Genomic DNA, 72,089 nt, shown 5'->3' with positions numbered 1-72,089 from the left:
AGACCCTGAGGTTAGAAAACCTATAACTATAGATTAAGTTCATCATTATCTCTATATTTTTAAAGGTCTCAAAACATATTTTTGAAAAGAAGAAATATTATGTGGAAGTAGATTATTAACTGCAAACCTGAATTTCTGTCTGTTCTAAAGATTAACATTTAAATTTTGTATTTATGTTACATCTTGAATTAGGAATGTTGTGATAAGCCACTTGGAGCTTGATTGATTAAAAATGTAACAAGGCTCTAAACCACAGCACACTGGAGTGAAAACCAGGCCTAGCAATCTATGTGGTGAATTCCCAGAACCAGATGAAATGTGCAACATTACCTGAGAGATTTTATTATTGCTTTTTTTCTTTTAATCAGGTAATGATGAAAATATAAATGGTAACATATGTAATAATGATAAATGCAGTAATAACTCATCCAGCGCTGCAAAACAGTATTTCTCATGACAGCTTTATATGTAAACTTGCACAAATCACTTATCTCTGCACTCCTACTTTGCTTAATCCAGCTGTGCATGATGACAATGGAACTTGAGCATCTTATGACTGGCTGTAGGGGAAAAGTGAACAAACTATTTTCTACAAAGAATAAAAGGGGGAAGGACTCTCTGCTGACTCCAAAGGGAAAAAGATGATACCCAGTGTTTGTGTCCTATTATTTAATTGGTAAATAAGGGGAAGGCACATGAGGAGCAGCTGAGGGCACTTGGCTTGTTCCGCCTGGAGAAGAGATTGAGGGCAGAGCTCATCCCTTCCTCGGGAGGGACAGTGGATCGGCAGCACCGATCTCTCCTTGCTGTGACAGGACCCGAGGGAACGGCTGGAGTTGTGCCGGGGGGGGAATTAGGTTGGATATTAGGAAAAGGTTCTTCACCCAGAGCGTGCTTGAGCACTGGAGCTCCCCAGGGCAGTGATCACAGCACCAAGCCTGACAGAACTTGAGGAGTATCTGGATGATGCTCTCAGGCACAGGGTGGGATTTTTGAGGTGTTCCTGTGCAGGGCCAGGAGTTGGACTCGGTGATCCTTGTGGGTCCCTTCCAACTCAGCATGAACTATGATTCTACTTCCATTTGCAATTTACATGAAAACCTGTCCCCTGAATAATCCACTTCTGTTCCTAGCTATATTAAGCACTTCAAAACTCTGGTCTATTCGAAAGCAAGTCACACAGATTCAGACCAGATGGGTTGAGATGTTTATCTTGTATTGTATAACAATGTTACCTTTCTAAAAGTAAAAAGAAATTCTAGTGAATTCTAGAGTTGCATATCTAAGGGTTAGCAGATTTCTGCACAGAGGCTCCTGCATCAATTCAGCCCTGATCTGACAAGCATGTGTTGCTATGGCAATGGAGATTATTGAGTGTGAACATGCTGCTGCAGCTGGGTGACAAAGATGAAGCCTAATTTTTAAATTAATTTTTATTTTAAAATTAAGGAGGAAATTTTGTCAGTCAGCCTTAGGAAACCTATGTAAAATTCTAGAGTAAATTAGAATGTTACTAACAACTTTATAGCTTTGCTTTCTATTCTGCGGCTGATGTGCTTGAGGAGCATGTTCACTCTAACAGAGAAAATGGAACATACAGCTTTCCTGGTTTAATTTCCAGCTGCAGAAGACAATAGTAGCAGTTAACTATAGAAAATAATTTTTAAAGCAAATACCAGTTTGTGTAAATACATTATTGCCTGCATATTCCAGCCATCTTTATCAATTCATTAGCTCTGCCAGATCATCTTCTAGCAGTTATGTAAGGAAAATTAGTCAGTTTGAAAAGGAATACCTTCGTTTCCATGGAGCTCCTCTAGTTTGCATGGGCATGTTTGTAGTTAGAACTTTACTGTCAGTAGAAAAAGCACTGAAATAAATGGAGCACAGAAAGGCAATGTAAAAAGATAATGAAGAAGAAAGAAATTACACAGTAAATAATAATTAACATTAGGCACTACACAGGTAAGTACTTCTACAAGTTATCACATCACCCTGACAGGTACATAAGTACTTTTCTCTTCTTAACATCTCTGGATTTCAAAGAGCAAAGACATTGCTTATTATTAGCAACATAGAAATGAAACACTAGGAATTGCTGTCATGTCTGGTTTGCAGATTTGTGCTTAGTTGGTGCTGTGCTGTGCTCCATTATTTCTGGACTGGCCACCAGGTGTAGGTTAAGAAAGCTTCCATAAGGTCGTGGACTCATACATCTTGTTCTAACAATTCTGACTTCAAGGAGTAAATAAAATTCATCTTAAAATCTGATTGAAACCTACTCTCTTTCAGTCAGAAACCATTCCACCTTGTCCCTGGGCTAAGTATCTCAGTGAATGAGACAGCACGTCCCCCCCACCCCACCCCAATCCCAAATATCCACAAATACAGTAGAGCTCAGCAGGACCACAACTGAAAGTCAGCCTGATTAAAAAATAAAAATCAAAAATCTTTCCTCTAGCAGAGAATCACCATTTTTATTGTGGAATATGCAAAGCAGCAGTATTCTCATTAGCTTTGCAGATTGCAAGGTACCAGTGCTCAGTGCTCTTTGTCAAAAGGCAATTTTGTCTGACTGGACTTTCCAGTGGATTGACTGTCTCAGCCAGCACCATGCACCCAGCTGTGTTTGAACTGATTGAGTGTCCTCTGTAAATCTAATTATAAATATAAACAATATCTTCAAGGGCTCATTAAGAGGGTAATTACTAGTTTTGGAAACATCTCTAATGAAACCCTGTCAGTCTAGAACTGGATTTAAAAGTCACAAGCTAATTTTAAAGCATGATATAACAAGTCTCTGGACTAAATGTAGTTTTTTCAGGCAGAAGCTTTGCAAATTATCAGAAATAGAGAATTCAGTAATGAATCAGAAGATGTGCTTTCTTCCATAGTTGACTTTCCAGTGCAAGTCTAACTTAAAGAGCAGATTGATGGTAAAGCTGTGGAAAGTTTTAAATGCAATCAATTCAGGTTTGAATTCTCTGTAAAAGGAGAAATGCGTAAACATAAAAATTTAGAATCAATTGTGACCACTTCAAAATGTAGCCTTTGGTCAAGGGTATAACTACTGTCTGTCCAAGCAGCTGGCTCTGATGCTTTTGCTGCTCTAGAATCATGCAGACACCCACCTATTGTCCCTTTTCTAGCCATGCAGTGTTAGAACTCAAACACTGCTATTTTTCTAGGAGAGCTCTTTAACCAATGAACATTCTGTTTGCCAGTTCTGGGGCAGTTCTAACACCTTGATGGACCAAGAAGAAAAGTCGCATTTCTTGACCCATCCAATGAAAGTTTGTATTACAATATGTGCCATATATCTCTTCTGTTTTATGTAAACAGTAACACAACAGGACTTGTTTGTCTACAAAATATGAATGTCTTTAAATTCAAGGGTAACAGAATTGTGGTACATCTTTGAGAATCCTGGATAATAACTGATAACTGCAAGCTAGATTTAGAACTTGCATTGGGAATTGGTTCATCATGTTACAGTAAAATTTTGCATCTCAAATTTAAAGAGAAGAGGAAGTGGGAGTAAAGACAGGTTTGCATCAAGAATGTAGCACTTCTATTCAGCCTTGAAATAACCATGTAAAATAAGAGTGCTTAGGAGGTAAAAACTGGGACAAGTAATTGAATACATAAATAAAGAGTAAGGAGAAAATTTCAAGTGATTCACTACCTTCTTCTGTTCTGAAGTTTGCCCACCCACTCCTACATACCACCTCCTGTGGTGCAGGAGTTTTTACTGTATTGTGGGAGTTTAGCATACAAATTCCTACTGACTGCATTTGTGCATAGGTTCCCACACACCTTTTGAAATAGGGTGCCTTATTTAGAAAAGAAAATTAGTCTTATAGCTATGTCCCAAACTACAAGTGCAGTGGGTTGGAAATTACCCATTACATCCATTTTGAATTAATAGGCATTTCACAATTCTTTACTTTGCTACAGGGACAAGTTTGTGCACCAGCTCTGGGCAGTTGGTAATGCAGAGAACAGTGGTCCTGTGCTGAGGACTGAGAGCTGCAGATGCAGCATCTTGAAACAAGGACCTTGCAGAGGGTTAAACCACAATAGCACTGAAGTCAAATTGGCTCTGATGTTGACTCACTGCTTGTCTGGATGACACACACAGAGCTTGGGAGAAAATGAGTTCTTTCTCTGCAACCAATTCATAACAGAATTATAGTAAGGATGGCATGACAACAGCAAAGGAGTAATTAACAGCTTATCAGTGAAAGTTTGTGACAAGTCTCAGGAGCTTTCAAGATGTGCTCTGGGCTGCTTCAGTCCGTTTTGTGTCTTATAAGAAGCAGCACAGCCTGCTCCTATTTGCTGAAGGCAGCCAGAGATTCCCAGTCTGTTTTGGTGTTGGTTCCTGGTTGCAACTGGAACTCAGAGCTGTTGTAGTAAAACAGATGGAATGTAAGGTCAGATCTCAACCCTACTGCTCCTATTATTTATCACAACCTGATTCATTTCAACAGAGAAAAATAAGGCATTTCCTGTTTTCAACCTGCCACTTCTTTGTAAATGAAAGTATTTTTATGGATCATGTGTTTGTACTTTTCTGAAAACTCAGTCTGAACCTGACCTTTCTATTTGCCCTCTATTCATTAGTGAAACCAGACAAATCAGTTTAGTTTCTCAATTTACTAATTGGAGTACAGGAAACAGAAACAAGCAACAAACAATAACAAATTAAATTGTTTACTCTATTGACCTGGAACATTCAAGAAAAAATACTGACTGAGCATACATTTAGCATTTACAAAAGCCTTTCTGAAAGCAGTAAGTGCACAGTATCTTACTCTATTCCATTAATATACCTTGCTTCTTAAGGGCCTGATGCTAAATATTTATTCCCCAAAACAACCTTACATTAAGTATAAGATGACTTTTTCATGTAGGTTTGATCCCAAATCCTGGCTGCTTCATTGTACAGAAATAGGGTGATGTTAAGCCTTTAGTATCACAGAAACTGTATTTGGCTGAAAAACTAAATAAAACTTTCAAAAGGTAAATATTTAACAGAGGCTACAAGCAGAGAAACATAGCAGCAGTATTTCTTCTTGTGCACCTCACTGTTTCATGCTTCTGAAAGAAACACTTGCTAGTAGTTGGTCACACTTGGGCATACATCCAGCAGGTCATTATTACATTGACAAAATGGATTTAATTCATGGATTAACGAAATCTTGCAATTTTTAAAAATAAATTTGGTAAAGCTCTCTCTAACTTTTGCTATGGACCAAACTATTTCCTTACCTAAATCCTATGAGATGTTATCATCACAAAAGGTATAAATTTTACTTTACAAATGGAATCCTTCTAGACTGATCATAAACATATGAATTAGGTAATAAAACTTGTCTTGTTCTACTGTTAAGCTCCAACAGAGACAAATTCTTGTGTAAATTAGGTGACACTCCTGTTTTAGAGATGTATAGTACTGTCTTGTGTGTTTATGACCTTGTTTCAGTGGAAATAAGTAAGTGATCCTCCTCAGAAAGTTAATAACAAAAACAGCTGGAAAAGGAATAACATGATGACCTTGAATTTATTGCACAGGCTGGTCTGAACAGGGAGATAAAGTAAACTATGGTCCGTATTCTTAAAATGGAAGACATGAAAAAATGGCAAAATACAATGAAACTTGTGGTCCTTAGGTGAGTCTCAACTCCTCAGCTGGGAACTGAGACATCTTCAGAGCTGAAGCCCAGACCAGAGCTGGGCATGTCACTCACTATGAATAGCAGAGGTCTCTGAGACCTGCAGTGCTAAATGACTTCTAGCTAAGTGGAATTAGAGAAAAGGAGACAAAGTTTTCTATCTCCACATGTAAATCCAGATCCTTTGCTGCTTCTCACAGGAAATATTCTCTTAAGACACACGATGTATACATGGATCCCGCACAAATATTTGATAACTTCAGGATTCCCAGACAGCTGCAGTCTTTAGCAAACCAACATCACACTCTTCTGGCCAGGGAGCCTTAAGTTAGTTCTTGCTATGTAGATTTGGATGTAGATTTTTGATGTAGTAACTGCAGTCCATCTAGCTACATGGTTTTTCCTTCTCTCTCATGGAGTCAGAACTTTTCCTTTGCTTTGATGAAGTAGATTTTAAAAACAAACACAAATACATCATAGCCCCACAGACACCATTCTACCAGTCCAGCCTCTCAGTTCTTCCTGCTGCCTGACATTTCAGTTCTCTTTTCTGATTTCCTGACACCCTTAAGCTCTGAGCTAAATGCTGTCTTTGTATAGGCATCCCTGCTAAGAAAACTGGGGTTTCTTTAAGTAATTTGCCTTTATTGAGGTATTTGTTCTCTCTCCAAAAAGAGACTCTACATAAGACTTGATTGTCAACAATTTGCTTCTGTCTGTGTGGAAGATTTTCATGCTGTGTTTGGCTTTGGAAGGTTTATTTTTGAATTTGGTGCTGAGACTTAAGCAAGGGAAAAAAACTTGGGCTCATTGACAAAAGCCTGGTTGGAAAGGTTTGAATTGAAGGCAAGGAGAGGGCTCATGTCACCGGATTAGGAGCTAAAACTAGACTGAGGAACTCTTTAATGGAAAATATGCTGTTTCTTTCTAATCTTTCATGTTCATAGAAAGGTTTGGGTTGAAAGGAGCCTTAAAGATCATTTTGGGCCAACTCCCCTGCAATGGGCAGAGACACTTTATACTAAACCAGGCTGCTGAAAGCCCCATCCAACCTGGCCTTAAACACTTGCAGGGATGGAGTATCCACAGCTTCCCCGGGCAACCTGTGCCAGTCCCTCACCACTCTCTCAGTAGAATTTCTTTCTAATACTCAACATAAACCTACAGTCCTTTTGTTTGAAGGCATTCCCCCTTGTCAAGTCATGTCCTATTTTAGCTCTGTTTTTCTTCATCATATCATAGCCTGGCATAAAAGTACTAATGGACATAATAGAAACATGGAAAATGTGAAGCAACATATACTTACCAGTAGATGAAAAAACAAGGATGCACCTTCATAGGGGACAAATGGCTTTGGAACCCTGAGTTAGTTCAGCAAGATGAAATTACCAACATGGCTGCTTTGCCCTTACTCACTTGCAAATGATCTGCAGACTGAAGATGGTTTAATGACAAAAGAACAACTTTGGAGTTAAAGGTACATGATTAGATTCCACCTAAAGGAATTTGAACAAGTTACCTATGTCTGAGTCAAACATGGATAACATTTCCTGCATCTAGAAATACCACAAGAGCTCAGGGCTGAAGCAGTTACAAGCACAGTGAGGATTTCACACATATCAGAGATTATATCATTCTTTGCTATATTATTTTACACCTACTGAAACCTCTTTAACAATTCACTACACAATTTCTCCTTCCAAAGTCCTTCCAGACCTGAACTGTGTAAAGCAGGGCTGGTTAATCCATGTTTTGGCAGCTGCAGGACGTGCTTTGGTTTGGTGATTGAAAGTATTTCTTGTGATGTGACTCAAGAAGGACCCCTTATTACTGCCCCCCTTGCCAGTGCTGTCTCCCAGATCTGTTTACAGATTCCACTGTTATCTTCCATCTCACTGGTCACAATAGCATTCAGTGAGATTTCCTATACTGTAATCTTGCCTTTTGTTTTCAATACAGGTACAAAGGCTCTGCTAGCACAGCTAAGATAACAGCAGTCTAACCTGCTAGACCTGGACTAGAATCCTTCTTTGACTACCTCAGACATAATACAATCTCAAAACTACTAATAGTGATGAAAATACTTGATCTGTAGGCACAGTATTTTCATGCAGTCAAATTTACCATCTGTCTTGATGATTTTACTCACATAAGGTGACATTTTTAGTTATACATGGAATTGCAGCTTGGTCAATAAATCTGCCTTCACAAAAAGGTTACTAGGTGTGAGTCAGTGCTTACAAGCAAAGTGAAAACTTTGAGGTACAAGATTTATCCATTATTCAGCAGTGCAATAAGAAAACAGAGCTGACAGCATTTGCAGCATTTTTTTTTCAAATACATGATATCTTTTGTACATCATACACCAATCCACTCCATGTAGTTGTAGTGTCCAATTTGTGCTTTTATCTGAGCATGTAAATAGGCGTGAATACCTAATTCACACCGTAGATCATTTTACTCAAATTTGAATCGAGCTGAAGTTTCTTGCTTTTTACATCAAATAGAAAAAAAATTCCTCCAGTAGCAGAGTCTGCATATGCACATGTCTTGCTTCAGGACAGGAAACACTTTGTGGATATGAAACTTAGGTCTTCGTTTCCCTGCAATCCTGTATCTCTCTGGTGAAATTAACAGAGAAGCCATTCAGCATTACCTAAACCCCCTCTGTAACTTATATACTACTGCCCTCTACTGCATACATATATTCAAACCATTAAAACAAACTTAACATCACTATTTTAGTAAAATATTGCATATTAATTTCTTGCATTTCCTGGGCTCATACTACATTCTGGTTTTGCCTAAAAGATGCTGATTTGGGAGCTAAATATTCCACTTAACTCATCTGTTGATGTGAATGACCACAAAGGACATTAGTCTTAAACCAAAGCAAACTATTAACCTAGATCTTTAGAGGAAAGCCACAACTCAAGCAAGAGAAAGCCAAAATCATTTCTCAAAACTGCAATCCTTTCATTAATGAAAAAATTTAAGATGGCACAGCAAAATAGCATCAGACAAGCTGCAACTGTAATTTTGTTATTTGGAGGTTGCACAAGCCCTGCTAACTCCAGTGTTCTATCTATACTCCAGCATTAGAAACCACACGTGTCTCTCTCATGGCTTTGCATCCCTCTACCAGGCCTGTTATCATCCTGCCCTCCTCTTCCCTGTGCTCTCAGCCTTCCCAGCTTCTTGCAAGAACTGGCACATGGCTTCAGTGCAGGACCTTCCCCATATTAACACGGAGCTGGAAGGAGGCCACATTTCCCTTTTTCCAGCAATCATATGGGGCACAAACCTTGAGGCAGGCATCAGTGAGATCTGTACTGGGACAAGATGTTCAAATAGTGCATCTAGGACACAAAGAGGAACAGCAGTCACTAACACTCTACTGTTATTACAGTCATTATCATGTTAGAAAAACCCCACATGAATCAGAATCACAGAATCACTGCCTAGCATTACCGTTTCTTAAGAGCCACAATGCACTCTTTCTAATTGGAAAAAGATTGTTTCATACAACTATCAAACTGTATGGTCATCATGCACGTTTGGAAACCAACACTAGAAAGGCAACTGCAGGCATTTAAAACACTTCACAACTGAGGAACTAATTTCAAAATAATTACCTGAGTTATAAGGCAACCTGAGTACTTTTTTTTTAACACAAGACAAGCAAGTAAGATGCAAGCAAGAAGAAATTGTGTAGTCTCAATCCCACACCTCCATAAATTCAAGAACAATTAACAGTGAACTCCAAATGTACCACAAGACAGGAGGTGCATTTGGGAGATCAAGCAAGAATTACTGTGAGAGACACCAATCATCTTTAGGGAAGAAAAACAGCACCAAGTTTTCATTTCCTCTGAGAACTGAGACAGCACGTTATTCACAACAGGAGATAATCCGTATTAGATCAACTTTATTATATTATCAAATTTGACAATAAAATATTCAAAATCTATTGAACACATTCATACACAAGAACATATAAAATGCCAGGCCTCAGAACAGGTTCTGTACAAAATACTGGTTAGTGTAGAGCAGCAAAGTCACTGCCAAACATTCCCTGAATTTAAGAGGGCCTCGAACACACTGTGCTCCAAGAATTACCTTAATACCAAACATTCCTTCCTTTGGCCTGCAAATCCTTTGCAATTATTGCTAGTTATTGAAGCTTTCTGCTTTTATACAAATCACATAGTGACTCTGAAGCTCTTCAGAAGTACTACAATGACAGCTGAAAGCTTCTTCAGCATTTTCTACACAAGTTGCCAAAAATAAGAGACACATTTGGTCCTCAAGACTAGTTTTGGTTTCTGAAAATATCCTGGAAGAATGAAACTAAGTAAAAATATGGAGAGAGACACATAATTAATGCTTTAGGTACAAAAAAGATACATTAGTGAATTCAGACACTTCAGCTGTGCAGTGTGGCAAAGCACCTGAGTTAATCCTCTTATCAAAGTGCCACATTCTCATTAAAGGTTTTTTTTTCAGACCTCTCTCCCCACAGGAATGGAGACAGCTCAGTGCCCGTGGCTGCAGCAGGTCTGACAGCAATGCTCACTGCTGCCCTGCAGAGGATCTGGGGCAGGGAGCAGCCACTCCTCGCACACACAGTGCAGGGCTTCCACTTCAGCAACGGGAATAATGCATTCACTTCTCAGTGAGAACTGCATCCCAGCCTGCAAGAAACTGCAAATGAAAGGGCTGCTGATCATTTGGTAGGGGGAAAAAAGACCCCACTTTCTGGACATAAAACTACAGCCTGCAGATGCACCACAAGCAATCAGAGAACACCAGAGGTGCTGTGCTTGCTCTCACACAGTATTTAGGACTCAGGTACACACATTTCTTTACAACAGTACAACAAGGCTTTATAGTGACAAACAACAGAACACATAAATAAAAGCCTTGAAAAACCTTCAGCTTCATTTTACCACATTAACTATCACAAGGCTTGTCTACTAACAGAAAACTGGTTTCAAAATCTTCAGGTTAAAAGATACAGCCAACTAATCTCAAACACAGTACTAGGTTACCAAAATTAGAAAAGAACAAAAAAGTTGTGCTTTTTTCCTCTTTTGGGTCACAAAAAGTATCTTTTAAAAGTACTAAAGAAAAAAAGAGCAAAAAGGACAAGCGTTTTTTGAATCATGTATTTTGGAACTTCAAATCACAAAAAAACCCTGCAGCTAAATTCTTGCTATGGGACTGAAAATGCTGTTGATTAATGGGTAAGGATCCAAATGAATCTTACAAACATTCTCCAGATGAGGTTAAGAATTGTTTACCTACACTGTTCTCTCATTTTTCAGCCCTTGATGTCTATGTTGATATCCTGCAATACAGCCTCCAGCTCCACTCAATCCAGTGCTTATTAACAGGCATTCTCCTTCAGCAAGAAATACAGATTGTGATTATATGTTTTCCGTAATTTATTCAAATAGCCATTGATTTAAAAATTGAGTCAGACCAAGGAAGAGCTTTATCATCTTCGAGCAGTCTTGGAACACAAGCCTGAAGCTTATCCAGCTGACAAGCCCTGCATAAAATAATCACCTGGCTAAAGGGCATTTTTGAAGGTGGGCTGGGGGCTTTTTTTCCCCCCTCCTTGTTGTTGTAGGGCTTCTTCTTTTGGGGGGGATTGGTTGTTTAGGTTAATTGGTTGTGGGGTTTTTTTTGGTTTTTTTGTTTTTTTTTTTTTCATTTCATAAGTTACACATTGCAAAGGCTGGGGACAATTCAGTATTTACTCTGGAAAAGTCTAGGCAATCTTGCTGCTGGACTGTAGGGTCCTGGGCAAGTGAGGACAAGATTAATGATCCATTTTAAAAATCAGGAAAATGTCAACACTCCTTCAACATAAGCATTAGGAAAAAATGAAGAGGGGGAAATAAAGCTACATAAGAAAGTTAAAACCTGGTAAGATAATTGGCTTGTTGATGGCCCTAGTTCAAATTGTTTTGAATTAACAAGAGATTTCTGAATTAAAACTAAAGTCTTAAAACTACCTCCTGTTCCATTGTACAATAGCAAGAGTTCAAGCCCATCAGTTCAACAGATCTTATTGATATGTCCAGTGGCAGAAAACATTTTAGGCATGCTACCAAAATAGTTAAAACTTTAGCCTTTAGACATATTCAGTTTAAGTAATGAGTCCTTAATAGTTTGATGAGTTTCTGCAACTCTCAAAATATTCTTGGAGAACCTAGCATTTTGAAAGCATTCAAAGCTGTGTTTTTAGAAAACTAAGTGCTGTCTAACTGGGTGACTTGTTTTAAAGCAAGCAAAAGAGAATTTTTGAGTATAACTATTTCTCCAACAGGACTTCTGTAATCAAGGTGGTAAATATGATGGCCTTTAGGCCAGCACTTCTGTGGAGGTCAGAGTTGAAATTACTATTTGAACATTGAGTAGAACAACACTGTAGGAAATTACAAAACTGCATATTCAGCAATTTATAGAAACATTTACGGAACCACATGTCCAGTTCTTCAAACAGCAAAAAATGAAACTTGTAATCTATGGGAAATTACTTTTAGTCCTAAAGCAAAAAATTTCTTTTTAGTGGAATGCAATGTTGATCTAATCACTGCTTAGTCAGGTAACTGGATCAGAGCCAAAGTATTTGACTGAGAACAAGGTTTATACACCATACTGGCTTTCATTCCCCACTCCATTTCAGAAGTTCACTTTTCTTTAAATACTGCCCACCATCCACTATCATTTCCCCTACAGGAGGTTGTTTTCCACCCAGAAATGCAATTCTATACCTTTCAGATTGTTTGCCAGTATTCAATTAGCTTTGATTGATGTGCTACTCCACAATAAGCGTGCTACCGTTACAACAAGCACCAACCAAAGTTTAGTGTCATTCCCTCACTGAGAAATAAATCACAGGCTGAGAATTCCTCAGACTCCAGACTGTATACGGTCAGGGATTCTACAAGTTGATGAGTAAACCATTTCCTCTTTCTAAAATAACCCAGTAGGGCACCTAATAAAGAAGCTTCAACTAATTCACACATCTATCTTTTTTCCCCCCACAGGCTGTAATAAATAAAAGTCTGGATTACTACAATGGTAGCACAGTTCCAGGCATACCTCTTCCCTATTTTACCTAATAGATATGCACATTTATAAACTAATCCACTGGGAACTGTGGATCAGAATATGCAAGACCCTTTAAAATGCTTACTGTGTTTGCCAAATTATTAATACCATTCCCATGGGCATCCAAAATTGCCATCCTGCCTAGCCTTCCACTCCAAACCTGCAAAGACCACACAAAGGAACTCTGGGATCCATACTCCATGTGGTATGTGCAGGGGGCTGCACAGTCTCCAAATGAAAGTCTATATGACCATTGGACACAAGACCAGAGGCACCAAAATGCATATTTGACAAAATTTTCAGAATGTGAAAATACCATGAAGCATGATGAACACAAATCAGAGACGAACAATCATTTAGAATACCAAGCAACTTGAAAACAACCTTTTAAAAAAGCAAAATAAATAATTCAAATATCTAAATATCAAGGGATTAAAAGGCATTTCCCCATATTTAAGGGAAGGCATCACAGGTGAGGAAAATAACTATCAACACAAGGTTATCACAAATCAAAGAGCAGCTTTTTCACATAGGAGATAGTAGTATCATTGGACAGCATTTCAATGTGCTCGTTTCCTGAAAGCTCAAACATCACCACTTCCTGTTTTTGCCTGTCCACCCACTTTCTACATTGCAAGGCACTCTGTAAGTTCACTGTACCATCCCCATCGCTGTAGAAAATCTTGGGCTCTCTGTCAGGAAAGCTTTCATAATGGAAAGAGTCGGGGGTTTCCACGCCAGTGCCGTAGAGGCAGTGGATGCGCACGCCGGGCGGGGTCATGCCGTACACCAGGGGCTCCGTGTCCTGCCTCATCAGCCAGCCATCCTCAAAGTTAATGTCCCTGTAGAACTTCCAGTAATCCCGGAGTGTGTAGTTAGCTGTGGGTGTGCTCACAAACACCTTGTCTGGAGGCCACGTGTAGTTGTAGGGGAGCATCCAATTCGTGGAAACTGCTGATCTCTGCTGGTCTCTGATCTTGAGTGAACTGATAACAGGGATTCTGTTGTTGTCACCTTAGGGAAAAAAGTGGAATTTCATTATCCATAAAGCAAGACATCAATCTTAATCAGCATCAATTACTAGCACTCATGGTGAGAACATGAATAATAGTTTGTTCCCCTGGCTTACAGTGACAATTTGAAAAGTTTTCCTCCTTGATGATCGTCTCGTAAATTAACTTCTGCAAACTGACTTTTAATAACTTCCAAGATTTAAATATGAGTTGATGAATGACTGAAATAAATGCTTTTAACTGGGCATGACTAAGGGATAATTTATATGTACCTTTCTGCATATTTTAACAATTGTTCTTCCATCTTCACAAAAATCAAAAGCTGCTTTAAAAAAAAAAAAAAAAAAAACAAGAAAAAAAACCACAACAAAACCCTGAGACAAATACAAGTTTATATCCCTTGTTTGTTTTCATTATCACAGTGGCTGTCACACCTCAATTCTTCTGTCAGCTGAACTCTGAGTTTTATTTTCCATTATTTCCAGGTGGTTACAGCATGTAGTGGTCCAGGTCAACCATGTCATAAAAACTGAAATGCTGCAACTGAAACCACTATTCCTGAAAAATATACTTTGGTGCTATTTCAATTCCATGGGGTGGCACTATTGCTTCAGCAAGGAGACACAAAGCACAGTAATGCCATCTTTAGGAGGACTATATGGAGACATTGCTAGTCTGAAACAGATAAAGAAAACTCAAATGCACAGCCAGAATCACAAAGGTCTTGAAAAATGGGTCTCCTGATACTGTGTGGTGTAACAACTTCACTGTGCACTCTCACCGCTAAGGTGCTGAACACTGCTTGGCAGTTTTCAGCAAAGAAAGCCCTAGTTCTGAACCAAACAATGAAAGGAATGTGTACAAGATTTATTTCCAGTAGAATAATCAAACACAGAACCTGACTATCCCAGCCTTCTCTTACAGAACTGTTACAAAGTGCTTCTCAAATACTTTACTTTTCTCATAAGTGAAGAAGTACAGGATAGCCAACACCACATTTAAGTCAGCAGACACATCAAAACATTAGGTTTAAGGGAGACACTGCTAACATTTCATCCTTTCAATATATTAAAACTAGAAACAAACCACTGTGATCTTTGTGTCTTTGCCCACGGCAGTGAGATCCAGCAAAGCTCATGTACAAGTAGCTGAAAGTATCACAGAAATCTCCAGAAAACAATTTCACCTGTGTACTGTTTACCACTCTGAACACAGTTGTGGATTTGACATGAAGTTCCTGGCATCACATATTATAAACAGGAATGGGAGCAGAAAGAATGCATTCATAGAGTGCCCTTGTCTTTCCTGCTGAAATGCAGTATTTTCCTTTAAAGCAACATTTCTTCAGCATACTAACCCTGATAACTTTGGAAACTCTTAAATAGACTAATGCAGTCCAAGGGCTGATGGTGGTGCTTTACCATGACGGATATGGTGATGGTGGATATTTGAGACAGAAACAGTTTAAACCTGTACATTCTGATATTATGTTTCCCCGTGTGACTTTCCCACATGATTCTTAAATTTCTGCTCAAAACCATGGAAGTTTAGTACAACAGATACACAGATTAAAATATGACTGACTACATTTTAGCAGAAATTCAGCTATTCATTATGCATTAGTAGAATTAGCCCCTTTGCTTGAGGTGCATTATAAAGCATAGACAGGGTATGAAGCACAAAAGTTTAAACCAACAGAGATAGGGGACTATGGAATTTTATATAATCGTGTAATTTTATGAAGGCGATATTAACATTGTTCACTTCTTGCCATTTCTGTAGTGGCAACAAATATGTCAGACAAAGCCTGTGGGAAAAGGGAAATAAATTTTTACAGTGACATTTCAACAGCTTTAACAATGTGTAAATTGGTTGTTTGTATTGAGTCAAGTTTTCTAATTAGTAATGGAGCAGTGCACTACTGCTCAGAATCAAATGCCTTTGCTAAGCAAAGTATTCTTTGCTCTGTCCCTGCATGGCTGACTCTTACTGTGTGTTTTGCATTTTGATGAAGTCAAATTCTTGATGTCAGCTTTGATTAGGAAGAAGATAGTGGATATCCAAAGCTAACAGGTCAGAAACAAGCTACAAAACCAAGCCAGAAAGATCGAGAACTAAATGTCAAAGCACACAATGCAATTATGGTATCACATGATGGGTAAGTGAACATTTTCCATCAGTTATTTTTAGTTACTTAGTGAAGTACATTATGCTGCTTTATTCAATTTTTTTGTTTTTTTAGTCTCTGGCATATCCAGTGTGCTAAACCCAAGACCTCAAAGATTCACTTTCCTAATCTGTAGAGTTATCATTTTCAGCTGACATTTACACAGTGGACACCAGTTCCCCACCATCTCTACAAATTTCCTTTAATGTTAACCTCAAGCAGCTGTGTGATCTTTAATCAAAGGAAACTGCTGAATGCTCTGTAGTCCTTGGTAGCTTTGCCATACTGATCAGAGAGCAATCAGGCTGGTGGCAGAAGGGATAGAAAGAGAAGGCTTCAGGCCAAACAGCAGACAACACAACAATCTGCTGACAAGAGGTCAGGAGAGGTCAAGAAGGGAGAAAGTTCCTGGTTACAGGATATGAGACATCTCAGTCCACCCCCACAAATATGAAAGATAACAGTTGGGCTGCAAGGCTTGAAACATCAAGTTGCCATTGCTTCCAAAAAAGTGGTTTTCCCTTCACAGTGCCTTAAACTCTCATCCTGAAGTCTTACAGCCAACAGTCTCGTTAGCATTGTGCACTACACACACAGCAAAGCCTCCAATTACCTACCTGAAGCCAGCACACGGAGAGTTTTAGCCACTCCTCCCCATGGAGCACCTAGTGACACATAATCCTTGATGTACTTGTCCTTCCAATCCTGGGGCTGGCGGTTCAGGAAATACAGGGTGTACATATTGCCCATGCTGTGGGCAATCAGGACAACGGGGCTTCCATATTGCTCATACAGTAACTCTATCATCTTGCGAAGTGCCACAAAATAGTCTTCATTCTCATCTAAAACATACAGATTACACAGTGATAATGATTCACTGTGAATGCTGAGCTTTAAAAAAAAAATAAGCTTTTAAATAATGGTGTTGAACTGTCTACAGAATTAATAAAATGCAGACCTTAGAAATTCCAATATTGAATAGGAGGGGTGGGAGTTTTGTGTGCACGTGCTTTAGTGAAATGGGCTTTTTCTGTTGCTTTGTTCTGGTTTTAAGCAAGTTTAAAGTAGCAAGTTGTTTAAAGAAGAAAAAAAAAAAATGAAACCACAACACTGAGCTTGCATTTGCATCCAGGAATACCCAGACCCCAAGAACTAAACAAAATTACATTTTTAGATTGTAAAGGATGGGAGAAGAGATTCAATACATTATTTGCTGGCTAGGAGAGTCAAAATTTTGTTAAAATAACAGTATATTATTTACTTGGTGCCTTTCTCCAGTCATAAGGTGCTCCTCTTACATCTTCATCACGTTTGTAGCCCCAATCTACTAAACTCTGCACCAACATATAAAAGTAACTTCCTGCAAATATCAGATAAGAGAAACAGAAGAGTAACAAGGTCAGCATGAGAAGCAGCTGTCAGACAGTACTGCAAAACAAAGTTCCAGAGGCACTATCTGTGACATCATATGTACACATTAAACCTGCAGTTTGCCTCTAACAGTCTAGAAAGCATATTAAACAAAATGAGTCATGCTCACTATCCCCCCAAATTGAGAGACTATCACTATTAAAACTTCTTACTAGATGGCTGACCTCTCAAACATTTTGGCAGCCAAATGTAGTATATGCAAAGGAAAGTTCACCCTTGAACTGCAACACAATAATTTCTGAGGGATTTTCAGAGTCATAGCTTTTATTGATTGCAAATTAACAACAGGTAGGGAGTAACAGTTGGCCTGGACTTCAACATTTATTCTTGGAAACAAATGCTTATCATGTACCCCAGGCCAGAACTCTGGAAACTACCCCAAAACTATTTTTTTTTATCCCTGGGGTGGTGGACTAAACCTTAAGTAACTGAACATAAAGCTTTAATAGCAAAAAGGGAAACAGTTGCAGATTGCCTATTGAAAGATGCTACTTTACTGCAAGGTTTGACACGTGAGATTTAAGTATTACCAGGACTAAATGCACCCAGTAACAGTGTCAGAACAGTCTACGGAACACCAGAGCCATATTCAAGTTTTGAACAGAACCTCATTTGTTCGTCTGGAATGTTTATCATACAGTCCCTCAAGTGGAGAATTGAATCATAGCTCTGTTCTAGGTGTAAGAGTGACCTAGTGCAGTCTATTAAGCATATCACTGCCCTTAAAGAACAGATCCATGCTATGCAGCATGTCAAGCTCAGTGCATTACTGACTATTCAACTCCTCCAGTCTTCAGCCACAGCAAACAACAACTCACAAAAGCTTATCAAACTCAGTGTTTTCTGAAATATGACATCTACAAAAGCACCAAACAAAAAAACCTGCAAACACTAATGCAGAAATCTTTTGCAGCACAAATGCAATTATATAGTTATCCTGGCACCAGCAAAATACAAAGAGCTACACATTGTGGTACCATATCTCCCAATCCAATTAACCCATTCCTAAGGCCAACGAATATCTTACTCAGAACTTGTGCTTTTATTTCAGTTTTGCTTGTCAAGCTTCTGTCATAGAATTTTCTACTCAACCCATCTCATTTTCTGAAAGCATCTATCCTCAATATGCCTACTCAGATTTCATCCACCAAACTTAGATTTGACACAACACTAAATAATATGGAATCTTCTTGTCTCAATCTATCAGGCCATGCAACAAATGAAACAACACAATTCAATGAAAACTCTTAAAAGCCAAGTGAGATCACAGAACTGTAATTTGAAATCACATTACTTTATGTTTTGAATCACATCACTTTATGCTTGTTGCATAAAGACAAACTAGAAAAACCCTCCAATGACAAAGCACTCCGGACACAGCTTGTACATACCAACGCTCCTTTTACTTGGGTCAAGAAATTCCAAGGAAAATGTCTGCCCAAACCCTGGGACTCTGATATCCACTCCATCTGGTGGTTTGGTAATCTTACTTGTTCGATTATATACCAGCCTGGAGAGAAGGGGAAGAAAAATAATTAAACAAAGCATGAAACATGTTTTATTGCCACATGACAGCCCTCAATTACACTGGGTCTTATATTCTGAGTGCAGTACAAGAACTTTAAGTGCTGTTACTCAGAAGGAGGAAAAAACCCAACCCAAGCAGACATGATCAGAGTGCTCTCATGGCTAAGAGATTATACAATGCAAACAATTACTTTAATTACTTCAATGCCTCATGTGCAGAATCTAAGACTTTTTGTCTCTGTAAAACTGAGTATATGGAAGTGTGACAGAAATTCATCTTTAAAATATAAGCTACTTTATATAGTTCTACACCATTTGACTTTGCATCAAGTCACGAAATGGAAAAAACTTATAAAGAGCATAGGAATGTGGCAGCAGGACAGAAAATACCTTTAAATAAGACATCAAAAATATTAACCCACATAAAAAAAAAAAAATCACTTCTACTTAACTAGAAACACCCATACCAGCATAAGGGAATACTTTATTTCCTGATTAATAACAACTAACACCTCAGGAAACATGTTGAGGTATTGAGTGTTGTGTAAATAATTTTCAAAGCAACTTAGGATGTGAAGAATCTGGAGCATTGAGTCAGGAGTTTATTTCTGTAATCATCCCTATTATTATAGTTGGGGGTTGGTTTGTTTTTAGTACTGTATCAATGCAATTGCCATTTCTCAATGCAAGTTTTTGCCCCTAGATGGAGTCTAAGAATCTAAACCGATGCACAAATCTCTTAACAAAAATCTCTCTATTCCATAAGGCACAGGGCAAGAGAAAGCAGACTGCTTTATAACAGCTCAGTACATTCACATGCCAACACATTAGTTTTTAATTGCACCAGCTAATTATTTCTTGTTATCATACATATATTTATATTATTTTTACAGGAATACTAATAAAGCAGATTGAATTATGAAATAGCATGAAAGCTTTAAATTAGGCAGTTTTTAAAACCAAAATATTTCAGGTGGAACTTCCTGTGCACCAGTTTCTGCCCATTTCCTCTTGTCCTGTTGCTTGGCCAAAAAAAAAAATAAAAGAACAGAACACCTCCTCCTTGAGATAAGGCCATAGAGGTGTCTAACAAGTGTTCAAACCTACACTGAGTCACTGGTAGAAGAGAAAGTGGAAGAAACTAAGAGAGCCTCTGCTCCTCATCAGCAATTACAGCTACTTCAGATGAAACAGAGCTACATCTTCAGACCCATCCTGTTAGCCTACCCAGCAGAGATCCAAGTCATTCCTCTCACTGATCTTGAATCAGAAAAGGAACTTAAAGGCAGCCATTCTGTGTGTCAGTCTCAGGGAAGGATGTAACTGCAACATTTCTGATCTTACCTGATATTATCAATCCAGCAGTCAATGATGACAGGCAAAAGCAATTCTAGATTCAGCCAGAGTGTAAAGTAACTGTCTGTCTTCTTAGAGCAGAGATAGTGCACCACTGATGGCTTATCTAACTTTGCTTCCAACTGATTACCTAAGTCCCCCGGAACTGAAAAATATAGAGAGGAGAGAGAGATATAAAAAGGAGACAGTTAATTAAAGCATATAACATTTTCTATTGCAGTATACACAGCTAAATACTGCAGCCCTTATGCGTATTATCACTGCACCCAGAGACACCATCAGGTTTTGTAATTGGAGAAAAAACACTACATAAGGAGGTATTGAGTGATTTTTCACTGAAAATACTTCTATATTTTTAAAGCTGAGAAATCAACATGTAGAAGGATTCCGGATCAATAGCTCCTAACTGCAAAGAGCAGACTATAAAGGAACATGTAAGGCCATGGGTATGAAAAAAAAAGATTGCCTAGGACATTACCAAACTTACCTGTTTTTTCAAGTACAAACTGAATCTTTCTGAAAGAAATTTTTTTCTAAAACATCACAACTGCACGACTTTCTTCTCTTTAAACATAGTTGCCTGCAAACTATCAATTTGATAGAAATGTAAAAAGTAAGACTGATTTATATTATTTATCTTCCTTTCTTCACATAAGACCAGACTTTCACAACACAAGACATGGTTGGCTAACAATGTAAAAATGCAGTTTCATATCCTTTACATTCAGGTTTTGGCAACAACAGTTACTTTTTCTTCCTTTGGATACCTTACATGAGTAAGATGTGGTGGAAAGGGTCTTGGGTATTTGCACCTTCTTAAGGCATATACTAAATGTCAGTATTAGTTTGACTAAGGTTTATTCTTCATTATTTTTTAAACCCTAGAGAGAAACAGGAATATTTTCTCAAATTAGAATTAGTCTTAACCAAACACTAACAATTTTCAGCATCAAGTTTTCAGAGAAACTTCTTACATTCTGTTATGTTTAGTCATTTTTTCCTCAAGAACCAGAGAGACAAAAACATTTCAGGAACTGAAAAGCTTTTCTGTATTAGAAAAATTTAGAAGTTAGGCACTTCTTAAGGGTTCCCTCCACTCCTTTCAGGTCCACAATGCCCCCTTTTTAGGGTGTGCTTGTCAATGTTTAGTTTTGAAATTTTTTAATGCAGGTCTACCCATACGTTTGTTCCCCCTATCCCCCAGTAAGCTGCACAATCAAATCAGTTTGAGTTCTATAATACACTGATACTTAGCAATGGTTTAAGGATGGAGCTAATATCTTTTAGCAGAATGCCTAATTTAACTGGAAAACCAGATGTGCTTTTCAGAAAAAAGTTATTGCAGAACTGAAAAAGGCCAAACCTTCAGATAACCACACTCTTACAACCTCCAACCACAGCAGGTTATGTCCCATGAGATGTACCTCAGGATTTCTTTATTAACTACCTCTGCTTTCTCATTAGGTTTTTAGGAGCTTTATTTTTGTCACCTTAAGTGAAACGTTAAAAGGCCCAGTAGCTGACCATGGTTTATTTTAGGTCATATTTCAAGGACTCTGATATACTGGAAAGCATAGTAAGGGAGATTACAGCATTGCATCACACCCTAGAAGGAGTTTACTGAAGTTCAGTCTTGTAACCTCACAAAATCCTACTTAGTAATTGCTTAGAAAACTAAAGCAACAACTTGTTCCAGTCTCGTGCCTCTGCTGTATCATATTGGAAAAGGAACAGAACGTAATTCTATTTATATCAATCGTTCATGACTGGCCACTTTCAGCAGCAGACCTGCCAAGGACATAACAGGTTGATTTTGTCTTCATGCAAAACAAAGAAGAGTGACATTTTGTTCTAGCTTGGAATCTCACTTCCTTGGGTAAAACTAAAGTTCTTCCAGCAAAGATACCCTTCAAAGACTTAGACAAACATCTGCGGTATTAGAGTTTGAAGAACTTGCTGAGGTTTCCAAACTGAACTCAATCAATCACAAGCACTCCTGCTCAGAGTAGGGAAAACTCACAGCTGAAGAAATTTCAGATTATAATCAAGATACATCTATCAACAAAGCACTGAAAGCAGGATACTGTACAAAGTCTCACTTGGACTTAATGGAATGATTTTAGATTAACTGCAACTTTCATTTAGTTAAGATATTTCATCTTCAAGCTTCTGGAGGATAGAGGCTCTGCTCCTGTGTCCAATTCAGGACACAAGATGAGAAACATGACATACTGATTTTACTCAAAGGATGATAAAGAACAAGATGAAAAATGGCAATTTTTTTCAAGTCTAAACAAAAGATAAAGCACAAGTTCTACCTGTGCAAAAATAAATACTGTAGCTAAAAAATAAATTCTCATGTACAAGTATGATGCATGTTTGTTTGTAAAGCAGGGATCAACAAAAATGTTTTTGTCATGTTGACATTTCCATATTAACAGTGAAGCTGCTAATCACTATCACTCACACCTTAGGGCATTTTTATTTTCTAAAGTATACTTTGCAAACTGAAGATGCTTTGTGATGAACCTATAGGAAATGAAATACAATTTTTTTGTTTCTGAGATTATACAAAAAAAACATGCAAGATCTTCAGCCCTCAACCCAACCAGATTAAGTGTTAATGATTTACATTTTGGCTGGAGAACTACTTAGTGGTTTTTTATAAGTAACAGGTTAAAAAATATCACACTGAAGATTAATTCTGGAGGTTAAGGACGTAGCTTTCTAAATTTTCTATGGTGGAATTTGAAAGCAGTAGAAAAACATGTTTCCCTTTGCTTTCAGGCCATACAGAGGATGGACCTTCAGGCAGAGTAATCTGTATGCAATTTTTCACCTCCTCCTCTCATCTACCAATACCTGCAGCTTCTAAACCTTTTTGCTTTTAAAGTTCTAAAAGTTGTTTTTAAAGCCTGCACACTGACCCCAAAATAACTTGTTTGTGAAGTTCTGCAAAATACATCAGCACTAGTTAAGACCGGATGTCCAAGACAAGATCTTCAACAGTACCCTGCTTCCCTAATTTGCAGCTGTGTAATTCTTCTGTTGATTTCAGAACTGCAAACATTTGGAAAAATTAGATTTCTTATTCAGCAGAAAAAAGTGTTTCCATAAGATTTTGTGTTCTATCAGTTCTAGCACATCCTCCTTTTTCACAAATATGCTAACCCCAACAAAACTCACTCTAATACATCAATAAGCCAAATTCACTTCCAATATTCATAGTACCCTTGGCTAATTTTTTGGTCTCATATGCCCTGACAAAACCAGTAGATCTCCCTCTGGGATGTGTTTTTATATGATTAAACTGTATAGAAAAGCATATTTAGAAATATCATTAGAGTTTAAGAGAGGTAACAGACTGTGCATTGCAGTAATTTAGGATAATGTAAATTAGGATACATTCCTATTCCTGCCTATCACTATCCTTAAGTCTTAATGACAGATTCACAGTTCCCACCAAGAGACAATAAGCAAATTGCACCCTAAAAATGACTTGAAGGCTGCTCAGAAAACAAAGAAAAAAGATCATTCAACAAATATCTAAATATAAGGATCCTAAGGAAAAAAAAAAAAAAGGTGTCTATTTAATGACAATGTGGGGAGCCAGGATATTTTTTCATGTGGGGAAAAAAAAAAAAAAAAGAGGGCCAGCAGTTGGTATTTTTTACTACTTTTATCTGAAATGCAAATACCTTTGGGTATTTATCAACCATCATAACTTTTTAACCAGTATTATTTCCTCAAATAACTGTAATCTTTTTGGTTCTATAAATTAGTCTTCCTTCAAAATGAAGCAACTTGCCAGGAAAATTAATTTTAAACTCTAACTACAGGTCTCTGAGAATGTCTTGAAGCAGCTCATAGACTCCATGGACTGCCACAGAAAAGACCTTGTTTAAAATTAGGAACAAGAAAGCAAACAACGTCTCACATGATACTTCCAGATACCTTGGATCACATGAGGCATAAACATTTAAATCACTCCTGACATCTAGCCAGCTGACCATACAAACATACACACCTCAATTAGCAGTCAGCAGGAATTCACAGGCACAGCTCCTTTGCATGTAAATCAATTATTAACAAACTTCATTTAGGTGTCTTTCTAGAAAACTTTAGCCAAGTACCTAACAAATTGTTTGCAGAAGGTATCAGAACATTGATATAGTTATTGTGTTGAGTCAGCTCTAAAAGGTAAAGAGTTCAGTGCATCTGACACTGATCTTATAAGGATGGGTTGGTTACCAGCTCCAAAAATGCCTAAGACACGAGATAGTATGCAGTGATTATTGATGGGCTAAAGCAGAGAATGAAGAAGGAAGAACAGACACAAAAACTACTTGCCATGAGCATTAAAGACAAGCCTGCTGAACATCACCAAACTGATAAGTGTAAAAACTTATAATTCATCTAAATATAAAGCAGATATGCAGAAGTAATTGCACAGAATATATGCAATATACATTTTTAGTAGATATTTTAGTAGAACAGAATCATTCAGTGGTTTATTCTGGTTCTTAAAGGAGATTTTTCTGTATGATTACATCATCCTGGCTAAATAGAAAACACTTCAAAAAAGGCATAAAAGCAAGTCAGTATCATAATTAGTCTTCTTTTCCCCCAAAACACTTAGGAAAGGAAACTGAGACAATCACCTTAGGTTTTAATGAGAATTGTGCCTTATATCAGGCCTTCAAGCAGGCTCTGTAAGTAAGGTTTTGACTTCCACCTGCTTCTTCTTCTCTACTGTTGCTATTATACAAATAGATGTCAATGATTTTTTATTTAAATCTCAGAGAAAACTCTCAGGACCAATTGCACTGCAGTATTTTGCTGTCAGTCAGAAACCCATGACAATTTGGTCCCTGGTGTTGCTCCCTTGGTATGAACATGAGCTCCAGGCAGAGTAGCTCCAGCTACTAAGGCACCTCGAGGATGCACAGACCAGGTTAAAGCAACCTAATCCAAGCCATGTGGTGCCAGTCTCCATGTTCTTTGTGCCAGCTCCTCCATTAAAATAATTCAACTACAAAATTAACCACTTCTTCCTCATTAGGTTATTTCCTCATGCTTTAGCAAGACAAAGGACTCCACAAAGTGGCCAACAAACAAAGCTGGGTGAGCACCAAGGAACTGCCAGACTGGCACAGCTGCTCCACAGAACCACCTTGCACCTGAGCCAGTCAGGGGCTCTCCAAATCTGAGAGTTGTTGCCATCACAACTGTGGCCAAGAGTTACAAGGCTGTATTGATGCAGCTCAGCTCTTTTCAGATGTGAGATTCCTCGAAGCAGCAGTTTTGTCAGTACCTGGGCAGCAAAACAGAAGTTACCCATATATGAGCAACACTCCATATTTTGCAAGATTCTGCTCTAGTTCCCCTCTGTTACTTGGGTAAGCATAGATTGCAACTGCAAAGTGGGGTCATTACACAAAAGGTTTGAGAGCAAGCTACACTGGGTCTTGTGACCATCCCTGGTCCAAAACATTTCTGAAGTGATCACTGTGTTGACAACATTCCTTTAAACAGCATTTCTTCTTTCTTTATTCCTTATGATCAGATGGCCAACTTGCCACACACAGGGTATGACCAAACTTAATTCCCCTTTCTACTCAAGTGACTTAACCTCCAAACAGATCAAGAGTGAGTGTTTTGATAACGAGAACCTGTTTACTATAAGTTTTTATTTAAAAACTGAACTTACATGAGAAATTAGGAGTCTAGATGCCAGTCTGATAAATCAAGAGGACCAGCTCTGTATTCCCACCTCCTATGGGCTCCGAATTCATCTCAAGCTTGTATAAGGCTTGTATAATGCAGACTTACAGCTCTAAATCTTTTTCATTTTGTATCCAGGTGATGTGGGTTTTTCTCCCTTCCCCCAAACACCTGTGTTACGCCAGCACTTAGAATGCTTCCCTAAATGATTCTCATAAGCCCTTCCACCATCCTCATCACAGCAATTCCTAAAAAGCTTATTTTAACATGTCACACATGCAAGAACCATGAGGACTGGGCAGCAAAAAATCCAGCAAATTTAAAAATGTAGAGACTGACTAGAACACTAAGAGATACAAGTTCTGCAGCATTTGATGAAAATTCACTGTAACAGCAAGAAAGTCTATTGTAAAACACTCCGGATGAACGTGTGCTCAGCCACACAGCATTTACCAGAATGTCTCTTCAGGAAATGTAGGTCAGCCACAGTTCTTAAAACCATCCTTAGGGAACATGTATACTTACAGTAGATCTATCAGTATTAAATCCACACTCCTATAATCAGTAACTCTTTCTGCCAGTTGCTTTTAAATCTTTGATTCCTTCCCAGATAGAGTTCAATGTTAGATCAGCAACTAAAACATCTCTGTCATCAGGAAGCTTGCACTGGAGCAAGTGCCAAGGCCTTGGCAGCACTACAGAGTGGAAAGATGGCATAAAAGATTGTTTCTAGCCTCCCCAGATAGAATTCAAAGAATTTTTCCTGTTTCAACTCCTGCCTCTTAGGATACCCTTCTGCAGTTTCTTCTTCCACACTACAGCCCGTCATTCAGTTCAGAGGCCTTTTAAGAACTGTGGATTTGTACACACTGTACCCTGAGATAACAAGAACATTTTTTAATATGCTCTGGTAGTGTTTGCCCTTCTAAGTCAGAAGTTTGTAACAGTAGTAACAAAGCCACCATCAGAGCCTAAATTATTATCAGGAAATGGAGATTGAACTGAACAACATGCCACTTTTCCCATCTTCTCAGTTTTTCTTCCCCCGTGACCATCAAGATAAATCAACAATAAGAACATGCAGCATGCTGAATATATTCACCTGACTGGCTACTGACATTACTGACACCAAATGCACTTGCTGTCTTGGAATGCTTAAGAATTACAGTTTCAGTAGACAAGTTATTGAAACATTTAAAATTTATTTACATCTTATTACCACCGGATACAAAAAGCAACTAACAAATATTACTTATTAACTATTATGTGAATATTACCTGCATATTCATCACAAACTATTCTGTGTTAACAGGTGAAACCACAGGCCAGTAACAAATACTCGTTTTTCATGTTACATGATGAAGTGACTATTTTTTTTTTCTTTGGTAATTCAACTACTGGAACACCCAATCACTCCTCTTTCCACATCTGTTTCCAACCTCTTTCAAGAACGGTTCATAGAGAGGAAAGACTTAAGCAGGGATGCTCTGGTGTTACTTAATGAGCTCGAAGCGTATGAAAGCGAGCCTTGTCTGTCCCCCGGCCGCTGCCAGGCCAAGGCAGCCCCAGCCCGGACCTCCTGCTGCCGGGCCGGGCCGGGGCCGCTGGGCCGGGCCAGGGGAGCTGCGGAGCCGCCGCTCGGTGCGGGCTCCGCGCCCCGCAGAGCCCGGGCACTGCCAGCGGCGGCCGGGGCGCGCTCCCCGCGGCCGTGCCGAGCCCGCAGCGCCCCGGGCCCCCCGCGCCGCCCCGCCGGGGCTGGGTAACGGGGCCGGCGGGCTCAGCTCAGCTCAGCTCAGCCCGGCCCCGCAGCGCCCGCCCCGCCGCCCCCCGGCTCTTACCCAGGACCACGGGCGGCCCCGCGGGCCGGCGGCGCGGCGCGCTCCCGCCGCCGGGGCACAGCAACAGCAGCAGGAGGAGGCTGAGGAAGAAGCTCCGTCCGGAGCGCGGGAGGAGCCTGGCGCCAGCCGGCAGGAACATCGCCCCAGCGCATAACCCCGGGGCCAGGAGCCGCCACCGCTGCGCCGGGGCTGCCGCGGCCCGGCCGGAGTGCGGCCCAGCCGCCCGGCACGGCCAGAAAAGGGCCCGCCCGCCCCGCCGGGCCCGCCCCCGCCCGCCCCTGCCCGCGTCACCGCCGAGCGCGGAGGGCCCGGGCGGCCGCCGGTCGGCCCCGGCTGTGGGAGCTCGGTCCCGCCGAAAGCCCTGTCAGTGCGGCGGCCCCGGCTGTGGGAGCTCGGTCCCGCCGAAAGCCCTGTCAGTGCGGCGGCCCCGGCCGTGGGCACAGGCAGCTGCCCTGCACAGGTAGGGACATCTGTCCCCCGTTCTGCTGGGGCCAGCAGAAAGCTCTGAGGGAGACGTGCTGATGGAGGAGAGCGTTTGTCTCTCATTATTACGTCTAGAGTTGTTTGGTCCTGATAAATTCTAACAGCGAAGTAATGGGCGTTTGCTGCAAAACATGTCTAAAAATAAGTAGCGCATAAGGGGCGTGGTCAGAATGGTTGAAAGCCAAAGTGCTTGGAAGAGCTGGGAATTTTAGTGTTACACGGTCAAAGGACTGGCATCTGATAGAGAAGCTCACGGGCATGTCTGCACTTCAAGCAACACCCAACTAACCTGAGAGCTAATTGGTACAGAGGATCCCTGGGATCAGGCGTTTGGCAATACTGAGAGGAAAAGAAATCATTAGACTTTATACATGTAACACGAACAGGCAGTCCTGTAATTACAGTAATTTGGAACCAGAAGTGTTATAAGCCTTTGTGCTTCAGCAATACCAGTTAGTAGGGGCTACGTGCTCTGTTTGGTGTGCAGGTCATTTGATGGGTGTCTGCCTGTGGACAGGAACAAGGAAGGGTATCCACGGAAGCAGAAATTCAATAGAGAATAAAATGGCACTTGGAACCAATGTAATCACAGCTCATGAGCAGTAGTGATTGTGCTGATGGGCCAGACAAGGTTTCCTTGATTCAGTCACATCTGTGACTCCTTCTGTGGAAATACACTTTCTGATGTTAGCAATTCATGCTCAGGATAAAGCTATTTCTGATAAGGTTATTTTGTAACAGGAGCACTGCACTGTCTACTTCACAGCTTCCTACATCCCTCAGGGGGTCTACTAATTTTCAGAAATATTCCTACCTTGAATGGTTAATACACGAGCATGAACAATGTCACAAGTGAAGATATGAGTGAAAGACAAGTAGAATTTCTGGCCTCACTGAATTCAGTATTCAACAACTTCTCTAATTCCTGGAGAGAGACATGTCAGAGATCTGTGTGTGAAGGCAGAATCTGGTAAATCAGATACACACCCTACTGAGAAGAGTTTAGAAAAACTGCATTATCTTGGAATTAACATGGAAGGAGAAGGATGTATCTTCCTCCTTAAATAAGAAAATAAAAAAACAAATATTCAAGGAAGGTAAGGCTAAGTCTAAATCTAGACTTGCCTTATTCTAGGCAGCAGCCACACCTTGCGTGTTTACATCCAACTAACTCAAAAGACAAAGTGCTTAGTCACCATGCGAGTGTTGACATGAAATTACCTCCTACTGAGACAAACTACAGGGTGTGCAAGTGTGACTAAAACATTGCAACAGGGAACCTCGTGTAGGAATTAAAAGTTACAAAATGAAGCAAAAGACCTTACAGAAGGGTAAAACATTATTTAAAAGAACGGCTGTGTCTGAAATCAGTTTTCTCTCATACTCAAAAGCCCCAAAATGCACGTGTCCAAATAGCCTGGCTGAGATCACTTGTGCTGTGACACAAGGTTCAAGGAATGACACCTGTCAAGCCTTCTACATCTTGTGGGTTCCCTTGGGTGGCATCAGAGCATCATCTTGGAGAGATTTTCTGTGCCTGGCTGTAGGCCTCTAAGGGCACAGGCCTCTTGGGCTCCATGTGCACTTTGCATTTGTCAGCATTTACAAGTGCTCCTATTGATTATCACATATGTATCACTTCTGTAACCATTTCCTCATTGATTCTTCTCAAGATTTCCTCAAACCAATCTTAATGTTTCTTTTACAAATCTCTGTGCTGTTTTGACAGATGGGAACATCTTCACACTTAATTAAAATTGTCTCCATCTAATTCTGTCCCAGGAAAAGCCTTCTAATAATAGCTATTCCTGCAAGTCCAGGCTCTTCAGAAAACAGTCTTTCAGCCGATAAATAAAGTAGCATTTGTTAGTTATTTCTTTTATTGTCTCCTTTTGTGAGATCAGGACCATTTGCATTTAAACACAAAGTGCATTAAGCTCTTTGCCTTTGTAAGGTTTAAATATGCATGGCAAATTTCTATTTTCACACTGAGTGCCTCGTCCTGTTGTCACTCACACCAACAAATCCAGGAGCCTGGACACATGGCATTGCTTTCCAGCTGATGATACCCTGCTATTAATTGAGTCAGTGTAACTATTTCCAAGGGCTGCTTTGTTAGAAGAGCAATCCAGCTCTTTCTCCACAGAGAATGACTTGACAACAGGGCATTTGTAGATTAACAGCCGTTCAGGAACATGACCGTGTGTAGCACAGAAATGTACCAGTCATCATCCAGGGCAGATTCAAGGAATAACAGAACCAACTACACATCTGAACTGCCAGTAAAATGCCAGCCAGCTCATTATTTTATGAAATACATTCTATATCCTGCTTTCTTCACATGTTTCATATCCAAAGTTGGTTAGAAATTGAAAATGAAATTGTTACAGTTAAACTACTGATAAAAGAAGGACTTCATCCTTTTCACTTATGTATGAAGTGAAAAAAAATCATTATCTCTACTTCAGAGGCCAGTTTGTTACCACTGTAGAATTTTTTTTTATGTGATAATCTATCTTCTAAGAAAATATTCTTTACTTCTTCCAAAAAACCCACACCAGAGAAATAAACCATATTAAATGCCAAAAACTACAGTAGCATTATCTTTGTTTAAGACTCTTTGAGGGCTTGCACTCTTGACAAAGACCGTGAATTGGATATGAGTTTGCACACTGGTTATTTAAGAGAAACAATCCTTTTCAGAAATCTACTGTTTGCTTAAATGTCTTTTATTTGATTGAACAGAATTCTCTGTTTGCCTCTGATCCTTGCCATTGAAGTGGTGTTTGTATTGGCTCAAATACCCTCAAACACGACTGTGCTGACTTATACACACAAGTAGAAGACAGCCAGTTTCAAAGAGAGATGTGAAGACAACCAAAAGTATTGTGACAAATTTCCTCTGTCCTTGCAACTCAGTGCAGTAGCACAGTCCCAGGACACAACCTGACATGCATTTGAACTGGGACTGCAAAGACAATTCTTCCTTTCACTTCTCCCTGCTTCCTCAGTGCTTCACATCCACTTCCATATTGTTCCCCATGGTGCTGCTCAGTAGCATTAGGACAGTAAACAAAACCTCTGTTCCTCATTGTCTTTCAGGCTAAATTTGGTTACAGTGTCAAACAGGGACTGGGAAAAGGGAAGAGAGCACTTGGGTAGAGGGAGTACTGAAATGCAGGCTTACATAACCATCAACCCACAAACTCAGAGCCAAGGTAGAGTAACCACAATTAACAGATTAACAGTCACTGTCATCTCTCCTATCTTCAAACCTTTAATCCATATAATAGAGATCATATTACTCCTTTGGCTTATGTTTTGCTAAAGCAAATCAATTTGTCCTTGTAAACTATCCATGTAATAGAGCTTCATAGTAAATTGTGAGGATTTAATTACTAACACTTGGAATTCCAGAAATCCTGCTTAAAGAGAACTTTGTTGGAATCTGGGAGTGAGAAATTTTTAGCAAGAATGCTCAAACTTAACTAGTGGGACTTTTACTCAAGATTTACTCAGAGTTGGTGTTCTGGGTTGGACCACTGAAGAATTTTGAAATTGGAGCTAGGCAATATATGGATTTTAAAAATAATTTAAAAATAAGAGGTGGCATGGGAAGATGAAATGGGGAGATACAATTTTGTGTAGGATGAATATATGAGGAAAAGTGTTGAAAATATAATTTATGTTGTGATGAAAACTGAGTAGGTTGAACCCTCAGGCACAATTTATGTCTTGCACAAGTTCCCACAAAGTACAACAACTTCCCAGCACATTGCGAGAGTGGTAGAACCTGACACCTTTTGCTCTGCAGAGAAACTTGGGCCCTCTGAGGTAGAAAGCTGACAAGGTGGTTTAATCTGCAGACAAGGTACTTTTTTCTGTGAGGAAGCGATTTGGAGAAAAAGCAGAATTTGGTATGCTGTCACCGTAAGGCTTAACAAGTGTGAGTGTGGTTAGAGAGGGCACAGTGACACGAGTCAAGCAGCAGCATTTCAGGATTTTACTCCACATGTAATGAAAAGGCAAGAGGCCACTGTTCAATAAGCATTTCAGTGTTTCATCCAGTGTCACACCTGTTTGGTATCTCAGCTGCACACAGGGTCAGGGAAGTCAAAGGGAAATACAGGTCTTAGGAAATCTGCTAGTTCAGAGCTACTTCTGAAGAGACACAACACTGCTGCTACTGAATCCAATGGATTAGTGGCAAAAGTGAATCCATCTCTGGAAACACAAGTGTGTCCAGAAGAACTGAAACTGCTGTCAGTAATTTAGTCATGTATTGAAGGGGATGTTTGTCTTTGTCTAGACTCTCTAAAGTTTCACTCACTCATTTTCAGTGCTAAAATTTCTAACGCTGAGGGATGGAAAACCATCTGACCCTGATCACATATGTTGAGAGACTTCCCTTCAGCCTATAACAAACAATCTGAGAGTTCCTTTTTAGTTGCTGCATTAAAAAAATGAGAGTTCACCTGAGTTTAAAGGATATGTAGAGATTTTTTTCTTCAGTTGTGTCTCTGGCTCTGAAATGCTTATGCAATCCCACTAAATGATGCATCTGTAAAGCAAATGTCATCTTAGATATGAAGATGTAATGTCCATAGACAGCCCATTTATTTTCTGTCCTTTAAATCCAGATTACCACATCAAAAAGTAGATATTAATAGGAAAACTGACTACACTTAAGAACCGAACAGGACAAACCCACATTTTGCTAAAGTTTCGTGATTAACATTAAAAACCAACAAAATTAACAAGATTAACAAAAATAGTTGCTAAGATCTGTGTTTTAAATGCCACTGAATGCAAAAAGAAATGCCTGATCTACTGTTTGGCTGGTACCATGTTCTAAAGTAAGGCATAGATAGGCCACAAGTGCACAGGCTCTTACTGTCCCATCCTTTGGGCAGATTAAGTTAAAAATTATTGCTCGATGATTCCTGTAAGGACACAGTTCCCTTCTGGACTGAGGGACACAGGCAGCTGGGAACAGTTAATCATGGGGAAATGGCTGAATCAGCAGCATCATGAGTAGCATCGTGTGAGGCTCTGTCAAACATGTCAGTGCAAAAATACAGCTACAGGGAAATTAAGGTTGGAAGGGACTTTTGAAGGTCATTATTTTAATCCTCATGTTCAAATATAATCAAATTTTGATCAGGACAATTATTTTGATAGTTCTGTTAGGCAAATAAATGAATATAAAGTGAAAATTCTAATAAAATTCCACCATTTCATTTAACACATTCCTAGTAATAAGACTGAACAAAGGACAATTTAAACAGGCTGCAGTGAACTGACCTGTCATATTTTAACCTGCATAATGATATTTTAGAGACACTTGTGGACATATTAGAAAGGGGAAACTTGCCAAAGTCTATCTGGGCATTGTACTTTGAGAAAATTGATATATTCGATTTTTTTTTAATTAGTATGCTAAAGATAGCTTGAGATGTTGTAAATATTGTTGCCATGCTACAATGACAATAGACTAACAGTCATAAGAGTTTCTTCATGGTATGGGGAAATTAATTTGGCTATCAGTGCTTGGCACCTGGATGTGAAGCTACTCAGATTACAAGCCAAAGAAGCAGTAAAAAATGGGAACTGCTATCATGTGACATGAAAACAAATTTTCTGCTGAAAGCAACAAATACATGAGTGTTCCTGTAAAAGGTTATGCCATTATGAGGCAATTTCAACTCTTCTACTTGGACATCATTCTAACATAACTTGTGAGAACGATTCTGCTCCTTGTGCGCTGCAAAGATGCACTGATTAGCTGCAGAGAGCAGTTCTCTCAAAGCTGCTCTTACTGTGTTTTATTGGATATTTACTCATTTTGGGAATCTGCTAAACAGTACTGATGTTTTTCTGTTGTGTTTACACAAGGTGCTTGTTCTCAGATAACACAGGAAGAATAATAGTGTTTAAAATATGAGTTCTTTATAAATGCGTGGTTATAAAATCTGGTTTTATATCCTTTACAATTGTCTTTTTTGATATCTGCATAAACTTTTATAGAAGTTATGATGACAACGACCTAGCAAATCTCTTATAATTTGTAAATTATATATTGAACCTAACACTGTTCAAAACCTCAATCAGAGGACTAGAACATGGATAAAGTTTTGACTGGATCTGTGGTTTGTCATGCCAAGGGGGACCCCTAGTAATTTGATCAATGGATACTCATCAGCAGTGTCTACCAAGAGTCTTAGCCATGTTTTCTGTACTAAGTTGTCTGTTTTCCACTCACTAAGAGATCCCAGATTGTGCCAAAAACCAGCCCTGTGTATCAGGGTGTATTGCACGTAGCAAACCCTGCTGGGCCAATGTGAGGTACCTGCAGATAACCCTGAGGAGAGCCAAGGCAGCAGAGCTGCAGCGAGAGCTTCAGTGACACCATGGTCGGATATCATGGGCCTTGGTGAACAGTCACAAACTCAAAAGACAGGAAAACAACAGTCATGAGAGAAAGAGGAGTCACACATTTGCTGTGTCAGAAAAGAAGAGGTGTTAAAGAGATACCATTCAATGGAGGATTAAATGCTTCCCACACAGCCAGACATAAAAAGACATAAAGCTACCTAGGAAAAAATAACAGGTGCAATTAAAGCTGCCTTTCATGCGGCACCAAATAATGGCAATCTTAGATTATACTTGACTTCTAGTGGTTTAAGGACAGAATAGGACACACAGCAGAGATACAAAGCCCTACCAGTCAGGGGATAACCTATGGTTTAAGGATTACAAGGTAATTGCATCACATGAAGATTTCTATGATTGTGAAGCATCTGGAGTAAATGAAAGAAGAATGACACAGTGACCTTTGGACCAAAGTCTTCTTAGAGCACAGACTGGCATTGAGAAAGACAAAAGCTAATTATTATTTTTGTGCTTTGAATGTAAACTAACTAATCCCCAATTAAAAAAAAAAAAAAAAAAAGAAAAAAAAAAAAGACATGTTTAAGTGCAGTATGGCCAGCCCTGTTACACTGCAGCAGGGTGAGACAAACAGACTGGAGGTGAGGGAGCTTTGACCTCTGTGTGTCTTGATTTCTTTCGTTTTCCCTCATCAGCACACTGTGGTTTAATTGAACTACTGAATTTCAGAACTAGTCTGTTCCTCTGTCTGAACAAAACATAAAAGACCTGAATGAAGTGACAATGAGAAGAATGAAGGGATGATGATGATTTCTTTATGGGGTATAGGAAGGTGTGTAGGTAATATTCATGTATGTAAGAATTCTGCAGTCTGCAGCTAAGCAATGACTGACAGATGTAGGCTTTAATCAAGGCAGGACTGTGGAAAGGATGAACACGGGTGTGCTGTTCACTGTTTTTCCAACAGAGGAACTGTGGGGAGCCAACAGGAAAACAGCAAAGAAACAAAAGGAGGTGGTTCTTCACACAGCATGGGTCAAAGCTGCAGTGCTAGAAGTTCACTGGAGTTCAAGGATAGGCTTAGGAAGTCTACTGAATAAATGTCCACAAAGCTTTATAAAACACACAGAAACCATCCCTGATCCAAGAAACTCCTCAGCTGTGATTGACTGAATGCCAGAGAATGTGTAGGACAAGTATAGACACACATGGCTTGTTCTTACATTCTTCTCTAAACACCTGCTTGTGGCTGCTACCAGAGACAAGGTACTGGGCTAAAAGTACTTTTTGATCTGACTCAACACTAGAACATAAAAACAAGTCTGCCAAAAACCAGATCATATTATTAGGCTCAAGAGTCAAATACAGGAAAAGTAAGACATCAGATTATTTTAGAGTCTATTAGCTTTACATTCTATTAAATTCCCATAAATAGATATTATGTTTTAACAAAAAAAAAAATGGTGCTACCAATTTCTGCCAGGGAAAATTCTTCATTTAATGAAGAAGTTATCATTATTCACAGTCATTTCCAATATTATATAGAAATTCTACAGAAACAATAGCTCACATTACAGAATGATCAAACACTACCTGTGCCTGAAGTTTGCATATCTTACACTTTTTCCATTCAGTATATTATGTGTGTGTTTACTAAATAACTGTTAGTGTGGCTCTGTGTAGCATCTCAGAATGAATCCTGACTACTTTTTGTTTCAGATTAAGAATGCTTGGGCAAGACCATTCTGAAGGGCAGCGTGGCACAGGGTGCTGGTTTCTCTGGCTATGCAGAACAGAATGTCAGGTATGCTAATTACTGAGTGACTGAGCTCACAGGCATTCCTAACACACACATGGTGGCTGCTACAGAGCAGGAGAAAGATCTTTGTATTCCCCATAAAATCAGTACAGTCTGCTAATTGCAGCACAATTAATCAGCCTCCTGACACAAGGCCACAAAATCAAGACTTCATGTCACACTGGGACCAAGGTTAAGTCATGTGTAATAAAGGAATTAAATAAGTCTTCAAAGGTGCTCAAATCTGCTGGACAGGGTTGTTTCACAACCCAAGAGATCACATTTTGATCTGCTTTTCAAAGAGAACACACAAATGGAAGCTACACTGAAGGACCAAATGTTAATGTAATTACCAAACTTTCCAAACTTTGTTCCTTCAGAGGCATAGAAAATGAAATTTATTTCTTAAAATTAATGTTATTTTTTGTTACAGAGGGAGCTATCCTTACCAGATCATTTAAAACAGAATGTAGCACTGGAAATGGGCATGTATCAAACCAGACCTGAGAGAGCTAGAAATATGAATATTTAGAAAATAATGTGATGTACAAGACAAAAAAAAAAGACATTGTGATTTCCCCCCATAAGTTTATTGAAACTTTGGTCACAATCACTTAACATTCTTATTTGAAAGAATCAGTTCTGTGGAGAGCCATGGCCTTGAACGCCGTGCACCCAGTGCAGAGAAAGGCAGCACCTCCGGGCCCGCAGGCTCAGCCAAAATCCAAGGGATGGTTTCCCAGTGCCGCCCTGTGTTGCAAACACAGAAGTGCACGGACAGCCCCTTCTATGGGGCAGAACAGCTGCTGCTGCTGCTCAGGCACTGCAGGATATCTGCTCGTGGGCTTTTAATCACAGGTCCTTCACTAAGACATGCTCTGCTAAACACTTTCTTTTATCACTGCTGAATAACAAAAAGAGACATTGATCATATAGCAAAATAATATTTACGTGCAATACATAAACAATGTATAAATGCCAGTAGGTTTGGCTAAACAATTTTTAAAAATCAAGTAATCTTTGGCAGCAAATCATCCAAGCAGTATTTGTCATCTGTAAGTTATTACTGAAAAGGAAGAGCATGTAAACAGTGTATTTGATTTACTCAGTAGCAACCATGGTGCCACATATGCTTATATCCTTAAGGATTTTGGATAGCAACAGTTTGTGGACAAGTAGCTACTTTGTAGTAGCTGATTCAGAATGGGGACTCTTGCCTTAAATTGTAACAAGTCTATAAATTTACTGTTCAAAAGCTTGTACTGTAACAGGACACTAAAACTGTATACATTCATAATGTCAAGAAAAGGTGTCTATAAACTTTTCCATAATCTCAGAATAATTGTTATTCATATTCCTGCTTGTAGTCATAATTATGAATACAGTTTTACACTATCTTAATTAACACCTCTAATCTAATGCACCTGGTATGTCTGTGCAAGGAAAATATTTCTCTGTGGTTTTCACCATGGAAGCATGTTCTGATTGTCAGTGATCAGTCTGTTAGGGCAAGAAAGGTGCCAATATGTAAGCATGTCTGATGGACACACAACAGGTGCCTTGGAAGCACTTCCCTATCACGAATCCTAAAACAGTTTTCCTTGAACATAAGAAGCAGGAAATCTTTTCTCTAGCCAGCCTTATCTCTAGCCAGCCAAAAAACTGAATATAACAAGCAGGAAATAATTTCTCATACAAATTTTTAATAATGTTAGGATACTGATTAACAAGAATGCACACAACACAGAATATTTCAAACTTTATAGTGCAAAGTACACATCTTTTATTAGATTCTGGAACTGATCTTAAGTTCTTCCTTAAGTTATTTCCTCTCTAATAAAGCAGCTCTGGGAGTGTTCTTATTTGTACTTGCTGCCCCATGGGCTGCTGCCACAAACATTGCAAGACTGTAGAAATGTCTGGTGTGTGTCTTTTCCTACACTGCACTTCCCTTTGCAGTAATTGCAGAGCAGAGAGATTTTTAGCTATTGCATATCTCCATGAAATCCCACTTATATAGGAGCCCCTCCTGTAATCAAGAAAGCAACAATTAGATCAGCTGTGAAGTAGCCCATAGTTCTCTGATCAAGGGCAAATGGTCGCACTTTCACACTGCCCTCAGTAGCACATGGATTTGAGTTTGTTATAAGACATTTGTACAAATCCTGCAAATACACCTCGATGCAGTGGCTGAAGAACTGAGGGGTTCAGGCTAATTGCTTCTTCCCTTTCACATTAACAATTAATGAGGTCATAACATCAATTTGCAGCGTCTCAGTAGATAGCTGATACTTGATAATAATTATTCTGCTATCACTTACTAGACAAACATCCAGGGGATCCTTCTGAAGTCAAAATGTAAAGAGGATTTTAAAAGTCTTCTTGGTAGAGTTCTAAATGTGAGTTCCACATCGTGGATTTGCCATTTTTCATGTATTAGGTACTCTGTAAATCCCTACAAGGGATGCTCTTACAGCATGGAAGGATGGATACACTTTGAGCAGAGACTCTTAGCCCAAAGGCTCTCAGCATTTTGAAGTGAAACTGTTTCTCAGAATAAACATGCAAGAAGTAGAAATATGAATTACAATTTACATTTAAAGATGCAAACACAGCTGTTTGAAAATGCTCAGTGGTAGTGTAAATTACAGAACATCCACCAGAGGGGAGCTCATGCATTCATATCAGAGTAAAATAAATAATTTGAAGGATGAGAGAAACACACACCTGATATTTAAGGCAAAGCAAATTCTATTTAATTTTTTGTCATAGCAGTAGCATGGACTGTATGAGCTTGGAAAGTTTTCAAAAATTATTTGCCAATCTAAAAGTAACAGACTTATAGAAAGCTTCCTGGATTGATGACTGACTTTTTGCACTATAATACGCATGCACACAAAAAACTTAAACTGTGTTTTTTAAACATACAGATGCAGCCTAATTTCACTGCTGTAATGAAGGAGACCAGAGCTTCTGTGATCTGAAGTCCAAAGGCATTCATATATTAAAGCCCACCCACATGTGGCCACTAGAGTGAGTAAAATACTGAATTGTTTAGCCACTGTTGTTTTTAGCAGTTATTGACTACACTATATTGCTCGCCCTGTTTATGGAAATATTTGCTAAATTGCCATAAAGTTTGTGTATGACTGATTTAAATCTGATAAATAACAGTCAAACACTTTTAGAGAACATTAAAGTCAGCTGGCAATCTGAAGCTTTCTTAGTGATCCAGGAGCCACATAGAGCTGTTCAGAAACATGCTCCTGAGCTAATGTTAACTCTAATGTCTGAGATATTTAGTCTATTAGCCTAGCTTCAGAGTCTTACTCAAGGAAATCTTAGCAGTTCAACACTTCTCTGGGATTTTTCTGAACCAGAAATTCCAGACTGTGGCTGCAATTGAGAGATTCATTTGTTTTCTTGCTTAAGTGAAAGACACAGCCAGAGGCGGAGGCCATTTGGCAAGCAAACTTCAAGTCAAGTGGAGAAATGTGTTTCTGGAAAATGTAAGGCCAGATGCTTCTGAAGTTCAGCCACATCCATACACTACTGGATTAGAACTATACTTATACCAATGGTTGTTGAGACAACTGCTCTTGTCCACCAAAAATAAAGTTATACCAAAAAAAATCCTACAGAGGTGTCACACAATGGTTCAGAACATACAAGTCCTTTTAGGGATCCTTGGTAGATTGAGGACTGGCCACAAGATTGTAGCTACACTTAGAGCACTTATTATGACATAAAAATTTACTTATCAGCATACCTTATTATTATCTGCAATTTCTAGCAGTTAGTGTATCTTACTGCTACACAGGATTTTTAGCAATTATCCCAGCTCTCAGTTAAGCAGAGTTCTAGTAATCAGTGTAGCTTTCTTTACAATCTAGAGTATTTGGTTGTGTAGGCTTTTAGTCACCTGAGCCCTCTGCAATTCAGGTCAAAGTCTTGATAATCAGTGTGTTACACAACAATCATAATCTAGATTGACTTTACTTAAAGAACCTGCCAGTTCCTGCAGCACTGGGTGACAGGAGGTACTGGACCTCTCTCCTTGATTATCTTTTTCCAATAAAAATCTGCAACTTACTTCAAACTACATATGCCACTGGCAATAAACTAAAAATAGTCTATGAAGATACTTCTGGAGAAATAATGTGTGTAAATGTGATTTAATTGGAAGAAGAGATACTGCCCAGCACTTCCTCCCACTAGTTAATTTTCACAAATGGTTTTCAGAAATTCCCTTCAGAATACAAACAACTTGTTTCATTTTCCCCCTTTTGTTTCATTTTCCCCCTACCCAATATTCATTAAATGCAGTTAAAAATGAAAGGAACTGGAATCATGTACCAGATTAAATCCCAATTAAAATCTGTATTACACAAATAGTATTTTGAAGATATAATACTTAACTTCAGTGGGGTTATTCTGGATTTACTTTTGATCTCATTATACTCTTACGGGAGCAAAACCAGCTAAGCTGCTTTGGGGGTGCTGATGTTACAATCCTTTTTCCTTGGTGAAAAATACTTTTTGATTTAATACTATGCACTACATTTGCCAGGTTCGTAAAATTAGGGAAATAATCTGTATCACATTCTTAAATTTAAGAAAGCTATAAATAACTCCTTTGTTTCTGTGAACTTTTTTTAATGGTAAATACCCTTCCAGTTCCACTTCTTGAATATTTCTGTTGGCTCTGCTGTTCTAGTTCCTCCTTTAACATTTTAGAAATGAACTTTAGAAGAAATTTTGAAATCAGGATAACAAAATAGTTTCATATTCTTTGACCAGACTCTGAAGAACTTATGATTCATTTAGGATTTGAGTACTACACTGACTACCAAGTTTCCTAGGAAAAATCATAGCCCATTGCTGGCACAGCAGGACAATAATGTAATCATATCTTTTCCCTCTGACATGGAGCATTTCCTCCTGTAACTCTACATCCAAACTGAATACTCTGATGGTTGTTGTTTGGTAAAGAGCTGCAATTTCATAGAGAATTAGAAATACAACTCCTACCCACTTTGTTGTACCAGTACAGTACAAATAGTTGATTTCCTTCATGCCGGGGTATTTCTGAAATATGACTGACTGTTTTCTGATGAATTAAAAAAGATGACATGAAGGTAGTAAGCAAATTTTTGTGCTTTAAAATTCATGTCAAACATATAATGCACATTTGTCATTTACCTGCCACCCCTTTTTTTTGTTGTTGTTTTTATAAAATAAAGTGCAGAGTTATTCAAAGGAGGAAGAATAGAATAGCATAAAAAGGATTTCTTTCTCCTCAGAGCTGTTGATTAGATCAGTAACACCAAAACAGTAGCACATTTCTTTAAATAGGGACACTTTAGAAAGACCACCAACATGCTGTAAAATTTACTGAAGCACAATGCATGTAAGCAGCAAAGTCAGGTCCTGCATTGTATTTTTACTTTTGCTGTGTATGCAAAAATACCCATCCTCCTAAACAACAGGAACTGCCATATGTGGTCAGAAATCTGTAGGACTGAACATGAGGATGTGAGCTCACAGTCTGCTTTAGCCTTCAGAACATCAGTTAGAGGAGAACTTTCAAGTAGTTCACCAATACCTGCAGAATAAAAGCGGAGCACAGAGCAACCAAGAACAAAAGAATTTCCAGAATGAGTCAAGGTGAGGAAAGCAGTGGCAACTCAACATGGAATATTGTGAGGTCAGTAGTCTGCATAATACTGGGCTTGTCATTTATAATTGGCACCCCTGGAAACTGCATTGTCATCTGGACTGTTTGTACAAAAATGAAGCAACTCTCTCTTTCAGTCCTGCTGATCTTGAACCTGGCCATTGCTGATGTCCTTGTACTGATCACTTTACCAATCTGGATTTACTCTTTTGCTGACTCATGGGTTTTTGGAGTCATCTTCTGCAAAATGCTGGTTTTCATTATTTACTGCAGCATGTATGCCAGTATATTTCTGATTACAGCACTCAGCTTGGAGCGGCTGCTGGCTGTATTTTACCCATTCACTATTCAAACATACAGAAGAAAAGAAAAAATTTCTTTGATTGTGTTCCTCGTTTGGTTCCTGTCTATTGCCTTTGGCATTTCTGTCATTCCATTTCAAGAGACAGAAGAAATGAACGGTCGACTTCTATGCACGTGTCGCAACTACTCTTCTAATAGACAGAAAGTGTCATATCTTCTGCTGGAGACCCTTGCAGGTTTTGTAATCCCTTTCTTAATTATTTGCACTTGTTATGTGTGTGTTGCAAGAAGAATAAGCAGAATGACTTACCAATCCAAGCAGCGATCGGAACGTCTCATTGCCAGCATTGTGGTGGCATTCATTCTGTGCTGGTTCCCTCACCACATCTTTAACATCCTGGATATCATTTCAATTGAAATAGAACTCTCTAATGAGGAGATGTCTTTGGCACTGGAAGAAATTGTAGACAAAGGAGTGTACATCTCTGGAGCACTTGTATTCATCAGTAGCTGTATTAACCCTCTGCTTTATGCTTTTGCTGCACGAAGGTTTCAGAACCACCTGAGGTTTGCCAAGATGTCAAAGCTATTTGAACAGATCAGTCAGACTGTAACAGAGGAAGACAAGAAAAGAAGTCTGGTTGTAGCTAAACGTGAAGATCCTTTGGTAGGCACAGAAAATCTCTAACCAGGAACTCAGCGAATAACCTGTGTCATTCCTTCAGCAGTCCTTTCTCCTCATTCTCTCAGTTTCATTTACTGAGCAATCCAGGGAAAGCTATAGAGAAAGAAAAGCTTTTTGGATTTTTTTTTTCTTGTGTGTTTTATAAGAATTAGCATTAACAACCTTGTTCAGTTCATAAGTTAATATTCACATCATGAAATGAGCACTATTTCACTGTTGCTGAGAACCTCAGCAAGGTAGCTAAAAGCTAAAATTGTGAGGAATGTTACTTTCCATTAAAATTATTTCTGATTTCTAGAAAGTCTGTCTGCAGAAAACAGAAAAGAACTGCATGTGGAAAAGAGAGACTTTGAAAGCTTGAAACAAATGAAACTAAAATTTTTTTCAGAAAAAAATCATTACATGTTCAAAAATCCTTATACAACCTAAAGTTTTAAGAAGTTAAATTCTTTATAAGGCTAAGAATGATTTTAAAGTGTACTAATGACATAAAACTCTTCTGGGTTGATAGAAAAATCAAAGCTATTTTTTATTCATTACTATATTTAGGTTTGAAAGTAATAAGGGTTGTTTACATAGTCAAGCTCATTTACTGCATTATCTTGGGGTAGTAGGTTTGAACAAGTCAAACGTGGTTTATGAGAACTGTGTGGTATGGCAAACGTCACTGCAGACTGCATGCTATATCTGATGGCAAACACATTGCATACTTCAGTGGCAATTTGATGTATTAAATGTATGTACTTTGAGTATCCTCAAAAATTTTGATTCAAAGAAGTTTAGCTTCCAAGATATCTATTAAATTGTGGAAGAATTGGATCAGGCTCAGGTGAGGAGGAAGGAGACATCCTTCCTATTATTTTTATGTGTAAGAAAATTATGGTAGTAGTACAAAGTGTCTCATATCAGAAGACTTTCAACTTGCAAATAAAAGAGTTATATTTCTTCTTCTCTTATAGAATAGTGGTCTTTGCCATAGGAAACCAATAAAATTAGTGTTTGCAAGGGCTTTAGTTTTGTGAATGTGTGTAAACTCACTGTGAAAAATTGCATGGCATCAAGTGTTTGCTTTTGAAGTTTTATTTATTTCAATTGTGCTTAACATTTTTTGCACTTGCTTTGTAAATTTTTAAGTCAATAATTTGTAATAAGATCAAGATAACTACTGACTACGAAGCATATTGTAATTTCATATTCCTTGTTCTGGACAGGTGCTAAATAGTTACCTTCCTCATTTTTACAAAGAAATTACAAATATTAACCAGACATTAATTTTTGAAATTTTGAATAATTTTGAATTTTGAAGTGAAGGATATTTGAGTTGCATTAATTTAGCTTGTAAATTGAAATAAACATGGGGAAGTAAAATCCTTAGCTGCTGATGGAAGAATATTTCTCTAAACTTTGCATATCTATTTGTTATTCCTGCTTCTTATCAAAAAGTATTTTTTTCTCCTGAATTGGACAGAAGTCCACGGCATAGAGGGTTTTCCTTCAACAGGACTCCTTCACTGAAATTAAAGCAAACTTTAGCAAGGTCTTGTTTGCAGCAAAAAGTAAGGAAGAGATGAAACACTTTAGACTTGACCCCATCCTTTACCTACCACTCTAATGGCTTTTAATTGCTATAGGACATTCCATAGAGCAATGTGACATTATCTCACAAAAAAAGCAGCAGTTTCAGTTATCTACTCATAAAAAAGTGAAGCTGTATTTCCCAATATGTTCTTGAGATAGGAATCACTCACTATTCAACAACACAGAACAGACCAGGAGATTTACTATCTCATGAGCACATGAGCACTGCAACTGAACTTCTTGGCCACAAAGAGTCAAGCATTTCACAACTCACAGCGTGAAACTTTAGTTCAGGCAAACTTTAGTACAAGTTGCCTGACCAGTATTTTCATTTCTATCAGTCTGTGCCTGAATTTTTTGCCTCAATATTCATTTTTCACATTTTCTCCACTGCTTCTTACTCACAGTACTGAAGTCCTTGTACATCAGGAGATCTATCAAGGAGCTAGAGCTCTCCCTCTTAATTTCTCATTAATGGTCTTGGTTCTATGTCCAGTATACAGTCATCTCTAAGAACTGTGTTTCTTTTGAAGGATGTTTGAGAAGCATTAGAACATATTAAAACAGCAGTGTTAACTAATTGCATTTTTATGTAGAGTTAATAGAGTTAATTCTTGCGGTTGGTATGCACAGTAAAAATCCTCACTGATTTAATTTTTTTGTCAGCACAGCAGTCATGTAATGGGGACCATAAGAGTCCACCTAAAAAAACAAGCAGATGACTTGGTTGTCTGCTGCTTCCTTGAGCAGGTATACATCAGGCCTAGCAATGCAGCCAGATTTTGCCCTTCATTAGTGCTAGCACACATCTATCTGTTGTTCAGGTTAGATCAAAATAGTGACCTCCTAGTAACTCCAGACACACTCAGATTCTCCTGGGAAAATAGAGGCTTCGTGTGATTTGAGGTCCTCTTTTTTTTTTTTTTTTTTTATTTTCTTCCTAACCTTTCTACCCTTGTTTATGAGGTCTACTGTGTGTTTTCAGTGTCCTGCTATTTCTCATGACACAGCAAGGCAGAAGGCTGAGCTAAGAGAGGGCTGCTTCAGTCACCTGAGTGAAATCACCTCAGACTACACTGAAGTACGGGGAACATGATGTGTTCTAAGCAACACTGCTTAGAACATTGAGTACTAGGAGGTGACCAGATAGTTTGAATTTCTCACATTTGCAAAAATTAATCAACTTCTAACAATTATCTCTTAACATTTCAGTATTTCCCACCCTGAAACTTGCTGTGAACATTCCATGGGGTTACATCAGGATTTTTTCACATTTACTGTAGTAGGATCATGCTGCTCCAAGTGAATTCACGTTGTATTAAATGGATTGAAGGAAAGCCTGAGGAATTTTTAGTTCATAAGCCAATATACAAGAAGGATAGAAAAGGACATAAAGAAAAAGCATCAGCCTTACACTATTTGTTGCCTGTTGGCATCAAAATGTTTCTGTAAGCACCATGGTAAAAGAGTTATAACAGATACCTGAATTAAAACAATGGAGCTTTGTAAATATTTACAGGCAACTCACAATTTAAGGAGTAGCACAAGGGAAATCAGAGATCCTTATTTGCAAGAAGAAACAGGGCAACTGCATTATATTAAAGAAAAAAATATTTTTTTAAACCTCCAGAACATTTTCTAGGAAGAAGTAGAGAAAAAGACATGTTTTAAAGACAGTTAAGACTGCAGTTATGGAACTCTTAGGGTTACAATTAGCAGGACTAAATGAAAGATTTGCCTGCAGTGCCTGGGTGAAAGGAATAAAAGAACCTGGAAGCTAACAGATGGCACAGAAACAACATAGGAATGCAAATTCTTTCACATTCAAGCAAGAGTCAGATAAAGAAAAAATACTTTAGAAGATTCAGAAGTAGCAAATATTAACAGTGGTGAAGGTTTTCTCTACAGGTTGGTGTACAGCCCTTGTATTATTCTCTTTTCTGCATATATTTGGGAAGAAAGAAGACAAAGGAAAAGCTATTGGCTTTTTTGAGTGGAAAAATGTGAGAAATGAGTTAGTCAATATTATAAGAATAATATAGACTTAAAATAAAACTGAGAAGTTCAGCCATGAAAGTGAGTATAGAACGAGAACAGACAGGGAAGTGAAAGCTATTCAGTTGCAAGATAGTTTCAGATTTTTGTGAATGCTTTCTTGTCAGATCAGTTAATCACTGAAACAGTTCCTTATTAGAAAACTTCTCAGTATGATCCATACTGGTGGTCAGTAGGTTTAAGAAAAAAAATCCAATAAACCAGAGTTTAGAGAGACATAAGCCTGTCCTCTGAGAGGGTGAGTAGCTTATGCTGCTCGTGTTAGCATTAAGAGCTGGGTGTGACCAGGGCTATGATGAGGGACACCAGGATTTCAGGGACTTTACAACACTGTTTACAGTCCTAAGAAAGTTCTTTTGCTGATTGGTATGGAGATAAGAGAATCATATACTATTGAATTTCTTTGTGTCTTCTTTCCCGTTAAATCAAATATGCTAAAAATCATGTGGATGGTTCTTAGGAAGATTCAACATTTTAAAATAGATTGAAGATGAAGAAATGTTCAGATTAGAAGAAAATTATTTTTATGGAATGTGTCAATTCAGTCATTTAAATGATGGAATTATTGAAAAAGATGCCATGAAGTCTTCAAATACAGGTTAAAGGGTCACAGCTCTTAAATTAGGAATCCCAATTATACATCTGCTAAACAGCAAAATCCACTTATTATTTATCTAACAGAAGTCAACTGTCAGAACTACATCTTGATTACAAAAGTAACTGGTCAGTCTTCAGTTTTGGCTGCAGCTGTGTAGGTATTAACAGTGTGTGCGGGTAAGTGCATCACTATTTCCACTGGCTATTAACTAGGAAATAATGTGAACTGCACTGAGACACCTACAAACAGTGTATTGTGATTAAAGTGAAGGGTATGTCCAGATGGTTGTAAATTGGAGGATTAGAAATTTAGCCTGCTCTTACTGGATCTTAAACTGAAAAATCAGACTTCTCATGTTTGCACAGCAGACCTGTTCATGGTATAGCACATTACACAAAAAAATAAGGATGAAATATTTCATTTTCATAGAATTGTGAATTTGAAACAGTATTTATGGCCTGTCGTTGCTAGTGTCACTGTAAGATCCAAAATAGGAAAACAACTGTGTGAAGATCACTGTTAGTCATTGCATCTCTGATGCTATGGGAATATATTACAGTGTAGACAATCTGAAAACAGGTTGCAGATTCAATACCTTAACTCTACTACATAATTTTAAAAGGTGCTGTAATATTAACATTTACTGTATAATTCCTGGTGGACTTGGTCAGCAGTATAAGAAACTTAGAAGTCATGGACACTAATGAGTTATGTTAGAGCTTGTTATATGTAAAAATACAGCCACAGAACTTCAGCTGTGCTGTAGAAGGGAACATTATGTAGTTAAATCTAAGGGAAGCGTTTAGGAGCACAAGTTTTTTACATGCCTTGTTCTCTCCTGCCACCATGTGGCTTTTCTATTTTAAAAAGTTAGGCTTAATTTTAGTACTCTGGAAGTCACTGAAAAAAGCAGTGAAGTATTTTGTTCATTGTTTCAGTTGTGAACCATACTTAAGGTTCAGATCATTGAGACAGAAATGTTCACAAAAAACTACATATATTAATAATATATTTCAAAAAAACTACATATATTAATAATATATTTCAAATAATATATTAAGCATTCAACTTCATTTCAGAGTGATCTAGTTCATCTTTTTCTTGCTCTTCAGGAACCTAAGCCTACATTGTTTCAAATATTGCATAATTAGGCAATCTGAGAATATCTGACAGAATGTAATTGCCTCATGCCAGTCTGTGAAAAGTCTGTGCTGTAAACAGCTTCTCCCTGCTAAAGCATCAATAAGCATATTGAGCTGGACCTTGACTTGAATTTGAGTAGTTCACATCTCCTGCCAGGTGATATTATTGATTTCTAGCCTTTTGGTAGTTTTGAGATGCTTTCAAAAAGTATCAAAAAGACTTGACTTCCTTGTGGTTAAACTTAGAAATGGTTCTTGAAGTCTTAAAGATATCCATGATAAGAAAATTGTGAAAGCTTTGCCTTTTAAGAAAATAAGAGAAGTGTTAAGAGTAAAGCAGAAGACAGAATCAATAGATTTGGTTTCAAATACCCTTTTTCTCTATTGCAATGTTTAGTTTCTGTATGTAATGGTTTTGGTGTCTTTGAACAAGGCTTGTCTTAATCCTCTTACATCTGTCATGTTGACTAGCATTACACTAATTGATTAATCCTACTTTTAATATAATCAGAAGAAACAGATTTTGCTGAAGAACTTCTCATAGCACTTCTAGGAAGAAGACGTCATGAATTAAAGGTTTCTACCCAATAACCATTTCCCTAAATACCCATTCTACCCCAAGATTTGCATTGTATGCTACACTAAAACCCAACTATTTTGCATTACACACCTTATTTTGTTCTTTGACAACTAAAGTAAAATGAAAATCAGAACCAGCCAGTGATGACCCAGCAGGACCACAGTGGTCAGTCAGGGTCACATCAGAAAGTCAGTCCATAGGTCAGGACCTATATCAACAAGGTACATGGCCAAGCACAGGCACGGGCAGAACTCAAATTGGCACTCCAACAACACAGGTCAAGGAGGGGGTGAAGTTCCAGGCCTGAATTTATATGGATTCCCAGGCCTAGAGGCAGGATCTGTAGAGTGGAGTGTCATTAAGAGTAATTAGTGCACTCGGGGACCTGATAAATTTCCAGCAGCAATGGAAACACAAAGAACAAGAACAGGAAAATGCAAATTATTCAAGGAATAATGCCCGTAAGCCACGATTGCCATTTTATGTAATGGCTTATGTTAGGCAACTTTGTAAAAAGTGGGGGAGCATCCTAGAAAAAATGATGTTGCTTTTGCACTTTAACATTTCAAGGTTGCTATTTTTTCACTTATACTCACATTCCTTTAATATTACAAATGAAGAATTATAATATAAAAACTTCAGAATGTTTTTCCTGCATCTCACCCTTTTTCTTCCTTTGATTCTTCAAGTCTCATTACAGTTTTTTTGTGTTTGATACACAGAAGGATACTTTGCAGAAAATTACATCTTTTAACCACCAGAAATACTTAGAAATTCTCTGAGCACAAGAACTAGGAAAGCATACGCTGTTCTGATCACAAAGATGTTATCACACTCTGCACTGAGAATTTCACCTGCTGTGGGTCACTGAACTTTGGCTTGAGTTAACCAGACAATTAAATAGCCCAGTATAACTGTTGGATTGGCCATGTGATAGGATCTTTCATTTCATTTCATAGTACCATTGGTTGAATAAAGTTAAATATTTAGTATCCTGAGCACAAGAGCAAGAAAAGAAAAATTCTTGGTATGTGTTTGAAAACATAGCTATGCATTTCCCAAGCACCAAATTCATATTGCATTGGTTGTAGAGTACTTGTTTCCTTGTTGCTACATAATTTAACTCCCGTAAATAGTTTTAGGCACACTGATAATTTCACAGAGGGTTAGTGGTGTAATTTGATCTTTAAAATTACTGGTGTTATCCACAAGTGCTAAAGTGTAACAAAAGCAATGAAGCTGTTTAAGAACCCAGGGGATATTTTGCTGTGTTTTTTCCCTGTGGGTGAGAGAGCTGTGGGAGGTGAGCAGGCCTCTACTCTAGGTGACCTATGGCAGCGTGGTCTGTCCTACGCTTTCCTCGCACTCACATTCCTCCTTACAGCAGGGGACATCACACCCCTTTTTGTGCTTCAGCTGCTCTTAGAGTGCTGGGTTCCTAATTGTGTATGGCAGCTTGGAAACACCGTTTCTTCAGGAGCTGGGGCCCCGCTGCCCGGGCTGGCCCTTGTGGCTCCAGCAGGGCCAGCCCCGCAGCAGCCCCATGGCAGGTGAGCTCATTGCCAGCCCCTCTCAGCGTGCCAGAGACAGTGAGACAGCAGCGAGCAGATACCCCTCCAAATCCCCACCTTGCCACTGCCGTCTGTGTGCCAAGGAAATCCCTTCTCATTTCTCACGTGTATAGGCAAAATAAACACGCAGTGTGGCGTTGCTAAGCTTGGGAAGTGAAGTTTCCTGCTTTCAGGGTAAGTGTAAACATACATTGCACCTTGGCTGCTTGAGGCAAAACCACTTCCTTTTCTTTCTACTTGTTCCCCTTTCCACAAAGTAGCTCTCCATCATTCCTGTTTAAGGAGAAGGATGATGTATCCCTCATCACTGGTAAAGCCTGTAACTGTGATGTAGGAATGTGCCTTAGATCAGTACTTTGCTGAAAGGTGAACAGACAAGCAAAAAAGACCCATAGAAAACCCTGTTTCATTTGTTTGATCATAACATAAAGATAAGGCGCTTAAGGAGCAACTTTTGTTTAATATTATAGTGTGTCCAATTCTCCAAAGAGCAGTATTAAATAAACAGTAATAACTAACATATCCAATGCCAGAAAAAAAACTAAGGATTTATTTCCTTTTCTATAACATCATTAACTAATTTGAAACAGTTAATTATCTTTGAAATCTATTGCTTAAACTCTAACTCTGAGTGTGTAATTAATGATTACATGATAGCAAATAAGTAATACAGCATTTTTTTATATTATTATATAAGGGAGAAGGATTTTAATCTGTACAAAAGGAAGTTCAGGAAATGAAAAATTGCTTTTTTGCAGTGGTTAACAAAATTGGTAGCACTCCATTCGGTCCACAAGAAATTAGGGGGAGCCTTAGTAAGAGCCGAGAAATATTTCTCTACTGAATTTAGAACTGGCCTATGGAAACCAGAGCTGCAGGTGTTCGTGGAAATAAGTGGAGTTGCAGGAATTTTAAAACTCTGTAACTTTCTGAGCAGTTATCCAATCCAAGGCAATGATAGCAAGTAACCCAATCTACTGCCTCAGGACATGAGCGGGGGTCAGGAGGGCACTCCTTTTAATGCCCCAACATTACCTGCATCTCAAAAGAAGAGTTTTGTTTGTGTTTTTTACTGAGTAGAATTCACATTCATAGCAACTTCAGATGGTTGTTGATACTGGGCAAGGAATGCAGTTTTGTATTTTATATAAAACTTTCCTGTAGAAATTTCATTATGCCTCAAAAGAAAAGCCAAAAGTAAGACTGGGTTGGAGGGGATGCCTTGATGGCCTGACTGCCAGCAAAGCCCCTCTGCACAGCTCAGAGGGGCTGTGTGTGACTCCTGGCTGTGCTGTTATTGTTCCTGGTTTACAGTCAGGAAAACAGAAGGTGAAGGGAGGTACCCAAGGCTACACAGTAAATTGTAAGAGTGAGTTAAGTGCAATAATATATTACCATAGTTAAATACAAGTCTAACAAAGTTATCATCACACAGCACAGGTGGGCAAAGCACTTCAAAATTTTATTATCAAAACACTTAGCTTTTTTAAATCAAAATTATATAAATTCTATAGGAATTTACACCACTTAGGTAGGTACCTAGATAGAACTCTTAAGGAAGGTCGATTTCTAAACTAGGAATGGAATTTACCTTAGTAGGGTTTTCCAAGTAGCTTCCTGAATTGAGAATAAGGCAGAAATAGTAACAGAGAAAGTTACATTAAAATAATACATTAAAGTTTAAAAATTAACATTTCCTCAGGGTACAGTTGGAATGACTGAAGTATATTAAAGCTATAAATAATTGCCTTTATAGACAAAGTTGTCTGCAAGTTAATTAAAGTAAAAGTTTTTTATTTTGGTTGCAAAAGCCTCTAAAGATGTTTTAAGCAAAATCAAGGGATTTGTAGTCACAAAGCAATCTGAAACAGAAATTTTAATCTGGAAAAATCATTTTGCAGAAACTAAAAAATAAGTTTCCAGAGTGAACCCCTACATTTTAGGTATTTGATTTCAACATGTCTCAGAGGTCAGACTGAAATCTCAGGTTATATCTCACACTTATATGGAAGATCCTACACAAACAGTTGGTTTGTGTTCATCACAAGGAGTCACTTCTTTTAGAAATGACCCCAGAGGCTACTGTAAGATATCTTAGAAGCATGAAAATGTCTTTTTAGAACTATTAATATATTTAAGACCCCTGATGTATTTTCTGGTATGCTGTGTCATGATTTGTGATTTTAACATCACACCTCTAAAATTATGTTTCAAAATGATTGTGTATTTTCCATGCAGATGTAATAAGCATGGTAGCACAGGACAGAATTTTTGTAGATTAGTTTAATTTTGGGCAAATTACACTTCAGAGAAGCCAAATAAGGTGAAGGCTACATCTATACAATAATTCAAAATGGATTTTCTTCTCAGTCTACAACATATTTATCTCAGGTACTGCCTTAGTTTCAGGTATTTATCATGGACAGCTTTCTTCAGGAATTTAAACATTGTCTCCATCTTGGGAGACAATTATGCATCGCTGTATTTAGAAAGCACAGTCCCCTGGGAGTGCACTGTGCTGATGTGTTATTGTGCCCCCAGCTCTCCATTTCTCACCAGGTTACTCAGCTCAGCCAGTTGGGCTGGGCAGGTGCTGCAGATGCCCCCCAACTTTTCTCTGAGTTTTAGTTTTGTGTAACACACTTACCTCAGTGCTTCTGGCATTTGTTTCTTTTAGAACCTACAATATTTACATAACCACCAGAACACTGAGAAAAATGATACCTATTCATAAAAGGTTTGATGAGCTAACAAATCATCATTTTGCCTTTTGCTCAAGCAACATGAGGAGCCAGTCAGCACACAGGAAGAGTTTGTGTTTGTGTACACACATGTGTACTCTGTGTATAGAGACAGACTTTGGAGAAAATAGGGAAACATTGGTGTACAGAGGGTGTCATATTTTCACATTATAAATAGGTTGATTTACTAAAGTCAATCAAATACTTTTTTATAAAAGCAAGGAAAATCCCTAATTGTGCAAGGAGTTTGTTTCTGCAAAACTGTTGCATGCATTATTTCCCCTCATTGACTTAATATGACCACTCCAAAGTTTAAAATTCAGTATATGCTGAATGCTTAGATTTTCAAAGGAACGAAAGCATAAAAATTTGCCCCAAAAGAGAGCTAGTTTCAAGTTTTTCTTTCTTCTGGAAGGGTTTCCTAAAGTTTATTTACTCTTCATGATGAGATTTCTGATGTCTACAGGTTTCTCTATACATGTAGCTATTGGCGTGTGCATGGTTGATTGAAACATGAGATCCATCTGCTATCTAAAAATACTGGAAAGTTGTAACTCCCAGAAGAAAATTATGTTGTATATTAAGAATAAGGGGCCCAGCATGGTCACCTAGCCTGAATAAGTGTCTATTTTACACAAATTCCTGTTGGCTAACAAGGTATCATGAAGTGCAGCTTTGTGCAGTAAGAGCACATAACAAACCAGAGAAGGAACAGGTTGCAGAGCTTCTGCAGAGCATGTGATGTGCTGTGTTCACACCCTGGCATGCCCTGTAGCAGCTTGTCTGTACAACTGTTCCTACAGGCAGTAGAATCCTTGTTTCACCTTTTGCTTAAACTTTGTTTAATAGGGGCAAGAAGCCTGGCTATTAGAAATAGAAAAAAAAAAAAGTTGTGAATTGGCTAAATTTAATCTGAATACCATACAAAACCTTCCTGACTAGGTTTATCAAAGTATATATGTTATATTAAAGGATCAGGGATTTTTAAATATATAACAAAAGACTCTATAAACAAGAAAACAGAGAACACCACCGAGAAATGAAAATTTGAAAATGCAGATTTCATCTATTTGCATAATATAAGGTTTTGAGGCTAAAAATAAAACACAACAAGCATAATGAAATTTGCAATAAAACGTAGAAGTGTGTAAATCTAATACTAGCTTCCTCATGTCATACTTTCAGTACTATAATAAAAAAGTAGCACTGTGGGGCAGACTAGCATAGGAGAGGTCGGCAGTGGAAAATACTCCTAATTCAGCTTTAGTAAATTTCTGGGCAGATGATTTGGTTAACATGAATAAGAAACATAAGGATGTGAAGATACAAGTCAAGAGCAGTAATAGCACCTCCTCTGTGTACATAAGGGATGGCAGTGGCACAGTTCCCTCCATATAACTTAATGTATTTAACTAAGGTGCTGAAGTTACAAAACTGGCTGACTTCAGCTAAAAGCTGGTTGTTGCCAGAAAGCACTTACCTTTTCCCTCTGCCCTTCTCCTGTAACTCACTCTGCTCTAGGCTATGTGATCCCTCTGCTGACCTCCAGCCACCTCTGGAGCTCATCTGGCTGCAGGTTGTTCAACCTGATGAAACAACAGAAGTTACCTTTGCCCACCTTCCAAAGTGTACATTTTTTGCCAAGTTAGTGAATTTTGTTGCCTGACCTTGAAATGAATCATATAAACTTCAGAGGTAACACAAGAAAAATGTGGGAGAAAAGAAAGAGGAGCTGGTAAGGTGTGGACAGGACTCAGTGCCCTCCCTCCAAGAACTGATTTGGCCCAGCCACTTGTCACTCTCTGGACTCCCTATTTAACCTGTAGAGAGAAGTAAGTAGTTCCTGAAGCAATTTAGGGGAAGCTCTTATTTGTCTATCAACTATGCTTAAAAATAAGGAGAATACTTTCACAATTTATTTTCTTAAACTAAAAGTTTAACTTAATGTGGTAAAAATATCCTGCCTTCATCTTCCTTACTCTAAATCCAGCCTTCACAGCAAGCTGGAAAATATTCTATGGCTTTCAATGACCTTTTTTCCATTGTTAATCTTTTCTGTGTGGCATCTGTCTCTCAATACTCCTTTTATTTGCATTTCCAGGTGTGAGACCTTTTAAAAAAATTTTTTTTAATTATTCGCTGAATGCTTAATTTGATGTTTTCTTTCAGTGAATGACTTTGTTTACAATTCTTCTCATTCCATAATTTGTATTAAAAATATGTCTTTTGTTATTGTTATTAGTCTTCTTCTAGCTACACAATCATGTTTGCATTCTTCTGTAGTTGCTTTGGCTACATTTGCTTGAATGTTCTTCTGTGAATGCTGTTTGCTATTGGACAACATAGTTCTCTTTACAATTGCTTGCCTTCTGTATAACATTTTATTTGGAGCATTTTTCCAATTACATATATTTTTATATTTCAGGGTTTCTTTCCCGGAAAACAAAACAAAACCAAACCAACCACAGGTGGTTGCAAAGGAGCAAGACTTCACTAGCAAATAGGAAAAAAGCCTCAGGAAAAGTAAGAGACAACACTTTTTATCACATCAAACTTGTTCACTCATTTGTTTAAGCCCTGTCAAATAGGCTGAGTCAGAGATTTGACTTTTCCTAGTGTTATGGATCTAGCCAAATATTAGTTGTAGAAGATGGACTTGACTCTCTCCAGTTCTGTAGCATCTTAGATCTGTAGCTGCATAAACAGGAGACCCCCTCAAACAAGCAGTGTCCTCCTGCCCACAGGTCACACAGGTGCCTTGGAACAGATGTGTGGGAAAAGTGCTGGGACCAGAGGCTGGAGGGAGCCTGGGGCTGTGACTGAGAGGTGGGAAGAAAAGGGAAGCTGTGGCACTGCCCAGCAGAGCTGTGGAGGGCTGGCTGTATGAGAATGTGTGTTTGGAAGCAGTTGTGGAAGTCTCATTTTAGTGCATGAAACTTGATAGGTATGAAAATTACTTACAGATTTTTCTGTACCGGAGTTGCCTATCAGGTAAACATTCTCTCTGATTTTGCAGACAGAAAATGTAGTAGATTAAGTAACCTCTGTACGAATTTTTTTTACAGGAGGTAATTTGGAAAAAGAGTCAAGACTTTCTGATTTCATGGCAGTTCTTTCCACATTAGATTGTCTTTCTCAGATGTTTTTGCTGTACTTGTTCTTTTTCTCTTTGTATCTCTATCTTGACAGTTGTAACATTCATATTACATTAACATTCATATTGAGTTTGAAACTTTTTTCTTCCTATATTCACCCTGTTGTTTCCCTTTTCCCTTGTTTCCTTAGCCACACCTTTCTCATTCAAGTCCCTTCTTTGAGACGTTTTACAGCACTTTTGTCATATTGGTGCATAAGGAAGGAAACTCCCAATATCAAATACTGGAAAAAAAAAATGGGTTTGAGGTAGTGTAGCAGTGAGGCCTTAACACAAGTCCTGCTAACCTTGTGTCTTGCAAAACCATCCCATGAATTTTCCTTCTGTCATAACTTGAACTTGTAAATGAAAACAGCCTCATGTGGCATTTGACAACAGAGGCCGCACCATGAGAGATCTGATTATTCTGTTCAGTATTTTTTATGTCTATTTTCTCAACTCGTCTTCATAAAAGCATGACATCATGCACAAATTGAATAGTCTTTCTAAACACATAGTGAATTTATTTTGTGATTGTCTGTGAATTGTCCTTTAACATTGTGAGGGCTACTACTGCAATAATGAAGTTTGTTTTTTGTACACTATCTCTTAACCCTTGCTGAGTAGAACAGGAATGTCAAAGATTCACTGCTGCTAGGAACAGCCCTAGCCCTTTTCCTCTGTGTGTGTATGTGTCCGTGCACAGAAAATACATTACAAATCGGGGATAAACTGAGTTTCTGCTTATAAACTTCAGGGATTCATTATTTTATTTCTTGCATAATATAATATAAAATCAGATCAGTTTATTGTGGTGAAGCTGATTTGATGTGATGGAATTCGGTCTATTACATTTCCTTTCCTTTTTTACAGATGACTGAGTTTTTCCCTTGGGATATGGAGTGAGGGTTGAAGTAAAAGAGCAAGCTTTAGTCCTTCAAGTCCTTTGCCAAAGTAAGGCAGATAAATGTAAATTTTACTATATCCTACTAACAGCTTTAAGGAAAAACATCTTTGCTTCTAAGTACAGTTAAAATCAGTTTGTGTCTAAAAAAATTTAAAAAGGTGAATTAAGCACAGTGCTACCTGAATATAAATGTTGATTAGACAGCTTTGCTCCTGGCACATGGAAATTAATTAATATAAGCACAGTATCAAACAGAAGAGACAGCAATAGTCAGCTTTCTGTCCCATTATCTTCAAACAATGCATTGAGATTTATTTCAGCCATATTGCAATAGCTGAAGCAGCTAATTTAGTGGAAGAAATTATAAACAATAAAGAGAAACGAGTCCAGTTATTTGCATGCTTAGTAGACTTCCTGAAGCTGGAAGTAAACAGTGTTTATGGTATCAAAATTCCCTGCATGCAACCTTCCTCTCCACTGTAACTGGCAGTTTACTGTAAACATCAGAGTATAAACATGTCTTGAGGTTGGTAAGTTGAATACTAATTAATTTGAGCAGGGTTTTCTAGATTTAGGGGATAGTGTGAAAGACAGGTTTGGGCTTAAATAAACAGGCAGCAAAAACTGGCATCTAGCTGGGAGTATTGGAGGACAGGTGAAAATGACTGTGGAGGACCAGCCTCTTTGAGGCCTGTGAATGTAAGGATGAGATGGGGGCAAAAATGAAAGATGAGAGTCCAGATATTTAATCATTTTGTTTCTCAGATCTTGGATGACAAACTTCCCTCGCACTTCCCACCTTGTGGGGCTATCCCGGATTACCAGCCTGGGATACCAACAAATAAGAACAAAGCAATGACTACAGAAATATTCTTCAACTTAATACAAATAAAACTGCTGAAATTATTTCATGATCTTGGATTTATGACTTATTATTTCAGAACATTATTCAATGATCTAAAATCCTGAAGCTTTTTTGACCTAAAAGCAATTATGCATTTTGGGGAAAAAAAAAAAAAAAAAAAAAAAAAAAAAAAAAAAAAAAAAAAAAAAAAAAAAAAAAAATCAAACCCCAGGTTGCGCTGGGTATCAGAAACTAAAAAAAAAAAAAAAAAAAAAAAAAAGAGATTTTTTTTATTCTTTTAGGGGTTCAAAGTATCTTCAGTAAAAGTGTAAAATCTTGCAAATTTGGCTTCCCAGTTTTAGAGTATCCCTTTAGTCCATTGTTTTGATCTGCTGGAAACGTGCCTCACAGTAATAGGAAACCTTAATCTTTCTGTTAGTGGGCTGCAGGCTTTGCCGTGAATGTGACTGGGCATACCAAACATATTTGCATGCTGCCAGGTGGGGCAGCTGCGCTCCCCCCGGGGCAGGGCTGGTGCATCTCGGCTGCGGTGAAAACATGCCCGGTGCACTGAGTAATTCATTACTGGTGGGAAGAGCTTCAACAGTAGTTTTAGGATGCAAATGTAGAGAATCAGCTGAAAAATCTTTTCTCAGAATCCTAACCAGGCTGAAAAAAAAAAATGGTTGGAGCATTTTGGAGTTTCGTTTTAGGTTGTCAGAGGAACTATTAAGTAGATACTTCAAATATAGCTTTTGTTCTTTACTGTGATAATCACTAGTTTTTGCATGTGAACTAACACATATGCTGCTGAATCTTCTTGATATTTAGTGGAAAAAAATCTGGTACTAAAGTTTAAAAAAATTTTTAATAGCAATCTATCATCATAAAATAGTTAGATATGGGTTTGTAAATTTCTGAGCCCAAAATTTGTGTGTAAGCTTGAAGTTCTTTACATTTTCAAGCTAACAGAATATTAGAGCACCAAGTTTATGTATTTAAACATAAACAGTGGCAACAATTAGAAAGCCATTATAATTAATTTTATAATTATAAGCAATGGAAACAATTTTAAACCCTTTGTAATTATTTCTATAATTAATTTTTTTCATGATTAATATCTGTTCAGTCTTTCATATGCTGTATATTTTTTTCTATTAACGGCTCACACTGCTGCTGCCCAAGGACCACCTGGTTTAGGAATGAAGATTTTATCAGCCTAAGCAGGAATCTCTCAGTAATAGGAATTTCCATTCCAATTATTGGTTTCTAATAACGATTTTTCATTGCTAGAATTTATCTGTTAAACTGGAGATGGCTAAAGAAAGGCCCAACAGTTTTCTCAATGTTCTAGCAAGATGACAATTTCAGAGCATTTCTCTGAGTGCAAGGTGTGAGCAGGTACCTGCTGCCTCTGCAGCGCACACAGTTCCAGCCTTGGGGAACCACTAGAGGCTGCTCAATAAACACAGCCCCACCTTCGCTCTTGAGAGGGTGGATGAGATCATGTGTACGACTGAAGGAAAACATTCACAGAGCACTTGCCTAAAAGACAGCATGTTCTTCCTGCATGGGATAGTGGGGAGACACAAGAATAGAAATAAAAGCAAAAAATAATAATAATTTTCTGATTTCTGGGCCATTTTATTTGCTGGTTGAGATTGTTAACGCTTGAAGACATGATCTTGCTGACTGATGCTATTTCTATTACACAGAGGCCATTCTGTTTGATGAAACTGAGGGGTGGAAAGCAAGAAAATTTGTACACAGCAACAGGTTAGAACTTCAACAAAAATATAAAAGAATTTCATCCTTGTCCACTCTAACGAATAACTGCTGGGGGAAAAAAGGTGTGTGTGTTTATACATATACTTCCGTCAGTTACATGTTAAATATGTATGTATGTACCAATAAGTACATATTCATGTTGTTGAGGAAAGATTTAGTAACAAACCTGTTCTCTTGTTTCCATCATCCTCTTGAGTTTCTTGTTTAGTTCCAATGAGAAAAAGAAACTTTCTGCTGGCTGGAGCTGCTGTCTTTTCAACAGCTCGACCAACACAATGCTTCCTTGTGATCTTTGGTAAGGTCATACAGGGAATTTCTGTAAGTATTGTACTAAACCCCGAACCCCTAAATTTCAAACATTATCTAGGATCTGCCCAGATAAGAACAAAAACTACACAGATGAGACATGAATTCTGATAATCTGAAAGCACCACATCACAGAAATGATTTGCGTATACTGGAATTCTAGAGACAGATTCAAAGGAACAAGAGGTGAGAAAGTATCACAGGCAAATGTGGACTCTAAAATGACCTTCCAAAATGGAGCTCACGAATCCAGGCACTTTCATCAGTAAATTTAGTATTGTGGAGCTGAAGGATCAGTCAGAAAGTTACTTGTAGCTCAGTGCTGATTCATCTGGGGTGTTAAATGTTGCATTAGTTAAGCAAGAACAATTGAGAAAGAAGCCGTTTCTCTGAGATTAAGAGGTGATGGGGAAGACTCGATGGCCTGAGGCTGCTTTTGTTCTTAAAAGGTGGGGATGGGGAGGAAAAACGCTGCACGGTATTTATTCATGAGCAAAGCTGGTTAACAAATGGGGACGGGGTGATTATAAAATGACTATTACAGCCATCAGATTGGAGTCCTTTCTTGAAAACCTGAACCACTTCGTAGCTGACTAAAGTTATACTTTAAAAAGGAACTGTTTAAGAGTGTGTCTGTGCATGCTGCTATAGATGCATGTGCAGAACTATCTGAAAGGAACACTCAAAATACGTATGGTTGTGTATCTGATACTTTGAAAAGATCTGCCCTTCACACCATCAGGTTTTTGTGACATTCTGGGAAACAAACACTGACGTTCAAGATCAATATCTGTCTCAGGCACTGATGGTATAAAAAGTTTAGGGACAGTGCTGTACAGTTCTTTTTTCCTCAGCTTTTTTCCTTCTTCTGTGCTCTAGCTGTCACTCTCAAAATATTTGAAAATGTAAGATTCCAACGACCCAGAGGCTGAAGTAGTTGTGGGTATTTCAAAATACTGCTAAGTAGCTATGAGTGCATGACTCATTAACTGATGAAGAATTTTATTGCTTACTGTCACTTTATTGTTTTGCCTCCTTCTGTACCTGCATCTGAAGTACATTATTGTTGTGTCTTTAGATCAATATGGTCAGCACTAAACCGACTAAAATGAATGCCACAGCACTTCAGCCAAGGAATTTCCTTAAGGAAGTCTGTGATTACATTATTGTCACGCTAAAGTATTTGTTTGAAGGACCCTGTAAGGGCATGAAATCATGGTGATTCCTCTTCACAGCAGTATTTGTGAAAGCAGATTATAGTTCAAATGGCATTTTTGGCCCCAGCCAACTGTCAAAAAGAAAAAAAGTTGTGAAACTGTGACTTAGTTTAGCTAAAGAATAGTTAGGAAGTCAAGGCTTCTAAAAATTCTCCCAAAAATTTACTTTCCCTAACAAGTTCTAAACCCCTAGTTAAAAACACAAAATCAGCTTTTTACACTGTGTAAGTAATGAAAGGGAGGCCAGTCTTATGGTTTGCTAAAAGGAGACTCTTTTTTTCTCCCTCCTGACCGTGGTACCTCTGTTTATGCAGGCTCTGGCAGTAACAGAACTCAGTCAGTCTGGTTGGTGATCAAAAGGGGTTTTACTGGTGAATTAACAAGTGGTTTTGGCTCAGCCAGAGTCTGACCACAACTACAGCAGGTACAAAGAGATGGGATACATGAAGCTGGGAAAAAGAAGTGTGGGGAAACAACAAGGGTTTCCCACTTCTGGCAATGCCAAGCTGTTAAACCAGCTTAGCTGTAGTATTTAACTTCAAAAGTTGTGTTCAGAAGTTTTACTTGAAAAGGCATGTGTCAAATTTCAGATTTTTCTGAACAGAGTTTAAGTTCAGAATTCAACTCAAATTTGCAGGTGGTCATGTGAGCCTGTTGTCTGTTAACTATTCAAACCAATAAAGTTTTAGACTTAGGTATTATCTCAATAATACAGTTTTAGAAATTTCCCTTAGTTCTACGATGCAATGCAACGAAACACATAGAGACTTAAAACACCCTCAGCCAGTTTTGCAGAGGAAAAGTGGCAGAGCAGTGCATCAGTTCACTGTGAATTTAACAGTTTCATAAATGCTAGTCCAGCACTCTCTCAGCAATGCTGCTGGGACTGTTGAATATGTTGTCACACATGACTGTTGATCTGTACCAGGTCTGGAAACATCTTCCCTGCTCTGAGGCTGAATAGGTCTTTGCCAGGCCAGTTATTCAAACATATTTCTGTGTTAGCTAGCTGCAAGTCACACAAAATAAGAAAAATTGTTAGCTTTAGGCCACATGAGAACTGAATTGTGTTTTGCTTCTGGATCATAGCTTGACTACATGATCTACATAACAGAAAATGTTCAAGCAGAGGATGCTCTATTACTCAGCTGGGAGGGTTAAAAGTAAAGATGTAAGCTACACTGAACAAATAAATGGACATTCACCATTTAACACACAGGACATAGTGTTTTTATTAACAGATTCTGCTACTGCTGAATGTTCTTATGGACTGTAAATCTTTATTTTTGTTTTTTTTTTTTTGTTTTTTTTTTTTTTGAGCTGTAGTTCATGTAAAATACTCAGATTTTTTTCTTTTCTAACAAATTAAAATATTCTTTTGTTCCACCTGCCTCATTGAGACGAACTGTACAGTGATGCAGGAGTATGTTTGTCCTCTTGCCTTGGGTTTATTGTGCAGTCACTGCCCAAGAACATTTTCAATGGTGACCTAGTTCTGGGTGGGCTATAAAGAAAAATGCCCATTTAAAAAGGGAAAGGGGAAGAATATCCAAGGCCTCTTTGAGGCTTTTGTCTATCACCTCTATATTATGAAAGTCTTGTATCAGATTCCCACATGTCGTTATTATATGTATATAAACATACATATTTTATACTTAAAATTGGATGAGTTTATTATCCTGTGGTTTTCTTTGTAGTGCAAAAGAAGTGTGAGACTTATTACTGTTTGAACATGCCTACTGTAAGTTTCAGATACATCTACTTGTTTTGATATTCCTCTCCAGGGTAAAAAATTCAAATTGACCCAGAGAACACACAAATCTGGAGGGAAAGGGAAAAGTCTAATCATTGGGTAAAATTTGAATGTCAAGTCTTCCCAGGACATTAAGGAGAATTATGAGAATTAAGTTGAAGGAAGCAAAGAGAAAGAGGAGGCAGAAGATGTTGCACAACTCTGAGTAGAGATTTCTTTTAGAATACTTTGTGAAACAAACAAAAGCTAGAATCTCTTCACATGAAGTTCATCATATAAGATTGACTTTTCAAATCTGAATGGTGTTAGATCAGCTCAGTGGTCCAACCATAAAAGTAGTTGAGGTATGGGTTAATGTTACTTCTACTATTTCTTGAACAACATACAAATTAGGATTCGTTTTTGAATGAGTACGGAGGAGAAAATTCAGTATGAGATGTTGATTCAATTGATAACACCATTTGATTTGAAGGTAAGGCAGTAACTGCAGAGCACTGCTCTGGGACATTGTCTCACTCCCCTCTTCTAGAGAATCTCATGGAAGAAGTTCATAGCTACACGGCCGAACAGAAATGCAGCTCTCTAGAGTATATTTGTCTCATACCTAAGTAGTGGCCTTCCAGAGACTAAATGGCAGTTATGTTCCATTAATATAATTCTACCCTTAAGCAGTGGGCAAAGGACACAGTTTTGTAAAGTTCAAAATGAAAATGAAGACAAATATAACAGATGTCCTTAAAACCTGCAATCACTGCATAGCTTTCTGTGGTGAAATAAAATGCATCTAAATATTGCAAAGGAATAGGTTACATTGAATATGACACAAGCAATACATTCTTTATTCAGAATGGATCCAGAGTCCAGGAAATATAATATGGCTAATTTATATAAAAAGTAATGACAATAAAGCTTTTGCTTTAACTTTCAACAGGAATTCACTCATGTTCTACTCATGTAGTAAATGAATTTTTTACAAGGCCCAGGGGAGTCTTTTATTTGCTGATTTCTATTGAGTCTGGTTAACGGGAAGCATTGTTGAACTACAAAGCAACAAGTTAGCTCTGTGCTGAATGCTGCCTTCACTGCTGATAGCTGTCATGTCCCAGTGGAACTTGTTGAGAAACCGTGCAAATGCTAAGAAATTCCAAATATTTTGCAGGTATGCAGTTTACATCACATTTGGAATTTTTGCAAAAATTCACTCATGATCCAGCTTTGGACTAAAGTTTGATGCTGTTGCTGGAGTTGGCTTGATATACACAGAATTGGTTTGTGTGTTCTTTATCAATGGTGGTATATCCTCATCCCTTTCCAAAAGCTGTGCTGAGAGGATGTCTTCAGAATTAAGGCTAAAATATAATTTCATGCTATTGTCAAGTGGGAGCAGATATCCTGAGTCCTGAATCCTCAGAAAGTCTTCTGCCAGTCATGCCTTTTGTTATATCAAGGATATCAAACTGAGGCACATGGACTCCAGCTCTGGCCATGTGTTGGTGTGTGTTTCACAGAGGAAGAGTAATGAGGAGAAAAAGAGAAGGGCTTATACAACCCTCCTGTGCAGCCTATGAACAAATTGTGTTGAGTCAAGCAGTTCAGAAGCAATCCTCGCTGTTCTGACATGAACTTCACTTTATTAGCTGTTTAAGGTGTAGCCTTACACAGAGTATATGGCAACAGCATTATCCAGATTGAAAGCAATTATTAAGGGCCACAATGAGCAAGAGTTGCATAGCTATAGTAACTTCAGAGTGAAGCTGCTTAAACATGAAGGCACTGCTGGGAGGGGTGGAGGAAAGGTATCATAAAGAATCACTTATGTCAAAAGAGCATGTTTCTCCTATGCAGTCATTCCTTAAAAAGGTCATATCTGCTGCTGGTAGGAAAATGACAGAGTCACACTCAAATCAAATGTGAAATTAAGTATAAATGGCATAATAGCAGATGTAAATTTCACACTGCTAAGGCAGTTTTTCTTTGAAGTGTTGCTTCCTTTCACTGGGAGCAGGGGGAGACAGCAATTTGTGAATGATGTGTGAAATATGTACTCAATTTATACTTGTAATACTATTGTGGGAAAGCTATGATCTCTACAGACATTTGATTATTCTGCTATATACTCAGCTAATGTTCTGCATTTTCAGATACTTGAGAGAAATGATAGAAAAAGATGAACTAAAAGAAGATTAAGCAAGTCAGAAATGCTAAATGAGCACAGATCAAATATATGCCTTTGGCCCAAACTTGAAAACGCTGAGGGAACAGAAAGGTGAGGAACGAAAATGAATATGTAACAAAGGAGCTATGTATATGTGCATGTAGATATACATCCATATTTGTCTGTAATGTGGGATCATCTGTTTTGATGAACTTGCTATCCAAATGTTAATGTTGCCTTGTTTGAAAGATGTATTTTAATTCAGGAAATAGATTAGGAAACTGAACTTTTATATTTTGATTCTCTGAAATTTGATGTTGAAGCAATTGAAGCAGTTCAAGCAGTTGATGTCTTTATTCTCTAAAGGGCTAAAGAAACAAATAGATCCCTGAGCTCCGATTTTCCTTCGTGTATAAACAATGCTCTTGAAATTACTGTCTTTTGTCTCAGTCAAGGACAGTAGACCAAATAAACTCCTCAGTGTTTCATGCCCATACTAATTTTTCTTGATACATTACAACATCTTGATACATACATTTTCTTGTTTCATATTAAAAATAAAGGTAGGAACTGTGGTTTTATGAATTTAAGAGCATTCCAGTACCCATCCTTTCCCTCGGCATTCCTAAACCATTGTACAAACCATCGTGCCCAATGCCAAACCAAGTTCCCTGTTAAAATGTGATAAATGTTTTTTGTCTTCTTGCCTTGATTGTGCTGTGGAAAGGCACATGAAGACTGAAGAGAGTACATTTTTTATATTAAATAGCAGCATTTGACAATACTTGTTGCCCAAGAGCCAGGAACTGTGGGCCTGACTTGCAGAACTGTTGGCTTAATAATCCCTTTTCCTGAAAGGGACTTAACAGTTTTTGTCAGTTGTCATACACTATATTTTTTCATCTGAGACTGTGTAATCCTGCCTGCTTAATCCCCATATTATCAGTCCCTTATGATTTTTCTAAGGAAGGGGTGTTTTCTCTTCTACATAGGAGAATAAAAACCACTCTTTCTGATGCAGCATATTGTCCACACAACAATGAAGAGGTTACTGTATGACTTTGAATCAGGGTATATAGTGGATTTGTAAATCCCTCTGAGGCTGGTCTTGAGTAAGGCAGCTAATCCCAGTAAGAGGGTATTGCTTCACATGCAATCCTTGCAGAGCTGTGGAATCCATTCTTCCACACCAGCTGTCCAGGCTGTTTGCCTTCTGGGGCTTTGGTTGCTACTATAGATAAACTGTGCAAATAAATGAACTTGGCTGTTACTTTACACCCACTAGTTTAGTTTCATTATGTGTATGCTCCCAACCTCCTTCTCTGCCCCCCAATAATATGTTGGGACTATTATGGAGACTGCTATCCCTTGGAAGCAATGAAGCTGCATCCTCAAATGCATTGTCTGTTCCCTGTAGTGCTTTTAGGCCTGTACAACAAGTTCTAAGACTTCAAGTGAGAATCCTTTCCCATTGCATTTGAGTCTACATCATTCTAATGTGCACTGCAGATTTCATTCTGGGAAAAAAAAAAGCAATAAAGTAGCTGTTAAAAATGGGACCACTGATTCCAAATTTTTAGTTTTCTATTGTTGCCTGTATCTTCCTCTGTATAGAAATCCTTAGGGAAACTTGCACTAAGATGCTGTTGGTTTTCTGTCCTTTCTTAGAAATGCTGGGAATACAAAATACTTTCATGCCCATGAACCAAAGGATTCTGATTAAGTTCCCACAGAATACAATTACTCACACCTACTCCACCTCACTGCTGTGCCAGTAACTGTATCTTATTAATCATCCCTACTATCCACCCAAGCCTTAGAAGCTGCTATCATTTATAACATGTCACGAAAACTGTAAGAAGTGTTTAGTGGGAGCCTGAAGTCCCATTTGCAGTATGCAGTGACAATAAAACAAACAATAGTTTTATACTCTGCATCAGAGGAAAGGATAAAGAAGGAAATCAATGAAACTGTGGGACTGATTCATCAGTAAGAATGTTCCTGATATTAATTTTCTGCCTGCTTTAGGCATTTTTAGACAGCTTAAGTTTCAGCAATGAGTTCTGTGCTCAGATTTGTTTTACATCACTAAATGGGTGTATGTTTAAAAGTTGTTTCTTTAAGTAAACTATGTTAAAAACCCAAACAAACAGCAAACACAACTTCCTGAGATTGATGTAATTACTGAGCATCAACAGGACTGACAGATCCTTCTATATAATAATTTAAATTACAGATGAAGCAGAAAAAGGAGAATGCAAGCGATCTAGCAATTACACCATGGTGCTGCCTCAGAGCACTGAGAGAGTTGTTTACATATATTACAAATAATGAACCCTTACCCTGTGTGCTGGGGCTACCAGTCAGCCTACAGCATCCATGCCAGCCCAGAGGGATTTCAGAGGGACCCACCAATTCATTTTCTTCTGTCACAAAGCAGCCACCAATGGAAGCTCTGGATTCAAACAAATGAAAGGGTAAGAAACATATTATCACCACCCCAAACATGGAATTCTTCTGAAAAATACATCTTATGGTAAATACTTCCCCAAGACCTTGTGTGAACTGTTTAACAAGAGCACAAAGACAGGTGGCTTTGCCAGCCAGGCAAGATCTTAAGATGTAGATGTTTATGTTGTTTTAACCTCCAATTATCTCTCTGGAGTAGAGGAGACTGCTTTTAAGGCTGCACAGAGCAGGAAGTGCTAAGTATATTCATAAAGGTGTGGCTTAGCTCCCTAGCAATTCCTTGGCAACAGGGACTGCTAGCCTTAAGTAAAACAAACAGGCTTTGTGGAAATCAAAAGTTGAGAATGCAAGCTATTCACATCTCTTTGATTAAAGCAGCCAATCTTTGATTGAAGGTGGTGGGTTCCACCTTGTTCCCCTAAACCAAAAGGATTCACAAGGTTTGGACAGATAAATCCTGTGCTTTTGATAACAGTGCAAAATATAAAATGTTTTTAAAAATCAGTTTTGCAAAGTCAGTTTTTAAAAGTCAGTGTTGTGAGAAAAGGAGGAATTTACACATTAATTTATCAAAAACTTGATGTTTTATACATTCTCTGATAGGGATTCCTGCATAGATAGAATGTAATCCAGAGTTTTGAAGAGACAGGAAAACCTGATGTCACAATTTTAGGTCTTTATAAAGTAGGTGTAAAATGCTGCCCATCGTGACTCGGGTGTGACAGTGACAGCTGGCCTAACTGCCCTTAGTGAGGCTGCAGGTGTTCAGCGGCACCTGGCCCTGGGGAAGCTTGATGTGCCCTAAAGCCATGGATTCATGACCTATCAGGCAGGAGTGCCCCCTTGTTTGCCCATTCCCACGCGTCTTGTTTTTTCCAGGATAATTCAACCACGAAGGAATGAACTCCACTTTAGAGAATAGAGAATTGGACTACTCAGACTCCCTCCTCACACAAAGTAGAACACTTGAGTCTGGAAAGGAGTAGTTAAAAGTTAGTTATGTCCTAGACATCTACTTCACCCAGAGCCAGAGCGTTATCATCATCGGGCGTCCACCCAAGCCACTGCAGAGCCACTCCCAGAATGTGCCAGGTAACTTCCTCTCCTGTGCCCCAGGGCTCTCTTTTTTTCCTCACTACCATGTATTTCAGTGTAGAAAAGGCAAAATCTTAATGTATGTTAACTGTGTGACACCATGGTTGAAATAATTATTTGAGGAAAACAAGGAATGACTGAACACAAGGTGACATTTCCTGTCAAACAAGGGTGTGCCACATTAGCAGAGGGTTGTGAAAAGGAGGTGAGGTAATACTGGCACTTATGAAACAGCTCTGTCAGGATATATTATCACAACTCCAACTTGCTGGGAAGGGAATTGCACCTGCTTGCATGTGCTTAGTTATCTGTGCTTATAAAGCAATTCTATAGCTGTTAAGTGATAAAATGCACTGAATTGCATCATATGGTGTCTTAAATTTAAAATTTCTACAGCATGACAAAAGGAATAATCTAGGTATATCTGTCTCCTTTCTGTCTGAATACATTTACTGACTGTGCAATATGTTTCTCTGAGAATATTTCTTCTCAGGAAACCATATCACTCTCCTGTATCAGCCACATGTATCTGTAAGGAGTTGCTTCTATGTTACTTCCACAGTGTGTAGGATCCAGCATCAGGCCCAAGGAAGAGAGATACTTGTTTAATCATGCTCAGAGGTTAAAGTGAAAAAAGAATTTGTTGAATAGAACAAGGAAATTTATTTGAGGATCTGATGACTCTACTGACATGACTGTAACTATATAATACAGTTCAATGTGAACTAGAGACTTCCATGCAAGCAATTGCATTTAGAGGTGCTATAGAAAAAAAAAAAAAAAAGAAGATGATTTTGCAAAATCTGTAGTTGTCTTATCAAGCTGCAAATGGTAGAGTAGAAAATAAACTCATCTAATCTTCCTAGAAATTGGCATTAGATCTGCTAGAGACTGGTAGTCATGAGTCAGACAAGACTTTTTAAAGACCTTGTACTTCCAAGATAGGGCAGTGAAAACAGAAATAAAAAAAAAATCATAGGTCTGCTTCTTTGGGGAAATTATGCCATCCTTGTGTTGGATAGAATAGGACACGGTGTGTCCCCTGTGAAATCCCCTTGTCAGATCTTAGGTATGTAACAATTGCTGGTAGAAGTGAAGTGAAGCAAAATAACCATAATCAAGATGAAAGATCAGGAAATCATTGAATCATTATATATCATGTCTATTTTGGTTGCACATAATTGCATTCATCAATTTATTATACAAAATGCTTCGATGAAATATTCTCAAAGCCCAAGTACTTCAATAGGTGGTTAAGTTTTGCTTATGTTTTGCATTTATATTTTACTTCTGTTTACACTGTGGTGAGAAAAAGAAGTGTATTAGCATATCTGTATGTGGAATAAGTTTAATTAAATTCTACTGAAGAGATGGGTTAAATATCAGAGCAGTTAAATATTATAGGAACACACCTTCCTTTTTTATCAAGGTTTTTATGTCAGCTGAGAGCTTGTGGTACAATCTGAATAAACAGACAGAGATCAGTAATTTCTGCCAAGATAATCTCATGAGAGAGATCAGTATCAGCCAGTTTTCAGTAAAGCTTGAGAAGATGTAACCTGCATAAATTAATTGTGTAAATTTTACAGTTGTTTTTCGTTTAATAACTTGGAGTTCCAGTATACAGTCCTTTGTATTTGATGATCAGTTCTTTCATCACTGCTGCATTGCAGCACTGATTATCAGCTCTCAGTGAGTGAGAGCAGTGTAGAGCATGCAGATCTTTTGATGTAGATAACAGCCTTTACATTTCTTATGTTGTCTATTTGGTTTTTGTGTTTACATGCAGAGGTGACTGGCAATGGGTGACTGGAATCCAATGTTCCAGATGGCTGTGGCCACTTCTCACTCTGAAAAATCAGAGATTTGGTGATTCAGTGAACTTCTGAGAACTTTCTAGCTGCACAGTGTGAATGCATTTATGTGTGGGAATGTGACAGGCTGAATATCATTGATTCGTTGAAGGAGTGTTACAGAAGGTTTCTATAAGGGTAAAGCACTACTGAATTTCCTGTCTTGCTACTCCTATGACTGGAAGTCTCTTGAGTTGGTCTGTTAAAATATAAAGTACAAAATGGCCCAAATTAAACGCTTTATGTAGACATTAGGTCATTCTCTTTACTATTAAGAGGAATCAAACTCTTGATCTTTTCCCAAAGGATATAACTTTATCCTGTTGAACCATAAATGTGTAATTTTAAATTCTATTTTTTATAAATTCAGAAGATTATTCTATTTAATTGCATGTAAATACTAGTAAATAACAGAGAGCATTTTGGCTTTTAGCTATTGCAGTGGATAGTGTTATAAATTTATTTTTTACTCCTTTCACTAGGGCAATAGTGATAGTAGCAAGAATGTTGGTAATGGAATTTTTTTCCTTTATAGCTTATGTAACAAATACCTCACTAGATTAATTTTATCATTAAAAAGCAAATTTTTTACTGTTGGATATTCTGCCACACCAACAGACTTGTAAACTGCTATATCCTTTCAATGGGCAGAGAGAGAATGGGTTAGTATATAGAAGTTCTGATATGAGGCTGAACATGTCTTGCTTAAAAACCTGCCACAAAAAGGATATTTGCCTTTGAATTTTCTTTCTCATAATATACTGTAGCTGAGTCTGGTAAAAAAAGTGAGCAATTGAAATGAAAATTTATTTAGGCTGGTTGTAAAGGCAATAAAGCTTCTCACAAAGTCAGTTTTGAATCCCAGGTAAGGTAGATTGAAAGGGTCAGGAAGTACCTGCATATTCATCTCATTAGGTAACAGGAATTGTACCACATGGCTTGTCTAATTTACCACAGCTTAAAGATCCTGTCTCAACTAGTTGCAGTGAATTATTTAAAAATTTAGCAGTGAGATCAGATTGGCAACCAGGAGAAAGTTTCTCATCAGCAAAGCAGTGCAGCACTGGAATGGGTCATCCCTGGAGGTTTCCAAGTCACAGCTGGACAAA

At 38.3% G+C, this 72,089-nt stretch overlaps 2 protein-coding genes across 4 annotated transcripts; one reads left to right on the top strand and one right to left on the bottom strand.

Moving 5' to 3' along the window:
* Nucleotides 1-9,592: 9,592 nt before the first annotated feature.
* On the bottom strand, nucleotides 9,593-28,070 carry PLA2G15 (phospholipase A2 group XV). 3 transcript variants are annotated; one of them, XM_053987287.1, is made up of 7 exons: nucleotides 27,860-28,069; nucleotides 20,286-20,442; nucleotides 18,806-18,924; nucleotides 17,245-17,343; nucleotides 16,601-16,825; nucleotides 13,464-13,817; nucleotides 9,593-10,382 (listed from the first exon to the last, which is right to left on the bottom strand). In XM_053987287.1, the coding sequence occupies exons 1-7, from the start codon at nucleotides 27,996-27,998 to the stop codon at nucleotides 10,351-10,353; spliced, it is 1,125 nt and encodes a 374-aa protein (XP_053843262.1). In that variant the 5' UTR covers nucleotides 27,999-28,069; the 3' UTR covers nucleotides 9,593-10,350. The 3 variants fall into 3 exon arrangements, with proteins under 3 accessions (XP_053843262.1, XP_053843260.1, XP_053843261.1); XM_053987285.1 differs by having other exon boundaries at nucleotides 9,593-13,817; XM_053987286.1 differs by lacking the exon at nucleotides 17,245-17,343 and having other exon boundaries at nucleotides 9,593-13,817; nucleotides 27,860-28,070.
* Nucleotides 28,071-42,187: 14,117 nt separating this feature from the next.
* Nucleotides 42,188-44,543, top strand: LOC128813062 (leukotriene B4 receptor 1-like). The gene has a single exon (XM_053987812.1). The coding sequence runs from the start codon at nucleotides 42,188-42,190 to the stop codon at nucleotides 43,196-43,198; it is 1,011 nt and encodes a 336-aa protein (XP_053843787.1). The 3' UTR covers nucleotides 43,199-44,543.
* Nucleotides 44,544-72,089: the final 27,546 nt, after the last annotated feature.

Source organism: Vidua macroura, chromosome 11, assembly GCF_024509145.1.
Source record: "Vidua macroura isolate BioBank_ID:100142 chromosome 11, ASM2450914v1, whole genome shotgun sequence".
Classification (NCBI taxonomy): domain Eukaryota; kingdom Metazoa; phylum Chordata; class Aves; order Passeriformes; family Viduidae; genus Vidua; species Vidua macroura.
This window is presented reverse-complemented; position numbering and strand designations above follow the sequence as displayed.

Excerpts from the sequence above, each read along its gene's own strand:
- PLA2G15 (XM_053987285.1), bottom strand. The coding sequence starts at position 27,998 with ATGTTCCTGCCGGCTGGCGCCAGGCTCCTCCCGCGCTCCGGACGGAGC. Across the intron at positions 17,344-18,805 it reads CCCAAGTAAAAGGAGCGTTG|GAAGTTACTTTTATATGTTG; the intron begins GTATGTACAAGC and ends TGATATTTGCAG. Across the intron at positions 16,826-17,244 it reads TGACTGGAGAAAGGCACCAA|ATGAGAATGAAGACTATTTT; the intron begins GTAAATAATATA and ends TGTATGTTTTAG.
- LOC128813062 (XM_053987812.1), top strand. The coding sequence starts at position 42,188 with ATGAGTCAAGGTGAGGAAAGCAGTGGCAACTCAACATGGAATATTGTG.